Source organism: Triturus cristatus, chromosome 3_2 (assembly GCF_964204655.1).
Source record: "Triturus cristatus chromosome 3_2, aTriCri1.1, whole genome shotgun sequence".
NCBI lineage: Eukaryota > Metazoa > Chordata > Amphibia > Caudata > Salamandridae > Triturus > Triturus cristatus.
This window is the reverse complement of record NC_140584.1, coordinates 137,937,666-138,009,754: the sequence shown is the minus strand read 5'-3', so window position 1 is coordinate 138,009,754 and position 72,089 is coordinate 137,937,666.

Here is a 72,089-nt window from a genome sequence, read left to right as displayed (position 1 = left end):
TGTAGAAGAGATTAAAGCACAAGCGGTACAATAGTGATATTAAATAAGTCCATCAGGAAGTAGGAGAGCTCAAATATGAGGTGTCACCAGTATACCTCTAGTTGACAGGGAGGGTTCCCCAGGGAGGGTGGGGTGGGTTCACGGGCACAAATTGTAAAATTAGAAAAATAAGATTAAAAAAGGGTGGGGGAGCATGAGGGAGAAACTAAAAAAAAAAAAGTCCTCAAATGTCATCTATGTTTTATTTTGCAGTTAGTTCAGAAGTGTTATGGGTGCCTTTATTGTCTGAATTTCGGAGCTACTTAGAAAATTATAGGAATGTTATCCCTCTGAATGGCAGATATAACTAAGTCTAGATGTCTGAAAATTCTGACATGTAACATCAATAGGTTGAGGGTGATACCAAGAAGGAGAAGGATATTAGAGTATTTGAAGTTGTGTGATTCAGATGTTATTTTTATTCAAGAATCGCATCTCTTAAAAGATGAATGGTCGGATATTTTAAAAATTTATCCATGGATAGAGCATTGCATTTGTACCACTCAATCGGTCACAGTAAAAGGGGTGGCAATTGTGTTTAAAAAAGCTTCCCAACGTATTTTAGGTGAAACTTGGGTTGACCCATTAGGTAGATGGGTAAGAGCAAAGGCAAAGATCCAGGGAATTTGTTTCGCAAATGTAGGATATTATGGGCCAAACCTGGATGATCCGACTCCCCTAAACACAATATTTTTACGTTTAATCGAGTTAAACAAACCTATCATTATTGGGGGGATTTTAATGTACCCCTTAACCTTGCGCATGACACAACGTCTAAGAGGGCGGCTGTCACTGCACCAAAAATGAGAGCGACCCTAAGACAAATAATTCAAGACCTAGGTCTTGTCGATATTTGGTCCTTAAAGGGTGTAAAGGCGGGGACAGAACCAGGGAAATATACTTTCTATAACAAAAAACACGGTCACCGATCGAGGATAGATTTTTTTCCTGGTAACAGCTGATGCAGCGCGGAGTGTAAAATCCCTCCCTACTGTCACGGACCAAAAGATCTCACACACGCACACTATCCATACATTCGCTGGTGGGGCCCATAACACCAACACAGACTCACCATCAGTCCGTGCGAGAGGCAATTATCCTTCCAAGCGCTGAATAATGAGGGAGGAAGATACCACTTTACTCTAATGAGCAACAAACCTACAAACCCTTCTTATACTCATTAGGCCCTAGATTTCACCTTTGGCATTTTCCTCATAACCGGGACGGATCAGTTAGTTGTAGATTTAAGTGAATTTCTAATACTCTAATTAACCTTTTCATTAATACATTTCAATGAATAAACAACCCAACTCATTTCTGTAGATGTTCAAATCCAAATTTATATTAATATTGCAAATTAAATCATTCATTTGATCAAGTTGCCATTCATATTTACCTATTCTGGCTAAAGTCGTCCTCTATGTCAAATCTGACAGTCTCGCAAATCTATGCCCATCAATTTTAGTAGGTTCAGTTCATCAGGAGTTTGGGCATTAATTCAGTCCGTCAAAGATTCAGGCTAACAGCTGTCCTGCAGTGTCACCGTCCTCTCCGTCAGCATACCATCAGGAAATCGAAGGAGCGACTCTCGACCTCTCTATTCAATGGGTTTTTATAATAATTTCAATAACAAAATGTAACAATATTGAGTTTTAAATTATTCTGATTGGCTGATCAGGGGTCAACCTCTCCGTTCCCATAAGGTTTTGTCCATGGTGTCAGCATACTTGCTGGTTCTGGTTCTTTAATAAAGTCTTTTGTCTGTAGCGTTGGCACCATTCCCAGTGGCCTTGATAAGTACAGCTTGCCTGGGGTCAGGACGGGGCCATTGTTGCTCATCTTAGCACAGGTGCACTTCACCCAAGCCTGGTTCAGCGTCGGTAGTCGGGTTAGGCACCAAAAGCAGCCATCATTCTATAGGCCAGAATAGTCAACTTAAGCAAAGAAACACAAAAACGTAATTTATACATAGAAATGACTAATTAAATGTTATTCCCTTGCTAATACCCATATGTGTGTGTATTTATCTAGCCAAAAGCAACACTCAATGCGATTTATACTTACTAAATAAAGCACAAATCAAAATTACATCACCAAAGCAACATATATCATGCAATGTTCTAATTATCTATCATTAGTATGCGTACGAAATTTAGTTTACGTAATTAATTAAGCCATGCAGATGCAAATCCCATGTATATTTTAATCATTAATAAGGTTGATTAGTTATTTCCACATCACTCCAAACCATTAGTACGATTATAATTAATTAATTAATCTAATTAATAAAACGACATGCAAAATAGGGTGGGTATACAAAATTTTGCATAACCCGCTCCAGCAATCCCCCCTTTGGTGATTTTATCACCACACCACCCAAAATTTTGTTCTGGCTTTACGGAATCTTTAAAATGTTTTCGTGCTCTTAATCATAAGTCAGTTTCACCTACGTCTTCTCTTTTTACTGATTCATACATACTCTCCTTCCACTCCTCCAATTCTATCTCTTCAATTTCTCTTTCTTGTTTCTTATCTTTTCTTTTTGAATTTTCTCTTTTTATTCTTTTCTTATTTTTCTTATTTCTACAGCACATACAACATATTCTTATCATTAAAACTATGCAGATTACACATGTTAATGGAAACAATATTTTACCTATAAGAGTACTACCTATTTTAACTAGGAAATTCTTAATAGCAGCTATTTTCTTTCCAATTCTATCCCAAACACTTTCAACCTCCAGTGGTGCAAGTTCATCATGCAATTCGGTAATATTCTTAATATAAGTTTTTAGATCTTTGCTTTCGTCAGGAATGTAAGTACAACAATGTTGAACTTTCAGCATTCCACAGACTCCACCCTCTTTTGCCAATAAAATATCAAGGGCAAGTCGATTTTGCATTACCATAGCACGCATGGCAACCATTTCAGTGTTAACCAATAAAAATCCTCCAGCGGTGCTTGTTGACAAGCGATCCACTACTGTTGACAATTTTCTAATTTTGTTTGCATTCAGAGTTATTCCCACTGCTGGTATTAATGCCTGAAAAATATCACCTACAATTTCTGCCCAAGATTCTCTCTTGGTCCTAGCTAAATGATTACTTAAGCTATATACACCATCTTCTCCTCTATCCATATGAAAGATTTTTGGAAAGACCAGGCCTACATAACATGTGCCACACCAATGGTCTGGCAAACGATAATATGCCCTGTTCCCACAAATAAAATATAATCCAGGAAAGACTGGATCTCTTCCACCTTTGAATCCCCATCCACCCATGATTCGATATGTATCATGGCACTCACTATTACCTAAAAAATAATTATCATATGCAGTTTGATTCCTTCGAATGCAAAATTTCCCTTTCTGAGGCCAATCTAAAGCTATAGTTGGACTAGCTTCTCCTTTCAAATGTTTTTCTTTCTCTATATCCCAGATTGTTTTCTCCACTTTCCCTTCTGCTGCTTTTCTTTTCATTTTCAATGTTCTTTCCTCAACCATGTCTAAGAATGTCTTTTCCTCTTTCTTCAAACTGCATGTTAGATTGTTTCTAAAAATATACTCTAATGTTAGTTCCTTAGTTTCTAAAAAGAATTCACCTAATACCTTAGCAGGTTTTACTTTGTTCAATTTATTATAAGAAGGCACTTGCACAAAAATGTTATCTACATCTGAAAATAATATTCTAATTTCCCTGTCTCATAAAATAAACTAGCTATTACACTACATGTTATTCCATACGTTGCCAGAAGGTGATGATAAGTCACTCCCTCAGAAACAGATGCAGGTAACTGCATACATACATAGCAGTCCCGTTCGTCCATTGTCTTTACATATTCATACAATAATTTTGAAAACACATTATTAGAAAAATCTGTTATTGACCTGTCTTTATGTAAATAATTATTATCTATTCTAGTTGGAACTACCATTGAAATCTTCCCTATATTAGTTTTATTCTCACTATGTCCTTCTAATGTATCTATAGTAGCCTTAAAGGAAATTACAAGAGCAAGGGTGCTCCATAAAAGCATTAATAATCCTGTACAACAACAACACACTTTGCACCATCTTTTCATGAATGTACATCTACCTTTGCTACTTTCTATGTCAGCCATCTTGATAAAATTGACTGTGTCTTTTGACTTAGCCTCTTTACTTCACAACTAGTTGTTCTAACCTAAGGTTCTAACACCTATTTGGTTCTACCAGTCTCTATCTTTTGATTCAATATCTTGTTTTCTTCATCAATAGTTTTCTTAACTTATTCAGTTTGGCATCTCATCGTTCTTCACTCTCCTCTCGTCTTCCAAATATGGATTTTCCTGAACTTCCGTTTCTTCCTCTCCAATGTCGGACAAGAGAACTCTCAGGATTTCCGATTCTATTTCATCCTCAACCACTTTCAGTACAGTCTCCTCTGGATTTCCTTGTCTATCTGCCTCTTCTCCCTGTTCAGGCAGAGCCACGTACTTGTTCTTCTACTCTCTTTGTCTTCAGTTAATTCGTCTTCTTTTGATTTTTCTTGACTTCTCACCTCATTTACCTGTTCAGCTCTCGGTGACTTCACTCTTGTCAATCGATATCTCAGTTTCCTTATTTTATTGGGCCAAACATCATCTCTTGCAACTCTTTTTACTTTGCTCCCTTTGTCATTCTTTTCATTCCTCTCTTTCTTAGATCTCGACCTTCGGGTATTTCATTTTCACTCTCTTCAGACTCTGTCTCAACTTACTTTGTCTTTTCAGCGACTTCTTCTTCCACCACTTGTTTTGTTTTCCCTACTTCTGTCCCTCCTCGGATCTCCGACACACAATCTTCCTGCTGGCTACTTGTCCCTTCACCTAACTGGATGTTGCAGTTCCCTACACCTCCTCGGGGGTCTTCCGCAGAAATCTGTCCCTCTCTCTCTGTACCTGTCCCTTATTCACTTAGATTTGTTATTTCAGGTGGAATTTCTCTCAGTCTATCATCTGGTACTTCCTTTTCACAAATTTCTTTTGTTGCGTCTTCAGTACTCTTTCCTCTTTTCTTCCTGTGTTCCTTCTTGGAACCCTGCGCTTCTTCTCGTTACCAGAATCGCTAGATTCGGAAATCTGCAATCTTCTTCTCAGAGCGATACTTCTGGGGACTAAAGCTGATCTTTGTTCTGTTTCCCCCCTTTCAGAGTTTCCTTGTGTCTTTGACCCTTCATCATCTGATTCAGTGCTTGATTCTGATTCATCAAAGTATTCTTTTCCTGTGCTGTCCACCGGATTTGGAATTCTCAATGTATGACTGGCATGGATCCAGTTTTTCAGTCCAGCACACTTCACAGCTGTGGTCGTGGTCAAAATGACTTGTCGTGGTTTTCCCCACCTTGGAACCAGACAATTTCTTCTTCTGTGGGCTTTTATCCTTACCCAATCACCTGGGCTCAGATCATGGGCTTGCTTCTTTTCAAGTGTGGTGGCATCTGGTCCAACCTGATGAAACACAGAATGAACTGCGTCAGCCAAGCCTTTACAGTATTCCAACACCATGTCATCAGAAATTGTCATCAGCTTGTTGACTGGTATAAACACATGGCGCATGGCACGTCCCATGAGGATCTCATGCGGACTCAATCCTGTAGTTCTGTCTGGAATGGCCCTTATTGTCATGAGTACTAGAGGCAAGACATCAGGCCATTTCACACCTGTGGCCAAACACATTTTCCCTATTCTATTTTTGATAGTACCATTCATCTGTTCAACCACACCAGAAGCCTCTGGTCGGTAGGCACAATGTAGTTTTTGTTGTACATTCAATGCTTCACAAATTAATCCTACAATCTCATTATGGAAATGTCCTCCTCGGTCTGACTCAATTGTCACTGGGATGAATTCTCTCAACAATAGCTTAGTCACTGTCAACCCATCATTTCTTCTTGTTGGGAATGCTTCCACCCACCTGGAGAATAGGCAGACCACTACCAAAACATACCTCAGTCTGTTACAGGGAGGCATCTCAATGAAATCTACTTGCATTCTGGTGAAAGGCCCTCCTTCTCGACCTATTGTTCCCAGACTCACTACTGTCTTCCTTCCAGGATTGTACTGCTGACATATTAAGCATCTCTGACAAACACTTTCTGCCATAAGTCTGAATTTTGCATTGTACCAGGTCTGCTTAAATGACCTGATCATGGCATCTCTCCCAATATGTCCCTGGCCATGATACATCCGTGCCATGGTAGACATCATGCTATCAGGCATAACTGGTCTTCCATCTCGATAGACCCACACATGATCCTTTTCCCTTGGGGCACATCCTGCTTTTATCCACTGTCTCATTTCTTCATCTCCTGCCTCACCCTGCAATTGTTTTACCTCTTCCCAAGTTCCCACAATGTTAGTGAACATCAATGAGCAAGAACACATTTCTCTTTCCTTAGCCGATTGACCGAATTCTGATTTCGTGCACAATACTCTGCCATGTCATTTGCATACCTGTTCCCGGTGGCAATATAATCACCACCCTGACTATGTGCAGCACATTTTACAACAGCCAATTGTTTAGGCAGCTGTATCGCCTCAAGCAACTTTCCCACCACTTCTGCATTCTTAATGGGAGTTCCACTTGAGGTCAGGAAACCTCTTTGTAGCCATAGTTGGCCGAAGTCGTGGACGACTCCAAAGCCATACTGGCTGTCAGTTATCACAGTCACTCTCACACTTTTCCCCATCTTGCATGCTCTAGTCAAAGCCACAAGTTCTGCTACTTGGGCTGATTTCACTCCTTTCAAATATGATGCTTCAATTACTGCTGCGACTGTGCATACTGCATACGCTGCACTCAGCACTCCTTCATCTGTTCTCAAACATGACCCATCAACGAACATCACAAAATCACTTTCTGGCAAAGGTACATCTTTTATGTCTGGTCGTGGTTTGGTACAAAAATCAAGTACATCCAGACAATCATGATCAACTTCATCTCTTACCTCCACAATCTCAGCATCAGGCAACAAAGTTGCAGGATTCACGTTCACACATCTTGCAAGACTCACATTAGTTGCACCTAATATGACCTTCTCATACTTAGTCAGCCGACTGTGTGTCATATACTGAGTACGACTCCTTGTCAACAGAATTGCTACATCATGAGGTACAAACACTTTCAATGGATATCCCATCACAATTCCTTCACTCTGCTCCAAACTTCGACATGTTGCAGCCACCGCTTTCAAACATCCAGGTAAACCTACAGCTACTGGATCTAGCATTGATGAAAAATATGCAATTGGTCTTCTCATTTTTCCATGTTTCTGGGTCAACACAGAAAGCGCACATCCATTTCTCTCACTGCAATACAACTCGAATTATTTTTCATAGTCAGGCATGCCTAATGCAGGTGCTTCACACAAACCATCTCTCAATTGTCTAAATGCTGCCAATTCTTCTCTGTTTAATTCAAGGGGATCTTTTACATCACTTCTCGTCAATCGCACCAAAGGCTTTGCAATCAAGGAATATTACCAATCCACTGACGGCAGTACCCTACCATTCCCAAAAACATTCTCACTTCTCTTTGAGTCATGGAAGCTCTCATTCCTTTTATTATTCTGATTCTGTCTATGGTTATTTTCCTTAGTCCTTTCTCAATGTTGTGTCCCAGATACTGTACATCCTTTTTGCAAAACTGTCATTTTGCTGGTGACACTTTAAGTCCTTCATCTGCCAAATGATTCAGCAAGGCTATTGTATCTACCTCACAGGCTTCACGTGTTTTTGACGCTACCAAAAGGTCATCAATATATTGAACCAATACAGATCTTTTTGGCATTTCTAGACTCTCCAAAGACTTCTTTAATACCTGATTGAATATTGAAGGGCTCTCTGTGTACCCCTGTGGGATCCTGCACCATGCCAAAATACGCTCACCAAAATGAAATGCAAAAATTTGCTGACTGTCATGGTGCAATGGGATGGAAAAGAAAGCATGACACAGATCAATTACTGTGTACCATTCTGCATCATGGGGAATCTGATATAAAATCACTGATGGATTTGGTACAATGGGACAACATGATACAACAATTTTATTCACCTTTCTCAAATCTTGCACTATCCTGAATTTCCCATTAGGCTTTTTCCGTCCCATTATCGGTGAATTACATGGACTACTCATTATTTCTCTCAAGATTCCTTGCCTGATCATTTTCTCTATTATAGGAGTTACACCTTCAATTATTTCAGGTGTCAATCTGTACTGTGGAACATTTGGATATGTTACTCCTTCTTTTACAGTTATTTTGACTGGATCTCCATTTCTCATTAGTCCTACATCTTCTCCAGTGAAATCCCAAACTTCTGCCTTTACAGATTTTCTCAGTTCTTTTGGTAATTCATCAGGGTTGAACACAGCATATGTTTCAGTAACTTCACATTCTTTTTTAGCTAGGGTCATCTTATATAATACATCATCATCTAGTGTTTCAAAAGCTATTCCATCCGGAGTACAAAATATAGTGCAATTCATTTTGCACAACAGGTCCCTACCTAATAAACTCACAGGACTGGTGTCACACACCACAAAGCGGTGCATTTCTGAAAATTTCCCTATGTTGACTTTCACTGGTTCTCTAAAATAGGTCTTAATTTGCCTGTTGGACACACCAGCTACTTGGATCGTTTCATCCGAGAGAGGAAGATTCTTAACATCAGCTGATCTAACAGTTGATCGAGTAGCACCAGTATCTACTAGGAAAGTAATATTTTCATCATTAACCCTCCCATCTACAAAAGGTCCTGTCTGGTCTACTTCTAGAGTTGCACCAAGTACGCACTCTTCTTCCTCCCTTCGGCACCGTCAATAACTCTCTTCTGCGTCACTCTCATCGCGTTGCAGCCAATACTGCGAGACAGCGCTAGCGCGTGGCAGCTATTTACCTGTTCTTCATTGTAGAATCCCGATTCACTACTATACTTCTGTGTGTTTCTGCTCTGTGGAAAAGGCGGCTTTGGCACCTGATTCTGTGGGGGAGCAACTTGCTGCTGTTGCTGCAGTTGACCACTCACCTCATGCTGCACCTGTGGGTTCAATGATGGATTTTCATTGTTATTGCTCGGGGGAAATTTACACTCAGATTTCCAATGCCCTATCCTGCCGCAATTATGACACGGAAATTTATTTTTAGCTTCTTCAATGCTCCCTTTGTACTTCCCATTATTAAATTTTGGCTTGGTCCCTGCTTGTTCCACCAATTGTGCTTCCTGTCTCTCTGCTACCTTTACCTGTGCCCACATTGCCTTCTCCTTTAACTTCCGCTGTTTTGCTTCAATTTCATCACTGAAGTAATTTGCATGTCTCAATACTTCATCTATTTTCTTGTTTTGCCAATCTACTGTATGCTGTTTAATCATATCACCAATTTCTGGTCGTAGACCATATACAAATCTGTATACAAAATGGCTCAAATCCTTTTCACTCAAATTCTCGTCTCCGCTAAACTGCTTAAAAGCTTGTATTAGCCTCTCATCGTATGCATGTACTGACTCTTTACTTTCCTGGTGTGTTCGATCAATTTTTACCCAGTCTGTCTCTTTAGGGGGCACTTTATTTTTCAGAAATACCATAACCTGCTCATATTTCTTCATTACCTCGGGGTCCGGAGCTCCTGTTTTAGGATCCCTATGATATTCTTTGGTTGGCCAATTTATCATCAACTTGCACTCCGACCATAGATCTGCTGGTACAATTATGTCAAATAGACTATTCAGATCAATCCATAGTACTTTAGACAATTTCACAAATCTGTCTACCTGCCTGTACCACTCGACGGGCTTTTTGCGTAGTCGAGGGAAATCATTTGTAAAAGACAAAATATCCTGTCTCGTCCATGGGACATGTACATATCTTCCTCCTGGAATCTCTCTCATAGGGAATTCTGTCACTACCTTCTCTTTTTCTCTTACAGGAAAGGCTGAAAATGTCTTATCTGAGGCATCATCATGTTTTCTATACCACCTGCTTCTCCATTTATCCACGTCTCCCCATTTTCTCAGCAAAATGATTATGTCCTTAATTTGACCTATTCGTCCTGTGGTGTTCATATTTTCAATATCCTTTTCAGTGAATTCTACTCGATAAGGTTTCTGTAAGGCTTTTACTTTTTCAATATCAATACCCATTCCATTGGCTACTTCTTCTAACCTTTTATGCAAGTTTTTCACTCTCCAGGTCACACTTTTGCACAGAAATAATAATTCTTCATCCTGATAGGTTTTCAATTTTTCTGTCGGGATTGTCCCTACGATTAACTCTTCCAATACCATTCGTAATTTGGCCACATCAATTGATTGGGATTCTTTGTCTTTCCTCTGCAAGCTTCTCAACCATTCACTTAACTCGTCTGTTGATTGTCCTACTGGTTTTTCTACACTTCCTTGTCCAAAATCATCCTGTGTTTCTGACACTGTCTCTATCATTGTCATGCGTCTCTCTGCGCAACTCTGATCTACAAATGGATTATTTGTAAAATTTGGTTCCATTACACTCATAGTTTGCCTCCATGGATTCTCATTCTGACTCACTCTTGGTTGTTCTACAGGGTTATTATTTCTGTATGAGACTGTCAAACAATGCTCACTGTCCTTCTGTTTTTCAAAAATAGGCATTACTGGACCTATCGTTACTGGAACAGTTTCGGCTTCTAGATTCTAAGTCAATTCTCTTATTTTCTCAGTTAATTCCAGGGTTGTTTTTGCTAATTCTACAGAATTTTCTCCATCTGTTCTTCCTTCTGATCTCTTTTCTACTTCCCTGGTACCACTGTTTTTACTCAAACTTAGGGATTTTGGTTCCGATTTTATAATTCGCATCGTTTCTCTCATTGGGGCACTTGGAGTTAACATTTCTGGTTCTGGTCGATACGGTGGTGGATTTTTATAAAACATATCATCAAGTACATCATCCTCAGACTCATTTGCTCCATACCCTCTTGACTCCACATTATGCCTCTTTTCTATACACTTTCGACCTTCATTCTCTCCTATAGTTCTTACAGGGAACACGCCCTCAGTCATGCTCGCATCTCGCCATCTTTTCATTCGATCGCTATGCGTTTCGTGTCCGTATGGTCTTCCAAACCAGTACCTATATCCTCTACCACTTCTTTGTCTTTCTTGTTCATGCATTTCGTCTTCCCATTCTGTCAAAGCCTCAAACTGTGTCGGTCTAGGTCTTGGTTCCAAATTCATCATCTTTTCCCGTAAATTTCTTAAAACAGCCAAATTAAATGAACCATGCTCTGGAAAAGCTAATACTCCGTCGTCCTTAGTGTATCTCACCCAGTTATCTAACCAGATACAAGTATGATACCCATATTTCGTAATCATAAAGGATGCAGGGGTTTTCGGTGGAGGAAGTAACTGTCCTTCCCTAGTCTTAACTGGTTTGTCCTTCTTAAACCACTTCTTGATTCTCCCTAACCAGGATTTCTTCTCCTTCTCTGGTGGGTCGTAATACATTGTCTTGTCTTTCGTGCAACGCTTGTCCCTCTTTACAACTGTACCGCTAATCTATCCAATCACAGCACGACTTCACACTAGCGCACCAATTCAGAACATCCACGTCACTGTCACAGTCCTCGAGTCCTAGCGCAACTCACACTAACGCACCAATAAGGAGCGTCTACGTCACCCTGTTTGCCTCCAATCCTAGCGCGGCGTACACTAACGCACCAATCCGGGGCGTTTCACAGTTCTGACCAACTGTCTAATCCCAGCACGGTCGTTCTGACGTCAGCAGCCGCTGCGGCAGCTCCTGCTTTTGCCTACCCCTCCTTTACAAATCTGCTCAGTAAGTTTTTGTTTCAATTTCAACACTTCTGTTAGTAACAACATAGAAACATCTCCATTGTCTGCTTCGCTAACCAAAGAACAGCAAAAGACCTTTCTCACGAGAATTCCGTCTTTCCCGAGAGCAGCGCTTACCTCTGCCCTACTACAGAATCATTACTTCCGTTGATAAAGTAGCACATCCCTCTACTTCACCCTTCTAACAAGCATTAGCTAATTGTTTCTCTAGTATTTAAGACACATAGTTGGAGACCCAATGCTCCTGGGAAATAAACCTAGAGTCTCGCAATCAACCCAAATGCCTTTGCATTCACACTCGTTCACACAAGAAAAATGTAGTATATTCACACAGAATCCTGTCTTTCACCGAGAACAGCGAACAGTCTGTCCTACTACAGAATTTTGACATACGTTAACAAAGGAGCGCTTACCTCTCCTTTGTCCTTCTAACAAGCTCAGAGAGTACCTATTACCTTTCCAGTGATAAGGGTTATCGGAATGCCAGTTGGATCCCTGGTACCTAAGACCAGAACTTCACAGGTAACCTTCGCTATCATACACACTTCTCTCACACTATAAATGTCTCTAATGGCAACACACGACGATGCTACCGAATCGAACCCAGACAATGCGCCGTGCAACTTCAATTGTCACACGTTTCCCCTGTGTACCTACAGGGCAACAACAATTCCGTCTTTCCCGAGAGCAGCGCTTACCTCTGCTCTACTACGGAACCGTTACAAACTTCCGACTTCCTACATCCCAGAAGCCGTGCAAACAACATTAATCTCAACATAACTCAACATAGAGTGTTAGTACATAAATCAATACCAATCAATAACCAAAATCAATAAGCAATGTACAAGTAATAATCACTAAACCAAACAATAACAAACCATTATACTGCTACCAGAAAAACTGATGCAGCGCGGAGTGTAAAATCCCTCCCTACTGTCACGGACCAAAAGATCTCACACACGCACACTATCCATACATTCGCTGGTGGGGGCCATAACACCAACACACACTCACCATCAGTCCGTGCTGAATAATGAGGGAGGAAGATACCACTGTACCCTATTGAGCAACAAACCTACAAACCCTTCTTATACTCATTAGGCCCTAGATTTCACATTTGGTATTTTCCTCATAACCGGGACGGATCAGTTAGTTGTAGATTTAAGTGAATTTCTAATACTCTAATTAACCTTTTCATTAATACATTTCAATGAATAAACAACCCAACTAATTTCTGTAGATGTTCAAATCCAAATTTATATTAATATTGCAAATTAAATCATTCATTTGATCAAGTTGCCATTCATATTTACCTATTCTGGCTAAAGTCGTCCTCTATGTCAAATCTGACAGTCTCACAAATCTATGCCCATCAATTTTAGTAGGTTCAGTTCATCAGGAGTTTGGGCATTAATTCAGTCCGTCAAAGATTCAGGCTAACAGCTGTCCTGCAGTGTCACCGTCCTCTCCGTCAGCATACCATCAGGAAATCGAAGGAGCAACTCTCGACCTCTCTATTCTATGGGTTTTTATAATAATTTCAATAACAAAATGTAACAATAATGAGTTTTAAATTGTTCTGATTGGCTGATCAAGGGTCAACCTCTCCGTTCCCATAAGGTTTTGTCCATGGTGTCTGCATACTTGCTGGTTCCGGTTCTTTAATAAAGTCTTTTGTCTGTAGCGTTGGCACCATTCCCAGTGGCCTTGATAAGTACAGCTTGCCTGGGGTCAGGACGGGGCCATTGTTGCTCATCTTAGCGCAGGCGCACTTCACCCAAGCCTGGTTCAGCATCGGCAGTCGGGTTAGGCACCAAAAGCAGCCATCATTCGATAGGCCAGAATAGTCAACTTAAGCAAAGAAACACAAAAACGTAATTAATACATAGAAATGACTAATTAAATGTTATTCCCTCGCTAATACCCATATGTGTGTGTATTTATCTAGCCAAAAGCAACACTCAATGCGATTTATACTTACTAAATAAAGCACAAATCACAATTACATCACCAAAGCGACATATATCATGCAATGTTCTAATTATCTATCATTAGTATGCGTACGAAATTTAGTTTACGTAATTAATTAAGCGATGCAGATGCAAATCCCACGTATATTTTAATCATTAATAAGGTTGATTAGTTATTTCCACATCACTCCAAACCATTAGTACGATTATAATTAATTAATTAATCTAATTAATAAAACGACATGCAAAATGGGGTCGGTATACAAAATTTTGCATAAATCGCTCAAGCACAGCCGCCATTAGTGACCATATTAAGAGTGCTGTACATATTCCGAAGCATTTATCCGATCACTCAGCAGTTTCACTGCAATTTTCGAAAAAAGAAAAGCCAGCTGAAAGGCGCTGGACTTTGAACCGATTTCTACTTTTAGATACTTTAATAATTGATAAATTGAAAAACTCTACAAATAAGGTATGGGACACATATAAAGCTTACCTTAGAGGCAAATTAGTTAGTATTAATGCGTCAAATAATAATGTCAAGAAAGATATCAAACTTTTAGAAGATACAATCAAAGCAATACATGGGAATATAGGGTGTAGTTCAAATCTAACTAATGGTTTGGGTCTTGAAAGGGAATTAGCAAAAGCGAATACTAATCTAGCTGATTATCTGGAGATTAACGTAAAACAAAAATGGGAAGCAAGTAAAGTCGCCACCTATGAGTACGGGGAAGGATGCAGCAAGCTCTTGGCATGGAAGGCTAAAGCAGATCAAGACGGAAATGCTATTAAAGAATTAAAATGTCAAGCTACCGGGAATAGAATCACTGACGACTGGGAGATTGAACAGGCTTTAATCCAATTCTATCAAGATCTTTACACAGAAGATATAAACCCGGACAAGGATCGAATTGCAGCTTTTTTTAAGGATATTAATCTCACACTCCTCAGTGATGAACTTAGAAAAGAATTATCCGCCCCTTTCACCATAGAGGAAATTTACAGTGCAATAAAAAGCCTAAAGAAAGGCAAGGCTGCGGAGCCGGATGCCCTCCCAAACGAAATGTATTCCCATCTGAAAGAAGAACTGGCTCTCATTTTGCTTAATCTTTTTAATTCGGCGTATATTTTAAAACAAGAGCTTCCTACAACCTGGGACCTAGCCACAATAATTATTTTGCTAAAACTTAATAAAGATCCAGGGTTATGTGAATCATATAGGCCGATCTCCCTCCTTAACAGTGATTATAAATTGTATACCCAGATAATTACTAAAAGGTTGGATCGGATGGTCGCCCTTTTGATTCACAATGATCAGAAGGGTTTTATGAAGGGTAGGCATTTACATGACTTAACCCATGAGTTGATCCGTATAATTGACTTAGCAATGGAAAGTGCCAGCCCCCTTACGGTGATGACATGAGACGCTGCTAAAGCGTTTGATAGGGTTAGTTGGCCTTTCCTTCAAGAGGTAATTCAACTCTTTAACCTGGGTCACACTTTTGTTTCTGCAATTTAGACTCTATAAAAATCCATCAGCTCGTGTTTTAGTAAACAGCATTTTATCTAAGCAGGTTACAATAGGCAGGGGCACCAGCTGGGGTGTCCACTTTCTCCCCTATTGTTTAATTTGTATATAGAGCCACTTGCCATTAAACTAAGGGCATGTAGGAACATCATACCATTCTCCTGTAATGGGTGGGATAAGAAAATCGGCCTTTATTCAGATGACCTGATGATATTTACCGGCCAATTACAGGACTCAATAGCGGCCATTTGGGAAACGTTAGAGAGTTTTGGCGAATTATCTGGATATGCTGTTAATCCAGCCAAAACAGAGATTATGCAATGGAACACAGATTACAGGTGTGACCTAGTCTGACATAGCATCAGGTATCTAGGGATTGAGGTGGTCCAGAACCTTGATCTATTTGCAAAAACAAATTTTGATAAAGTTACTTCTAAGGTCAGGAAACAACTAGAACAATGGGAATCGTTACCTCTATCTTTCCTAGGCAAGTCTAATCTCCTGAAAATGGGAATTTTACCTAAATATACCTTTTTATTTAACTCCATTCCATTAGATTTTAATAAGGACTGGTTAAAGAAAGTGCAAGGCCTTTCTTCAAGTTTTGTATGGGGGAAGAAAAGACCTAGAATAGCTTGGTGGAAGTTCAGTGAAAAAAATGAAAATAATTGAGTAGCTTGTCCAGATCTCCTTCAATACCAGAGAACCTTCCATCTAAAGAATTTCAGGCAACTATTAAGAGACACCGCTGATCTTTCACCATATTTCCAAGCTCTCACTTTTGGCCCTCCGGACCGATCCAGCTTCTTTCTTTTTAAATTTGTCGACCCGACATTTTTTTAAAAGGTGAGACTAAAAATTCTTCAAGCAGCATGTAAGGTATGGTTCAAAACGCAGGGTATATTGCAAATTCCGTATTACAGCAACCATGCCCCAATTTGGAAATCGCCTGAAACACAAGCTGGTTTACAAAACTCTATTGCTGTTTCAATCAAAGAAAAAGGAATTGATAGATGGGGCCAGTTGTTAGAGGGTTTGGAACAAATCTCTTGGCAAAAAATGCAGGACATTACAGAAGGTTCCGTCTCCAAATTCAGATACTACCAGTTGCTAAGTTGAGCCAAAGCTTTGAGAAAAAGCAGAAAGGGAAAAAGGTTTTTTTAGTCAAAATTAGTTTTGTCCCCACCGGGTCAAAAGGAAGTTTCAACATGGTACTGGATGTTGATACAGTCTCATGAAGATTCACAGCCTTGGTTTAAATCAACTTGGAAGAAGGAGCTGCCGAACTACGATCTTGACATATTATGGCAAGTATCTCTATCTCTTTTATGGCTCAGTGTTAGGTCTGCACCTCTAAGAAAAATCACTTATTTACCATCCACAAAACATATTGGACCCCTCGAAGGCTCTCCAAAATGGGTTTACAAGTCGTGAAGAAGTGTTTAAAGTGCGGCGAAATAAATGCAGACGAATGACATATGTTTTGGCGGTGTCCTTCCATCCAAAGTGGGCAAAACGATATCCAGTATTGTGGGGCATGAAATTAAGTTGAGTCTAGCGCTGGTTATTTTTGGAGTAATCCCAGATGAAGACTTCACAACTATTATAACTAAACAATATAAAACCCTTATTTTTTTGTTAATTTTATTGGCACGTAGAGAGCTGTGTATTAAATAGATTTTACCTGTCTCACCTTTAGAATGCGAATGGCTCAATTCTATATATAGAATTGCAAAATTAGACAGGGCAACTTGTAACACGAAAAGAATAACATTTTGGAGCTTATGGGATAATTGGTGTAAGAATACACCTCCTTAAGAGGAATCTTTTGTAGCATTCTTTAGTTTGTTAAATTTTTTTTCTTCTATGTTATTTCCCTTTTTACTCTTTTAAAAGCTTATTATTTAATCCTATGATTAAGAAACAGTAATGCAGGTTGTCAGGGACTGTCCAAGAAGGATTGGCAGCCCTGGGCCGGTAAATCCAAATGCACCCGTAGTATTGAAGAAAAAGGAAAGCGGCTAGGCCAATAGAGGGCCCGAGATGTTATACATTCCCTCTGTAAAGTAGTGATCGGACTCCTCATACATTGTATGCCCGAAAAAAAGCCGAAAATCCATTTTCATCTCTATTCTTTAACTGTTTTTGACAAATGAGGAAAAAAAAAAAGAACACAATTGTTGTGTTGTGTAGTTCAAAACTTTAAACCTCCTTTTTCCTCTACCTGGGGCTGTTTAAATACATCTCTTGTTTTCTGTGCAATTTGTACTTTTGAAACTGCTCTTTTCCTCTAACCATTACTAAATACATTTATGACTTGGTTTCTATTCAATTTTATACTATTAAAACTGCTGGTTTCTTCTACTCGTGACTGTTTAAATTTCTCTTCTGGATTTACCGTAAACTGTGTTAAATTAATCTCCCTCCCCACCCCCATTTATAAGGTGCAAAGGCAAAATAGATTTGCTCAAACGCTCCGTCCATCATCCCCTTTGGTATCGCTTTGTTCGCCATAAGTTGGCAGGGTATGCTCAGACGTGAGTCCCTTGCTCACTTTGCCACTGGATTCAAGCAATCCTGGCTTGGCAGTTCGGGCTGGACTGTTCCCATGAGGCACAGGGTCAGACTGATTTGCATATGGCCATGTCTGAACTGGGGTGGCAGAGTGGGCTAAAGAACAGTGATGGATTAAACCCAGATCAGTTGACTGGGGGTGAGTGCTTGCAATGTTCAACACTCCGTCCATCATTTCCTTTGGTTTTTGCTTTGTTCGCCATAAGTTGGCAGGGTATGCTCAGACGTGAGTCCCTTGCTCACTGCCACTGGATTCAAGCAATCCTGGCTGAAGACGGCTGAAATGCCAGAAACCAGTCCTAGGAAGCTTGTTTCCGGTCCAGGGAAGACATGGCTTGGCAGTTCGGGCTTGACTGTTCCCATGAGGCACAGGGTCATGTCTGAACTGGGGTGGCAGAGTGGGCTAAAGAACAGTGATGGATTAAACCCAGATCAGTTGACTGGGGGTGAGTGCTTGCAATGTTCAACACTCCGTCCATCATTTCCTTTGGTTTTTGCTTTGTTCGCCATAAGTTGGCAGGGTATGCTCAGACGTGAGTCCCTTGCTCACTTTGCCACTGGATTCAAGCAATCCTGGCTGAAGACGGCTGAAATGCCAGAAACCGGTCCTAGGAAGCTTGTTTCCGGTCCAGGGAAGACATAGCTTGGCAGTTCGGGCTGGACTGTTCCCATGAGGCACAGGGTCAGACTGATTTGCATATGGCCATGTCTGAACTGGGGTGGCAGAGTGGGCTAAAGAACAGTGATGGATTAAACCCAGATCAGTTGACTCGGGGTGAGCGCTTGCAATGTTCAACACTCCGTCCATCATTTCCTTTGGTTTTTGCTTTGTTCGCCATAAGTTGGCAGGGTATGCTCAGACGTGAGTCCCTTGCTCACTTTGCCACTGGATTCAAGCAATCCTGGCTGAAGATGGCTGAAATGCCAGAAACCGGTCCTAGGAAGCTTGTTTCCGGTCCAGGGAAGACATGGCTTGGCAGTTCGGGCTGGACTGTTCCCATGAGGCACAGGGTCAGACTGATTTGCATATGGCCATGTCTGAACTGGGGTGGCAGAGTGGGCTAAAGAACAGTGATGGATTAAACCCAGATCAGTTGACTGGGGGTGAGTGCTTGAAATGTTCAACACTCCGTCCCTCATTTCCTTTGGTTTTTGCTTTGTTCGCCATAAGTTGGCAGGGTATGCTCAGACGTGAGTCCCTTGCTCACTTTGCCACTGGATTCAAGCAATCCTGGCTGAAGACGGCTGAAATGCCAGAAACCGGTCCTAGGAAGCTTGTTTCCGGTCCAGGGAAGACATGGCTTGGCAGTTCGGGCTGGACTGTTCCCATGAGGCACAGGGTCAGACTGATTTGCATATGGCCATGTCTGAACTGGGGTGGCAGAGTGGGCTAAAGAACAGTGATGGATTAAACCCAAATCAGTTGACTGGGGTGAGTGCTTGCAATGTTCAACACTCCGTCCATCATTTCTTTTGGTTTTTGCTTTGTTCGCCATAAGTTGGCAGGGTATGCTCAGACGTGAGTCCCTTGCTCACTTTGCCACTGGATTCAAGCAATCCTGGCTGAAGACGGCTGAAATGCCAGAACCCGGTCCTAGGAAGCTTGTTTCTGGTCCAGTGAAGACATGGCTTGGCAGTTCGGGCTGGACTGTTCCCATGAGGCACAGGGTCAGACTGATTTGCATATGGCCATATCTGAACTGGGGTGGCAGAGTGGGCTAAAGAACAGTGATGGATTAAACCCAGATCAGTTGACTGGGGGTGAGTGCTTGAAATGTTCAACACTCCGTCCATCATTTCCTTTGGTTTTTGCTTTGTTCGCCATAAGTTGGCAGGGTATGCTCAGACGTGAGTCCCTTGCTCACTTTGCCACTGGATTCAAGCAATCCTGGCTGAAGACGGCTGAAATGCCAGAAACCGGTCCTAGGAAGCTTGTTTCCGGTCCAGGGAAGACATGGCTTGGCAGTTCGGGCTGGACTGTTCCCATGAGGCACAGGGTCAGACTGATTTGCATATGGCCATGTCTGAACTGGGGTGGCAGAGTGGGCTAAAGAACAGTGATGGATTAAACCCAGATCAGTTGACTGGGGGTGAGTTCTTGAAATGTTCAACACTCCGTCCATCATTTCCTTTGGTTTTTGCTTTGTTCGCCATAAGTTGGCAGGGTATGCTCAGACGTGAGTCCCTTGCTCACTTTGCCACTGGATTCAAGCAATCCTGGCTGAAGACGGCTGAAATGCCAGAAACCGGTCCTAGGAAGCTTGTTTCCAGTCCAGGGAAGACATGGCTTGGCAGTTCGGGCTGGACTGTTCCCATGAGGCACAGGGTCAGACTGATTTGCATATGGCCATGTATGAACTGGGGTGGCAGAGTGGGCTAAAGAACAGTGATGGATTAAACCCAGATCAGTTGACTGGGGGTGAGTGCTTGCAATGTTCAACACTCCGTCCATCATTTCCTTTGGTTTTTGCTTTGTTCGCCATAAGTTGGCAGGGTATGCTCAGACGTGAGTCCCTTGCTCAATTTGCCACTGGATTCAAGCAATCCTGGCTGAAAACGGCTGAAATGCCAGAAACCGGTCTTGGGAAGCGTGTTTCCGGTCCAGGGAAGACATGGCTTGGCAGTTCGGGCTGGACTGTTCCCATGAGGCACAGGGTCAGACTGATTTGCATATGGCCATGTCTGAACTGGGGTGGCAGAGTGGGCTAAAGAACAGTGATGGATTAAACCCAGATCAGTTGACTGGGGGTGAGTGCTTGCAATGTTCAACACTCCGTCCATCATTTCCTTTGGTTTTTGCAAAGGCAAAATAGATCCCTAAGCCTGACCAGAGTGTGTTTAAGGGGCGACTTAATCTGTTCTGTGGTTTAAATTGTGTTTGGAAAGTTCATGTAGCAGCCATTTATTTCACTAGAATTTTTTTTTCAGTGCAAGAAAAGCAGTATTTTAGTAGCTTTAAACTTTGTCTATACCTGCAGGGTTGAACTGGAACTTCTGAGCAGTCCTGACCCCTGCTCTCACACCTGCCCAGGCATTTAAGTTTAAGGCCACTTGCTCTTCAAATAGCTTTCTGCTTGATTGTTACATATGTGCACTGACTGGTTCCTAGGGCTAGAGTTTCTTTTCAACCTAGGGCTTACTATTTATATTTGTTGTGGCACTTATAGAGTGCATTAGACCAATCAATGCATGAAAGACCTATGCAGGAGTAACTGAGTTGAGGAAAGGAGCCTAGAACAGAAGAACTCTCTGAAGTAGGGTTAATCTGCAAAAAGCCAGGTTTTAACTTGCTTGTGAACTAAGGAGTCTGCTATGTGCCAGCAGGGAGTTCCAGAGCCTGGCAATCGGCTACAGTGAAGGCCGGTTCGCCCCGCCTAGTTTGCTTATACCGAGGAACCACCACCATATGTTGTCCAGCTGAGTGCAGCTGTCTCTTTGGGAAATACCAAGTACGGGTTGTCCTGAGATAACTCGATTCCTAAGAGTGGAGGGCTTTGTGAGTCAACTCACTTCTTAACTGGCAGCCAATGGGCAGATCTCAGTCCTTCCTTAACCGAGGAGAGTTTGACTATACCCCAAACCAGGCATGTATCCGCATTCTGGTTGATTTGGAGCTTATATAAAGAATATTGGTTGGCTTTGAAATAAATGTTGATACAGTAGTGTGAGAGAGAGGTGATGAGAGCAGTGACCACTGACACCCTAGGCTCTTTTGGAAGAAAAGGTAATATTTTCTTCAGAATACCAATCATCCAGAAGCAGGAACTCTCTGTTCTATTAATCTGGGTGTCGAACAACAAGGTGTTATCAAAAATCACACCCATAATTTCAGCTGCAACCACAGGAGAGGGAAGAGTTCCATCTGTTTCAGCCCACCAATGGTTAGTCCAGAGGAAGCCATCAGCACCAAACACCAAGATGTAAGTTTTTTTGCCCATTCATTTTCAGCCAGATCTCGCTCATCCATCTGCTGATCTCCCGCATACAAGCCCTGAACCTGTCCGCCACATCATCCTAGTCATCAGAGATGTACATGATGATCTGGGTATCATCTGCATAGGAAGATACCTGGAAACCAAAAGAACGTACTAGTTTTGTTAGAGGAGCAACATACAAGTTAAATAAAGTGAGGCTCAAGCATGACTCTGGGGGAGCCCACATGGAAGTTAAAAGGGGGTGCTCTAAATTCTCCCCAGCTGACTGTGATCGTTCTAATCCATAGGAAAGATTCCAGCAACATAAGAGCCACATCCTTCAGCCCCACCTGTCAAAGCCTCTGCACCAATTATAATGGAGATATAGTGTCAAAGGATGCTGACAGATACAGCAAAACCAGGATTGCTGCGCCTTCCTCATCTACTTGTCTCTGAATACTATCAGCGGTAGCTGTAAGCGCTGATTCAGTACTATTGATTTCTTCTGAACCCATTTTGAGAAGGGTCCAGGAGTTCTTGATCTATTAGGTACTTAAATAATTCCTGGTTTAAATGCTTCTCCAAGATCCTAGCAAGAGCAGGCAATAAGGAAAGTTTTTTAAATCACTTGAGTCTCCCACATGCTTTTATTTAAGGGAATGACAACAGCCTCCTTCCAGCCCAGAGAGGACAGGGGTCATTGGGAGTACCTGAGGTAGTGCCATGTAACAAGATTTTAATTTTATTTTAGGCATCATCAGCGGGGAGAATCTGACCATTGGGGTTAGAAGGATCAGGGGCTCCACCTCTCTCACTAAGAGGCGGAGATATCCCCAAATCTACCGGGCTAATGGTGATCAATGGAAAGTCTGCATAAATCTTCATTATATTATCCTTGAAGAATTCTGCTACCTTATTGCAAAGACCTGGGAGGTTTCCACCCCCTGCTACATGGGAAGTGACATCAGGAGGCGTACAGTATTAAAAAGGTCTCTTGGGACATTGATGGCTGACCTTATCCTAAATGAGAAATAGACAGATTTGGCTATTTTAATCTCACTTATATTTGAGAGTAAGTTCCCTCAGTTTGATTTTCTCGGCCAGCTCCAGGGCTAGTCTTCATTTCAGCACTTGCCTTCTACATAGCCTTTGGAGCGCCTTGAGCTCCTTAGAAAACCACAGGGCTGATATTTTCCTCCTACACTTTGGACCGACCCTTGTTAAAAGGTCCCACCTCTTTCAAGGCAGCTTAGTTTCCCCCCAGTTCCTGACGCTCTTAATGGTACTTAAGGCTTAGGGCTTGAGTTCTAATTGGTTAATAGGGTTAGGGTTCTGATTGGTTCCTAGGGCTAGGGTTTCTATTGGACCAAGAGCTTGAGTTCTGATTAGCTGATAGGACTAGGGCTCTGATTGGTTGTAGGGCTAAGGTTACTATTGGTCCTAGAGCTTATGGCTTGAGTTCTGTTTGGCTGGTAGGGCTAGGGTTCTGATTCGTTCCTAGCGTTTATATTTGGTTTAGGGCTTAAGTTCTGATTGGCTGAAAGGACTAGGAGTCTTATGGGTTCCTAGGTCTAGGGTTTCTATTGGACCTAGGGCTTACGGTTTGTGTTCTGATTGGCTGATAGTGTTAGGGTTCTGACCATTTCCTAGGGCTAGGGTTTCTATTTGACCTACGGCTTAGGGCTTGAGTTCTGATTGGCAGGTAGGGCTGGGATACTGATTGGTTCCTAGGACTAAGGTTTGTATTAGAAATAGGGCTTTGGTTTTGGGTTTTGATTAGTTGCTAGGGCTATGACTTGATTGGTTAATGGGGCCAGGACTGCCATTGGCTCTAGGTTTTAGGGCTAGGGTTCTAAATGGTTAGGGTTAGGTTTCCCATTGGAGCAAGGTCACCTTATGTAGGGCTTTTTAACCTTAGGACATCTCAGCCCAGGCATCGAGTCTAAGGGAGGAGAGGAAAGTTGCCTATGGGGCAGGGGGCAGATAAGAAAGGCTGACCTTTTTAGCTCGAGCCTAGGTAGCAAGAATGCACTGTCTGCAAGACCTACTATTATCAATAGAATAACTTTTTTCCTGCCTGCTACTTACCATACGTTGACTCCAGTGTCACTCTTCTTTGCTGCCTCCTTACTATTTCTCACAGCCAACACGTCACTTCCATTGAAGGCTGAAGAGCACTGGCCAAGTGCAATGTCCTTATGCTTTCAGGGCTTGTCTGTTGTTTTAAAGAGCCCTTTTTCTTCTGCTGCACATCCCTGCACTAAAAGGCAAGCTTGTGTCTTTGGTGCCCCTGCTGTCGCTACCTAATCTCCCTCTGCGGTGCCCTCCCCCACCACCTCCCACCACTGTTTTATTTTTCGTGTTCCTATTGACATGCCTGCAGCTGCATGCTGCACTCACTGCTCGGTCATATGGCTCTTGAAGCTGTTTGGGTAGCCAGTTTCTTAACGCCGATATGCCATGCCATGATGAGCCCACCCATTGTTTACGCGAATGTTCTCTGGAAAAGAGGAGATCTGTGATATTGCCAGACTCATAATAGTGTATGGGCCATGATACGCTAGTGACGTATGTAACAAATATTAAATGGCACAAGAACACAAAAACACAACTTCGATACCCCAGAACACGTTAAAGACAGCACTTATCTCTGAAGTAGAAACATATTTTTTCTATGCGGTGCTTGAATGTGCCTGTAAGTACGCCCCATCCGTTTTATGTCCAACACAACTAAATGCCTATGCTTCTCCCATTTTGAGAGTTTTTACTTTGATATTCTAACTGCAAAGTCCTTTCAGGGCTGCAGTAGCAGCCGTAGCTGCAGCATCTGTTGCTAGAGTAACAGAAATAGGCTTTGATCGGCCGGATTCTTTGATATCCACTGTGGTCTCAGTGGCTAGGCTCCTTACTGTACTGGACAGTTGCTATCTCAATTCCCGAACTTCTTTATAGCACAATGTAATTTCGAGATCTTCTCTAATAAGCGTGGCCTCATCCTTTCAAAATGTTTTAATCTGGTTGCTGGGTTGTTTCGTAGGTGTATGAATAAAAAGCAAGGTTTAAAACGTAAATCCCTTCAGATGTGTGTGCAGGGTGGGTGGGGCTGCAGGTTATTGAATGCCTCTGGATGGTGCGCTGTTACCGCAGTAACATAAAGAGCTCATTTACAAACTGAAGTGCAGTTTCATAATGAACAAACCTAAATGATCAATAACATATTTTGATATAGGAGTACGGAGCAGCATGAGCGTGATGGCTGCCAGGATCTCATTACGTGCGTGTGTGGGGTGGGGCAGGCATCGCAGACCATTACTCTTCGTTTGGAGGAGCCAGTGTTGTATCTTAAGGCCTAGAGAAGAGAGCTTTTTCCCTTCCATTGATTGAAGAGTTGCAGTCGATAACAAGCGTGAGTCATTACTGTGCTATGAGGAGCGCAATAATAGCTCAAGCGAAGATGGGTAAACGCTATGTTTTAGGTCTGAGCTCTAAAGATATTCCGAGGCAGATTTACAAGAAAGTGACGCATCTATAGAGATGCGTCACTTTCCTTGCGCCACCCTAAAAAATGCTTGCGCCACCATGGTTGCGCCGTATTTACAATACGGCGCACCATGGCGGATATATTGACAGATGCATCAGAAATTCTGACGCATCTGTTGGGGCAAAAGTCACGCATTGCTGGAGTCGAGTCGCAAGCACGACGCAACTCCAGCAATGCATTTTGTGGCCTATTCCCACTACACTGTGGTACTCCTTACTCCTGCTTCAAGCAGGCGTAAGGTTTTGACGCAGTGGCATCCTAAAAGTGATGCAGTGAAATCTTGTAGATTTCACTGCGTCACTTTTACGAGGCTTTCCTGCGTGGGAGCACCCCCCTGCATACATTATACCTGACGCAGGTATAATGTGGCACAGGGCTATACAACGTGACACAGCTCCCTAGGTGCGTCACGTTGTAAATAGGGCGCATTGTTTGCACCACCGTTGCGTCAAAAAAAGTGACGCAATGGCGGCGCAAAGAGACGCAAGGGGCTTATAAATCTGCCCCTCCATGTCAGCAATGCAATCCCTGCTTACATTCTACATGTTTCACTACATCTGGCTTTCCCTGAGAGTATATTGTTTTTCTGTAGTTTACAACTGTGTTATTATAATACTTAATGGGAACTGTAATTTTGCTTTAATTGACATCTCTGATTGAAGTGGGCCACACGGGCTTCACTCGGTTTGACATCTATGACAAATATGTAGTGAATAGCTCGAGAAAATGGCCCAATGCTCTGTTATAAAACATCAAAAGGGAAACAAGGGGCAAAATTCCAATTCCAGGTCAAATAACCATTTTATTTATATTCTGAAGTGGGCCTGTTCACTCTGCCCCATAAGTCATGTAATTATCATCAGAACGGAAGCGTGCAAAGGGCTCTTCTGCATGCCCTTCGCAATATTTTAAGAGACTGACGAACAGTGCAAGGAAAATCCTGGGTCCACAATAAAATATTAGGTCTGTCAAGCTATCCCATCCTTAATTGCTTTAATCTGCTGGTGACTGGGGTTTGATACAGAACTAGTAGTGGGCGATGAATTCCTCTCCACCTGCGAGGTTAACAGAGTTTTGCCCAACCCGAGCTCCATGTGGAGCTCGGAATTTTTCAACTCTCCATGAAGTGATTCAGAGTTTTTTCCCTGGAGCGGCTCACCAACATTAAGTTGGAAAGCACTCAAGAGAAAAAAACATACACTAGACCTCCTCCAGGTGAGATGTCTCAATGCAGGCGGTCGCAGCAGATAATGACCGCTCGTGTTGAGAAACCTGTCGCTAGCGTTGAGGAAGCTGCCGCTTGTGTAGAAGGTCTACTCGAGTGGCAGAAGGCAGCAGCACCCTCTGGCGTGACCCGTAGTGCCATTTGTGCTGATTTTACAAAACAGAACAAACTTCTAGTGCTAAAACTCAGTGCGAGCAGCGCGACATTTAATAGACTCTGACGTTGGCGAAACTCCACGGAGTGGAAAACTCCACAAACTCCTCCCAGGCCTATTCTGAACCCATTTTGAAAAAATCCCATTTTCATGTCTCGCCCTTTACTGGCCTGGCCATTTTTACACTGTGTTTTGCCTCTAAAAGAACATAATTTGTTCTGGGAATTTTGAATTCTCCCAAAGCAGATCAAAAGTAGGCTTTATCAACATTTTTCATATACATCACTTCACTCATTCATTGCTCTTGCTCAGTGTATCTCTCATGCCTCATACAACATATGACTCATATAGCACATACTTTGAATTGAGTTGTCTCCAACTGCCTGGGTTCAGGTTGCAGGTGGATGTTTATGACAGGACACAATTGAGAGCTATAAAGTCGATGGTGAAGGCAGAATGAGTTTCTCACATTGTCTGTCCAAAGGACATAAAAGCTTGCAAACCACAAGCACATCTAGTCCTTGGCATCTCTACCTAGTGATAGTTGCACAGGATCCTAACATAACATGGCTAAAATACATTGCCATTGACAAAACCAATAGGACTTGCATTGCCATGAAGGACCTGTCCCTTAGGAGATGCTGCTAATGTGTGGCTTGCCATGGACTTTGTTTATAAACGCATCATGCCACACAATTCAACAGCAAGCCACAAAATTTAACAGCGCACCTCATAATTAAACTGCTCTACATACCACTCCACAGCACAAAATACCATTCCAAATAATTACACTCCATAATACACAATCCCACTCCACATAATTCCATTAAACTCAATACCACATAATTACTATCCACATAATTCCAAGCACACCATGCCACATAATTCAACTACACAAGTCTAGCCCTAACCACGATTCTACACCACACAATTACACATCTAACTAATCCATCTAACCCATGATATACCACTTGCCACCACATACATACACTCCATAACACTTAGATAAAATACATTGCCATTTATAATGCCGATAGCTCTAACTCAAACAAATGTTTGACTAATTGCATTTTAAATGCTTGTTCCCATTTGACAGCAACCACCTTAAGCCATTCTCATCCTCAAACATACAAAAACAACCTTATCAAACACACACTGCTCATTTACAACAAACTAACTCTAACTATGTTTCAATGTCTCATCAACAACCCCCAAACCACATCTTTACACTCCTGTACCCCTACCACCACACAATGGCACCTTCACTCTCACACAAACCACCACTCTGTCCTAGACCACTAACAAATCCACATATCACCAACACAACACAAACCCATATTAGGCATAACCCTAATCCCTCCAAACACATCCCTTCAAACACACACTCCCTGTTCATACAAAACATCAGCTCTACCCTCTACTAACTCCTAACCGACCCATTTCCATCAACACCAACCCCGTACTCAACCCTCTCTCATATCACCCACCAACAACACTCTTCTCCTCTTATTACCAAACCACACAATCAAACAATATATACACTCCACACCACCACACATATTACCCCTTCCTTCTACCAAACCTAATTTCACCGCTCATAACCCATGTCCATCTTCTCGCACACACCACATACACTCTCCACCAATGCACACCACTACCCCTTTATCATTTATCTTTCACTCACCAACAGTATTTTACATCCAAAGCCTCCACAGAAATTACCTACATCAATAGCACATCTCACTAGTCAACAAAACCAAAACACAACACAAACACCAGCACATCAAAAACTCACACACACACTCTTACACCACATTCCATCACAAAATAGAAACAAACGCCCACTCCCATCTTAATGACTGTACAAATAATACACATCCTTAGCCAATTTTACTACCAAATATTCTACCTTCACCAACAACTACCACAAGCACCCTAACACAAAAACACTTATTCACCCAACTCTCATCCATTGCACAATTTAAAGCCATAACACATGACCCACATACTCGATCTCCACCTTCTAACCCATGTACCTTCCACCCTAAACAGGTGCAAATGAAATAAACAACATATCACAATTTTGATCTCCTTGTCTATTACACAAAAAGACTACTCTTCAAAAACACCAACTCACTCTCAACCACCATTACCACCACCTGTGCACACAGACCCAACAACATGGATTCTAAGCCTGCTGGATAAGGATTACGATATAGACAAACAACACTATTGCTATCCTGGTTCAGTTAATAACAACAGGTCAAATCACCACCAAAACACCATCTCTAGATTGCCCACTAATAAATGTGCAATCACTTTCTAAAAACAAGCGCCACATCAATGACCTACTCATTGACATATGTTGAGACGGAATCGTCGAAGAAAGACAGGAAACACTTCGTAGAGTAATGAAGTTTACTCGTGGCACAACCTGGCATCCAGCTACCTCCACGACCCAGCTGCAACTGACATCTGTGGAGTGCTGAGTACCTTACATTCTATGCACGAGAACACAGAACGCAAAGAGCATGAACGCTCCACCCAAGGTAAGAATAACTTAAGCACACTAATGAAGTTAAATGTAAAACTATATAAGTAAACATCACAACACATCCTCTCCTCTTAATAATAAACCAAAAGAGAATAGGAAAATATCATAAAAGAAGGAAAAAGCAGAAAGAAATTACAAATTGACCACATGCATAACCCCAAAAAGAAAATGCACAAAAATAAGCATTCATGATCTAACATAATCTTGAAGATAACCAATTGGTCTGCGGTTCCTAACCCCTAACTCAAGAGAAGTGTTGGACAATTCATCCTCATCCTCACCCCTAAACTCCTGAATAGAGGGACACTGATGATCGAAATGAGAAGCAACTTCAGAAAGTTTGGAACATGAATCATTCTTAACCACACCATCAGGCAAAAACATCGCACCAGAACAACTTTCACTGTCATTGGACATTTTGTCAACAAAACCTCCTTTCTGATATAAAGCCACCCTGCGCAAATTCCAACGCTCTCCTCCCTCAATCACCACAAAATATCTTCCTACACTGATAACACGACAAGGTCCTTTAAACTTGGTAAGACCACCTTTAATCCTTCCCGATTTCAACTTTACCCAGTCACCCACTGAAATTTTGGAAGGAAAAACTTCAATGTTACGTTCACCTCCAGACGACACCCAACCTTTAAGCCAAGATGGAACCAGGCGAGAGGCAGGATGACGGCCTCTCATAATCAAAAATGGGGACTTCAAGGTAACACTATGAGAAGTTGTGCAATAAGCCTATAGTGTGTCTTGAACAAGACGACTAGGAGACAAACCATTAGCCAAAGCAAGTTGTCAAGTACCTTTGATAAGTCGATTCGCCCTTTCCACAATACCATTACCCATAGGATTGTAAAGAGAGGTACAAGAAAGTTTTACTCCACACCTTTCCAAAAAACAACGCATTTCACCAGAGGTGAGTTGAGTCCCATTATCCATAAGAAGAACTTGAGGAATGCCTTCACGCAAAAACAAAGTTTCCAACACTGTAATTGTGGACCTCGTTGTAACATCCTTCAAAAACTCAAGATGTAACCAACGTGAATGTACATCCACAACTACAACTGCGAACCTCATATCCAAAGACAATTCTGAAAAAGGCCCAATAAAATCAAGACAAATAGTGTGCCATGGTTGACCAGGATCTGCAATGTGACCCATACAACTTTGTGGACCAACTTTTAGTCTCTTCTCGCTCTCTTTGCAGAGGGTAGAATTAACCACCCATTCTCTGATTTGATCATCCATAGCAGGCCACCAGAATTCTTGTTTTATGCGCCTGATGGTCATACCTTGACCAAGATGACCCTCATGGGCAATTTTAAAGATGCGTAACCTTATGCCACTCGGAGGAACAAACCTCTCGCCTCTCATAATCACATCCTTGCCACTCAGCGAAAGTTCATCCAACAACTTCCAATAAGGCCCAAGTGGAGCTGAGACCATACTCTCACGGGGTGAACCTTTCTTAATAAGAATTAAAACATCCTGTAAAATGGAATCTTCAACCATAGCTTCAGACCACTGTGCCTTAGAAAAAGTTCCCAAGCTGCATTCACAAACATCAAAAACAAGGGCAACAGCCTCTTCATCTTCAAGTTTGTTGACAATCTCTTTGTCTACTGTTTCCCAATCAAGTGACATGTGTGATAAACAATCAGCTTGCAAATTTCTCCAACCTTGAATAAACTCAATGTCATACAAATATTCTTGTAACCTTGCAGCAAACCTAGCTAGGCGTGCTGATCCCTTTCCCGCACCACCTGCAGACAAAATTTTCATTAGAGGTTTGTGATCAGTCCTCAATACAAATCGTGAACCCCACAAATATACCCTGAAGTATTCTACACCCCAGGCTGCAGCAAGAGCTTCACGCTCTATTACTGAATAATTCCTTTCAGACTGGGTGAGAGTTCTCGAAGCAAATGCAATGGTCCTCTCAACCCCTCTCTGAAACTGGGACAAGACCACACCCACTCCAGTAAGACTCGCATCCACCGTTAGAAATGATTTGCATGAGGCATTAAAAGGCGCTAAAATTCCTGCATTACAAATCTCAATTTTAAGCTTGGAGAAAGCATCAGACTGATCACTTCCCCACACAAATTTGCATCCTTTGCGCAAGAGTTTCCTAAGAGGTTCAGACACATCCGCAAATCCATGAACAAACTTTGAATAGTACTCAACAAGACCAAGAAAAGATCTGAGTTGGTCTTTGTCAATCAATCAATCAGTGACACTTATAAAGCGCGCTACATACCCGTAGGGTCTCAAGGCGCTGGGGGGGGGGGGTGCCGCTACTGCTCGAATAGCCAGGTCTTCAGCTTCTTCCTGAAGGAGAGGTGGTCTTGGGTCAGGCGCAGGTCGGTCGGGAGGGAGTTCCAGGTCTTGGCGGCCAGGTAGGAGAAGGACCTTCCTCCTGTAGTCGCTCTTCGGATGCGGGGGACGGCGGCGAGGGCGTGGTTGGCTGATCGGAGGTGGCGCGTGGGAGCGTAGAAGTTGACTCGGCTGTTGAGGTAGCTCGGGCCTTGGTCGTGTAGGGCTTTGTGTGCGTGGGTGAGGAGGCGGAAGGTGATTCTCTTGTTGACGGGGAGCCAGTGCAGGTCTCTCAGATGTCCGGAGATGTGGCTGGATCGTGGGATGTCGAGGATGAGTCTGGCTGAGGCGTTCTGGATCCGCTGGAGTCTCTTCTGGAGCTTGGCGGTGGTACCGGCGTAGAGGGCGTTACCGTAGTCCAGTCGGCTGGTGACGAGGGCCTGGGTGACGGTCTTCCTGGTCTCTGTGGGGATCCACCAGAAGATCTTCCGAAGTATGCGTAGGATGTTGAAGCACGCCGAGGAGACGTTGTTGACCTGCCTGGTCATGGAGAGGGAGGAGTCCAGGATGAAGCCCAGGTTGCGTGCATGGTCTGTCGGTTTGGGTGCGGTGCCCAGGGCGGGAGGCCACCAGGAGTCGTCCCAGGCGGAGGGTGAAGAGCCCAGGATGAGAACCTCCGTCTTGTCCGAGTTCAGTTTCAGGCGGCTGGTCGTCATCCACTCGGCTACCTCTTTCATCCCTTCGTGCAGGTTGGCTCTGGCGGCGGCGGGGTCTCTTGGAGCAGGAGCATTCCTAATGGCATCTAAAAGATTCTTTTTGGGAGCGATACCACCGCTAGAAATTGAGTATCCTAAATAATCAGAACGATCAGTAAGAAAAAAACATTTATCTTTGTTGACCGTAAGACCCTGTTGTTCAAGCTTCCACGAGACCTGCCTAAGAGCTACATTATGTTCTTGAATAGATTTTCCTGAAATCAGAATATAATCTTGGAAGTACACTACTCCCGGCAAACCTTTCAACATGTTTGACATCATCCTCTGAAAAACACTCGCGGCGGAAGCCAACCCAAAAGGCATGCGAGTACATTGAAAAATACCTTCTGTAGTGATAAAAGCTGTGAGAGACTTTGAGTCAGGATGCAATCTAATCTGATGGTAAGCACTCCTCAAATCAATCTTGGAAAAATACCTACCACCCCCAACAGACTGCAACAACTCGTTAATATTAGGGAGTGGAAAAGTGTCTGTAATTATATCACGGTTTAATGACCTAAGATCAATACAAAAACGGAGTCGACCATCAGACTAAGGGTCAAAACCACCGGAGAAATCTATGAAGACACCTCCACTGGCTCAATAACTCCAGATTTCAACAATTCGTCTAACAAATCTTTGAGACCCTGTCTGACAGAAAGAGGAACTTTCCTAAGCTTGTGTTGTATCGGGCATGCATTAGGCTTAAGAATAATCTTATGTTGATACCCCTTGACACAACCAAGCCTATCCTCAAACACCTTGTGAGCAACACGAAGAATATCTTCAACCTGTATGTCATCTTCCACTACCATAATCTGATTTGTGGCTCTAGGATTGATAACAATGTGAAGGTCATATTGGTGCATCCAACCCAGAATCGGAGGACCCTCTTTGGCCACATAAATCTTGTCATGGGTAGCTCGTGATTTGAAAGAAATCTGACCGGCCATGTACCCCACAACATCTATGGACTGCACTTTGGTAACCAACTGCGTTAATGTCTTTTTCCAAAAGTGAAACGCCTTCCCAGGTAGCATGAAAAAGAGACTCAGGGATAATCGTGTACATGGACCCAGAATCCACCATCAAGGTGATATCTTTGCCACACACATGAAATGCAGCAGGAGGTCTAATTAATCTAGGAGATTCCTGTGTAGCACCCACCATAGTTTGATCGTGTTCCTCTCCTACCACAAAATTTTGTTTACAAAAGACCTGTGAACATCATCATCATGTACCACACTTATTTTAGATTTGGATCTGTCAACAGAATCAGATTGCCTGCACAGTCTAGCATAGTGTCCTTTCCGCCCACAGTGTCTGCACATCTGGTCAATCGCAAAACATTTTTTAAAATCAGCTAAATGATACTGGCTACCACATCGCAAACACTCTTTGGACTTGGCTTTAACGGTGGATCCACTAGGATTGCTAGATTTAGCATTTCTTTTCATGACTGCATTAACATCTAGATGCTTGTCCCTTAATTCCACATTCGCTATTTCTTGGAAAGGTTTATCCTTCTTACTCAGCTCCTTGATACATCTTTGAGACTCTTCAATGACTTTCGCCAAATCAATGGCCTCTTTCAAAGAAGGATCTTTGGCAGCCCAGAGCCTTTCTTGAATTTTCCTGTCATGACATTGAACAATCAGCTGATCTCCGATCAATTCATCAATCATATTACCAAAGCGACATTTGACCGAAAGTTCACGTAACCTTGAAACAAAATCATCAATGGCTTCTCCTTCCAGTTGCGGCTGAGTATAGAATTTGTATCTAACTAAAACCAAATTAATTTCTTTTGAAAATCTTGTTTCCAGTCTCTTAATAGCCTCTTGAAATGGGTCATCCATAGGTTGTCCATTAGGTCCCAAAGCCACAGGTAAGTATTTAAATACCCGTTGCCCTTCAGTGCCTAGTGTGCACAACAACAAAGCTTTTTTTCTGTCAGGAGAGAAATTAATACCATCAAGCGCTAGGATATAATTGTGAAGCATTTCAACCCAGTCTTCCCATAAGATTGGAGGGGGGCCTGGATTAGAAAGGAACATAGGTGGAACCAGAACATTTGATGAGTTAGAGGCCATGTTGAAATGTATCAATACACAATAAATGCAACAAAGCAAATGATATGTAAAAGATGGTGAAAAGCTAAATATATCAGGCAAATATCGAAAACACTGAAACAAAATGAGACATGAACCTGTAGCACACAGCACGCAGCAGTTCCAAAATGGCCCACAGGATGGCAGCAGAATTCAATCAAATTGCTGCAGTAACACTAAAGTATCTCCGTTATCATTAGTCACCTTGTACACACTGTGCCGAGAATCATTCGATTAAAACATGTTGACCCTCACAGCTGTGTAAAATGTTCAATGTGCACCAACGGAAGTCTTGAGTGAAGCGCTGAATGCAAAAAACAAACTCCTCACCTCATATGCATTGTTCCTTCAAAATGCGCTTTGGATGAGTACAGAGCAAAAACAAATATGGTGGCACGTTACGCTGCGTAACTTGCGTTGCGCATGACACGCAGAAACAGTCAAGCGCACAGCGTGCGTTCCAGTGATGAGGGTGACGTCACCGCAGGTCCAAACAGCTCACGCTTCAAACGGCTGCCACGGCAAATCGCACCAAATGAGCCAAAAAGTGCCTCCGATTCCGGACCCAAACGCTGCGGACACACATGGGGGCCAAAACGATGCGTGGAAGTTCAGTGAAGACTGGAGAAGCAAAATCGAAGCCAAACAATCAGGAGTGCGACGAAAACGATACCAGGTTGTGTCCCACGGATCCCAAGATCGTCGCCAAAATTGTTGAGACGGAATCGTCGAAGAAAGACAGGAAACTCTTCGTAGAGTAATGAAGTTTACTCGTGGCACAACCTGGCATCCAGCTACCTCCACGACCCAGCTGCAACTGACATCTGTGGAGTGCTGAGTACCTTACATTCTATGCACGAGGACACAGAACGCAAAGAGCATGAACGCTCCACCCAAGGTAAGAATAACTTAAGCACACTAATGAAGTTAAATGTAAAACTATATAAGTAAGCATCACAACAACATACAACCTAACTAACTCTTCATAACTGAATCACGGTTGGGAGATGGCATGGCTGCAATATTGCATGAAACTGCTCCTCCATGCTATCAAACTGTCACACAAAAACAATAGGCAAAAGAGGAGACAGACTAGCTGGTATATTAAATGTAACAGTAAATCTCACCAAAGCTAACAACGTCTCCATACAAGGTTGTGAGGCCCTCATCACCAGATGCAACCGTACACCAGCTTCCCCCTATAACTTCCTCATTCTTTGCAGGCCACCACCTAGAAATTCGACATTCCCATACACATTTTTAGACATAGTTTCAAAACTTATGGCACTACACTCCAAACAAATATTTACAAAACAACAGCAGACATGTTGGACTCCTATTTAACACAAAGGAAAACCACCAGTACCAACCCATTTCCAACCGGCCCCTCCAGAAGTAGTCAAGCCCATCCCCTACGTTGCTTCAAACAACTTTCAGAAACTGATTTCACGGATCTTGTCAAAGCAAGCAGGCCAGCCGGCAGCCCTTCTAACCATTGTCCACCCTAAATCTTCAAGAACATTCTTTTAACTACCTCTGCTGCCACACCAGTTAGAACAACTATCAATAATTCTTTAACTGCCTGGAGTCTTTCTAGAAGACTTTGAAGATACATACATATGAGCATTATTAAATAAAACAAACCTGTACCTGCATGACCCTAACAACTACAGACCAATTACAAATGGACCTTTCCTGGTCAAACTGATAGAAAGGGAAGCATTCACCCAGATGTCACAGTTCATTGAAGACAACTCCATATTTTCTGACTTCCAAACAGGATTCCATAGAGGAAGAGGCACAGAATCCACCCTCATCGTCCTCTGGGATGACCTTAAAAACACAGTAGATCGGATTGGGGTCGCTGCACTGCTTCTCTTGGACCTTTCAGCTGCCTTTGACAGTGTTAACCTTAACTCTCTAATCCAAAGACTCTATGAAGCCTGAATAGAGAGGACCTCTTGACTGGATCACATCCTACCTTCAAAACCGAATAAATGTCATCCATACTCCCCTTTTCTCATCCAAACCGTACTTCATGAAAGCAGGAGTCCGTCAAGGCTCTATTAACTCATACATCCTTTTCAACTTCTTCATGAAGTAATTACTGACAATGATCAGTAAATTTCAGCTCACATGCTACAACTATGCAGATGACACACAAATACTTCTTAAACTGCAAATCCCCAAAGACATTGGAAACTCAAAAATCTTCAGTTGCATCAGAGCAGTTGATCAGTGGATGACATGAAGCAATATCAAACTGAATTCATCCAAAACTGAAGTACTCACATTTGGCAATTGCAAAAATGATGATCCACTCTGTCCCTGGCCTGACGACCTGTTACCACCTCCTTAAGTATTCATGGAATTAAGAAAACGTGGAATTACCATGGACTCTAAGCTATTGTTGAATGCCCAAGTGGATAAGTTAGCAAGATCAAGCTTTGTTACTGTAAAAACTCTGCAATGCATCTTCCCCCACTTAGGATTTACACACAAGGTTCAAGCTACTAACTCTCTTGTACTGCCTAAACTTGATTTTAATAATGGCCTCTACCACAGATCATCTTTATCAACTACGAGAAGACGACAACAATTTCAGAACTCTGATGCCAGACTACTCCTACACTTAAATTCATGAGCCCACATATCCCCTGCCTTGAGAGCCCTACATTGGTTACAGGTTGCCAGAAGATCAACCTTCAAGCTGCTTTGTATCACCCACAAAGCGATACATAGATCAGAACCACTTTTCACCAGGAATAAAATCACCAAACACATACAACAAAGGAACCTCCACTCTGTATTTTATTATATGTGTGTATTTAGATAGGTGCATTTCTTTGTACAAATATATATACTACTTTTGGCTTAAAAATAAAAAGACATCCTTATACATCTACTTAACAAATGTATATATTACTTGTGTGTGTGCATGTATGTATATATGTATATATATATACATACATATATATCATAATATGTGATATGTTATATAAGTTATTTGATTATGTGTTAATGGGTCTCTATTTTATTTTATTTTATATATCGCAGTGTCTAAACATGATCAGAACAATTTTATCTGAAAGTGCTTAGCTGCTGAAATATTGGGGAAAATATAAAATATAAATGTTACATATAAATAAATAAACGTTTAATAGAAAAATAACATTTCCTCAAAACAAGGATTGTAAAAATGCATAAATACATTTGCTTTATGTACAGCAACACTGGAAATCAGAGTTTCTAACTATTATCCATACATGTACATATGGAACTTTATATAATATATATTAATGGGGCGTACCCCTAAAGCCTTATTCGCCCTGGTTCAGGGTTTTGTGAAGTTTATGGCAACTCTAGATTTATGCACTAATTTTAAAAAATCGTTTCTGATGTCATGTGGGTCTAAGACATATTCTAATCTCTCAATTGCTATAAATTCTAATCAACTATTAAGCACTTGCACTTCCCCGTATCTTGGGTTGGTATTTGCATCTAATGGTTTATGGAATGATCATGTGGTCCATTGCAAAAGGAAGTTTATTAATTCTATCAATACCATACTTAGGTTACCTAAGCCAAGAAACATAGAGGTAGTGCCTTCTATTGTTAAAATCTACAGACTGCAATGTACACCAGTTGCTACATATGGGGCGGAGGTTTGGGGGAATACGATTAGCACCCCCATTCAGCGTGAAGAGAATAGATTTTGTCGCAAAGTCCTGGGAGCGCCATTTTTCTCCTCTACGTATGCTGGTCATAGTGAACTCAACCTACCGTACATAGAGGATTATATTAAGGCTCGCCCGATTTTGTTCTGGCTGAGAATTTGGAAAAACCCGGCTGCACAATTGACAATGGAGATAATCTTAGATTGTTTGAAATATGACAAAGGGATGGACATACCGTGGTTGGCAGCAGTTCACAAAAGTCTAAGTAGCGTGAATATGGAATGTCTCTTTCTAAATCCTTTAGATTATAGCTCCATTAGTATTAAAACTCTCGAAAAAACTCTTTATGCATCATATAAAGAAACAAGATTAGCAACTGAATGTAAAAAAACCTCAGTTGCCAGATATATGCAAATCGAGAATGTGATCCCAGCGATGCCGAGATATCTCTCAAAACCTATTGGCCGCTGGGAAAAGGGCTTACTCTGTTAGGCTAAGGACAGACACAATGAGATATCTGCTGTCATTTCCTATTGGTTTTACCGCCAACCTTGATCTTTTATACTGCCCTTGGAAATAATACACACAAGCAATCAATGTTACACTTCCTATTTTTTTGCTCTTATTATGTACTTTGTAAGCAGTTAAGCCACCCGGCCTGTACCCTGTCATAGGACACGTCACTGCAAGCTCCATCGGTACAATAGCCTATGTAGCATCCAAGGACCTCATCAGTTTCACAATGCAGCTGCTCACTTTAATACTCGGTTGCCTCTTCCAATGTACAAAAGTTTCATTGCCTGAATGTTGCCTTAAGGTGCTTGCTGCGTATATACTTTAAATGTGGGCAGGTACACAGAAGGTGGTCTAGGGTCGCCTTCCTATAGCTAAAGGGACTGCAGAAGTTTGAGGGCAGTTTATTGGAATTCCAGGTGCCGTTAAATTGCTTGAGTGACATGTATAGGAGACAGAATCCCAACTATTGTTGTTTAATGTTGGCCTCCAGTTTATGGTTTGTGTAGAATTGTTGTCTGGGTTGAAAAGAGGATGAATGAAAGTAGCTTAGGTGTTTGCAACATGTCTAGAGCAGCTGACTTTAAAGCTGGGGATCCAGGTTCGAGTATGGCGGGAGGCTCCAACATCCTGTGATTTTCTGCAAATCACATAAACTCTGTGGGGCGTATTCACAAAGAGTTATCGCCGCGTCAGCGCACTTTTCTGCCACTAATGCAGCGATAATTTTATCGCCCTAATATTAGCGACAGTTTTTAGGCACAAACGTCAGTTGTAAAGATTGCTACTTCTGTTAGCGATAATTATATGCAGGAGAGGCATTCCCGTTCAAAAACGGCCGCAAACACCACTACTCCATATTCACAAGGGGATCCTTGAACTTCTGAAGACCAAAAAAACTGGCTCGAACTGCAGTTAGAGCCAGTTACTTAAGACCAGAAAATAGCTGTTCTTAAAAATGGTGATAACACTTGGGGCCACACCTCAACAGGTATTGGTGCTGGACAGCGCTGCAAGCAATGTTGCAGCGCTGCCCTGTGACAAAACTACAGTGCAGGAATGCGCACCATCAATATAAGATAGTGCGCATTCCTGGGCCCCAGTCATGAAAAGTGTTGCAGCGCTGTGACAAGACAGCGTTGCAACACTTCCCACTACGCCCTTCTTGCAACAGCATGGATGCGCTGTATTCACTGGACAGCACTCCATGACTCAAGTATTGACAGATACGTCAGGAATTCTGACGTATCTGTCTGCGCTAAAGTCACGAATTGCTGCAGTCGTGTCACAACCATGACACAACTCCAACAATGCATGGGGCCAGCCTATCCCTCTGGCACTACGTCACCCTCGCGCCTGCCATCAGGCAGACGGAAGGTACTGACGCAGTGCCGTTCATGAGGGGTGCCCAAATGTCGGCGCTGTTGGTGTTCCATCGATGGTGGTTGCACGCTGCGGTGTCATCATTTGGAAGCATTGGTGGAGTGTTGATATGGAGGAAGTTGATGAGATGTTCTTCGGTGGCCTTGATCCAGCTGCGAGGAGGTGCGATGATGGCAGTGGCATTCGGTGGGCAAGGTGAAGACGTGATGTTACCAATGATGGTCGGTCCAGGAGAGTCCGGTGTTGTGGCTGTGGTTGAAGTTCCCGCAGGCGGAGGCGATGTGCTCGACTGTGTGTCCTGCTATGTTGCTTGTTGAGGTGACTTGCTGCTTGCGTTTGATGTAGGGGACCTTCCCCAGGAGGGGTTGGTGTCCTGGTCTCTCGGGTTGTCCAGGTGGAACTTGAGTTCACCGAGTAGGATGTCCTTGGTGGATGGGAGACCCTGGGGTGCAATGAGGTCTACAATGGTATTGGAGAATGGGGGACCATGGCCCGGGGGTCCTGCACATAAGTGTGCCGCAGAGGATGTGCTTGTGCTTTGTCCGGATCTGGGAGTTGAGGTGGTCCATGATCACCCTTGGGTCATTAGAGTGCGTGGTCAGTCGGAGTGTGCTTCTGTAGGTGATGGCAATGCCTCCTCCCTGATGGTCAGGGTGCTCCTTGCGGGTGATACTGCAGCCATCAATGATGGCGATGGCGATGTCTGGTCCGGAGCAAAGGTTGGTCCTGTCAGGCGAGGTGGCGTCCAGGGTTGATGGCGAGGAGGGTGCTGGTGTTGTAGCAGGGGAGTGTCCAAGAGGAAGGCTCCTTGGTGCTGAGCGCGGTCCAGGGGCAGAGAGACGCAAACGGCGTAGCCTATGGGTTGCCTTTGGCACGGGAGATGACCATTACAACACAGTAAATCGTTAACAACGCAACTCCGACAACGCAGGTGCCTTTACATCGCATTTGATTACAACGCACTGTGAGGTCAGTAATGGGGTAATTTAACGTTTTTCGGGTGGGTATGGGTTATGGATGTAAAATATGGAAATTGGGATGTGCTTTGGAGTAACATATGGAAATTGGGGTGTGCATTTGAGTCAAATTTGATTTTTAGGTTTGTTATGGGGGCCAAAAAAGGAATTCTAGGGTTCACAGTTGGGTTTGGGGTGCAAAGGTTAGGTTTGGGTTGCACTCACTGAAGTGGAAATAGTGATATTAATGTTTCTGCTATGCAACACCTACTCTACTGTTGCAATGAGCCTAGTGTTAGTATGCATTGGAATGGAATGTGATGTTATGGCATGCGTCGCAACCACGTATGTGTCATTGGCACACGAGTGGTATGCTCGCTGTGAATGGGCGCACAATGGCTGCCATTGAGAAGTGCTGGGGGGGCTGGACAGCTGTGAGGTGGTAAACGCTGGAAAGGGGTGTGGACGTGGGGATGTGTGCGTGAGCGGGTGTTGTAAATATTTTAATAAGGGAAGTCTTACCTCGAAGCCGGGTCCAGTGTCTTTGTTGCTCCTGCTCTCCTGTGTCTGCTTCCAGGAACAGGAAGTAGGCAGCCAGGCTCCCTCCCCTGAGCCAATCACAACGCTGTGATGCAGCGGTGGGATTGGTAATTGTCAACGGGACAAGGCATGCAGCCAGGGGCTGGAGGGGTGGGCATGTTCTCCATGCAGGCTGTAATGCAGCCTGCATTACAAACAGGAAGTACTCATGACTGCTTTAGGAGGCCTGAGTGGGCCAACCAAACAGTCATTGCGCACTTGAGAGGGCATGCCAATCCGCCCATGCCTTGCCCCATGCTTGGAGCAGTCCTACCCAAACTCCCACCCGCAACGGAAAGATAGCACGGTTACATCAGTAAGTTATCATCATGTGATGATTGTTCCTCTTCTGCACTGTTTGAAAGCAGTGGGGGGACGCTCTTCCGCCATAGCGGATGAGCCGCCATTGGGGGTGCGTCATCTATGTGTGCTAGGCCTGGGCGACTCGACCCCCAGGAATCCTGCGCTATGTGTCCCACCGTCTCCTTAACTGGACATTGACACCGTGGTGCAATCCGCTGCACTCTCTCCAAATCTGTGACTCAGCCAGCAGGAGCCTCAGCCAGGTGGGATTTCACAAGCCTGGGTACAGCAGCCGCCCCCAAGTCCGCTGGTGAACCTCCTGATACAGTTGATCCAGCAGGGCCCCCCTAGGCGTGAAGTTGAAGTGCTCACGCCACACAAGTTCGGCACAGCTCAGGGGCCTCATCCTCCACAGCGTCCGGCCAGTCCAACATCATCCGGCCTGTGATGCAGAGAGGTGGCACCCACCATTGGTAATCTCCTCTGTGCACCCCGTTGTAGTGGTAGATCATAGTATGCGGTACAGAGCTCCCTACGTTGGGGCGCAGAAGCGCCTCTACTATTAACAGCTCCAAGGTGCGCCAGGCGGTCTTCTCACGCAAGTCATCAACATGTCTCCATGCGACCTGCCAGACTTCACCATCTGGTACGGGCGATCGTTGTGCCTCAACAGCTCATCTACTCCACAGCTCCTCTGCATCCCATTCCAGGCTCCAGACGCAGGTCCAGCAAGGCATCCAAGCTCCGGACGCAGGTCCAGCGAGGCATCCAGGCTCCAGACGCAGGTCCAGCGAGGCATCCTGGCTCTCATCCTGATCATCCTGGATATTGGGTTCTGAGAAGTTGGCCTGATATATGCTGTCCAGTGTCCACTAGTTATAGTGGGCACCTTGTATCAGTCCAAACAACCCCTTATGGTGATAGGTTAAAGACAAGCTTTATTGAAAGCTATCCTAATGGTAGCTATGGAGAGCAGCCTTCAGACTAAGTATTGAAGGAATGTAAAGCATCTTGTTTTACCAGTCTATAATCTCTTGAATGACCAAATGAAAGGACAACCACACCAGGTATATATTTAAAATATATGTATTTAAGATAAAACACACCCCTCTAGTCTCTTTATGAGGCTGGTGTTCAAAGTACTTAAGTTACAAGTCAGTATTCAACAGTAAAAGCACCAATACACGTTTGGGCCCTAGGGGCGTACCAAACCATATACCAATAAAGTGGTATAAGAACCACGACTGAACTAGACACAAGGCCTAGAGCCTGTAGAATCGCTGGGACCCCAAGGAACCACCCAAGGTAGTGACACAGGGGACCCACGGGGCCGTGTGCAGTGTGTGAACACAGCCGCAAGCTCCCGTTAGCTTCTATGGGGAAATTCACGGTTAGATTTTTAAAGATTAGGGACACTTAGAAACGAGTCAGGACCAAACCCTTTTGGACTTAGGAAGTTCTAGGGTTAGCACCCACGGGAGCACCAGAGTACTCGTGTTACCTCACCCAGGGAGGCCGGGTGCATATGTGTCTTTTGGTGTCGGGTTGCGTCGTCGATTTCAATGCGAGCTGGCGAAGAAGTGCTTCTGCCGCGAAGAAGAGAAGTGTCCAAAGAGATCCAAGCCTGGATAGAGGATGAGAAGAACATGAAAGCAGAGGGGACAGAGTCTGGGTAACTTACTAGTGACCAGGGGCACGATAGACCAATGCCCACAGATGTTGGGTGCTTTAGGTGAGTTCACGAGTGTCTTGACTCTTCAGCCACGAGATCCAGGAGGATCTAGAAAAGGGATGTCGGTTCAGACCAGCAAGGTCTGAGGGACTCACCCAGAAAGGGTAAGTTGGGGTACATCTGGAGCAGAGGAGTTGCCTTTGTGGGGACCCACTAGCCAACGGGCTATCGATCGCGAAGGAGCCTCGAGCGGTCGCACTTGAAACTGGCCCACGGGTCACTCGTGGAGTGGAGGCCAGAGATCTTTGGTGCAGGAGGTGCTCAATGTTGGGGCTACTCGGAGCCCAAAGCACAACTTCAAGGAAGACCAGAAAGATGATGGATTGGCAAAAGATCACGGTGTCCAGGGGTCATGGTTCAACGTCACCCACGATAGCCACGGGCCTCAGCTTTGCTGTGGACTCAAGGTAGCTTCGGGGAAGTCTGGAAATCTACCTTTGGTGATGCAAAGACTTTGGCGTCCGGTGGGAGCTTTAGAGTTGCAAACCGGGCAGTTGCTTCTTTGGTGCCTGCCAAGCAGGGGAGTCACTCCTTGACCCCAAGGGAGATTTCTTCAGTCTTCTAGTCGAAATAGAATTTCGAAGGTCCAGGATATATGTTGCAGAGTTTCGTCCAGGGTAATCCTAAGTCTCAAGGACTGGGTTCCCATACTTATACTAAGTTTGAGGTTTGGACATACTCTAGGGACCCACCTTTGGGATGGTTACACCCATTTCCTTTGTCCAGTTTTGCACCAGAGCAGGGGCAGGTAGACCCTGCAACTGGTTTGAACTGGACTATGCACAGGGACACCAAGTGTGCCCCCAGTGCAGGACTTCAAAGCACCAGAGAGTGCTCCCGCCCAGCCCCAATACACATCTGCCTGCCTGGGGAGGTGGTTACACCTCCCTGGGACATGAAACCTATTGTCCAGGCCTCCCCTGCTGGAGTTTCGGTCAGCCGCAGGATGACAGACTCGTGTCTGTGGCAGTGACATCCATCTTGTGATGCCAGGGCTGTAGAAAGTCTTTACCGGGTAGACCAGTGTGAATATGTCTCTCCCTCTAGAAGGGTGGAATGCTACCCCTGCCGCCAGAACTGGCAGGGGGGTTAGTATTCTAAAGCACTTGACACCAAGCACAACATGCAGCCAGTCCAAAGTTAGCATTTACCGCAAGGTTATAATGCACTTGAGAGTATATGGTCAGGCTGCACCACAAACAGCGTCAGAGGAGGTACTCCGAACGCTGCAGAGGGGCTCTGCTCATGCAGAGGAACCCTCTCGCATAAAAATCATGCACTCTGCCTTCAGGATTGTTAAGGCCTGCCATTGAAGTGACTTATAGGTTTTATATGTGTGTGCAATGGTAGTGATATAGGTAGCCTATACCACAGTAAGGGGTGCAGGCACCACCTTATCCAGGCTGCAGTAGCAGACCTGTGGTGTCATTTTGGAGTGCTTCCCAGGGGTGGCATAATACATGCTTCAGCCCCTGGTAGGCCTCTGAGGTACCTATGCCCTAGGAACATAGTATACCATATACTAGGGGCTTATAAGGCACTCCAGAATCAAATTAGAAATGTACCTAAAGTACATGGAAACCATTTTAGAGAGGAAGCAGCTAGGCTGGGGTCCTGATTAGCAGGGAAACAGCCAGACTAAGGTTGAAAAACAGTGAAACACCAGCAAAAAGTGGGGGTACCCATGTGAAGCAGATCCTACTCTCCCACACAACCCTCCCCAAACGCAGGGACATTAAACTAACCTTGGCCAGTTGAGTCTTCATGTTCTAAGTGGAAATACCTAGAGAGTCCATCTGCATTGGCATGGTTACTCCCAGGTCTATGTTCCACTGTAAAGTCCATCCCCTGTAGGGAAATGGACCACCTAAGCAGTTTTGGGTTTTCACCCTTCATTTTTTTTAGCCATAAGAGGGGCTTATGGTGTGTCTGAACAAGGAAGTGAGTACCAAACAAGTATGGCCTCAACTTCTTCAGAGCCCAAACCACAGCAAAGGCCTCCCTCTCAATGGCTGACCAACGTTTCTCTCTAGGGGTCAGCCTTCTGCTTATGAAAGTTACTGGCTGATCCTGACCGTCATCATTCAATTATGAAAGTACAGCCCCTAGAATGGGAGCAGTGCACATGGCCTGCTTCAAGTCATCAAATGCCTTTTGACAGCTAGCCGTCCACTGAAACCTTTTGGGCATTTTCTTAGAAGTTAATTCATTCAGGGGTGTCACTATTGATCCACACACCTTGACAAATCTCCTATAGTACCCAGTCAGGCCTAAGAAGGTTCTCACCTGAGTCTGGGTGGTTGGAGCAACCCAGTCCATGATGGTCTGGATTTTGCTCTGCAGTGGTTGAACCTGGGCTCCACCTACAAGGTGGCTCAGGTACACAACCTGACTCTACCCTATCTGGCACTTGGTGGCCTTGATAGTGAGGCCTGCCTTTTGCAGGGCCTCCAAAACATTCCTTAGGTGGACCAGGTCATCCTCCCAGGTGGAGCTAAAGACAGCAATACCATCTAGATAAGCTGCACTATAGGCTTCCAGACCTGTGAGAACTGTATTCACCATCCTTTCGAAAGTGGCAGGTGCATTCTTCAAACTAAAGGTCATCACCACAAATTGGTAGTGCCCTCTTGGGGTCGAAAATGCTATTTTTAGCTTTGCATCGTCAGCTAGTCTGATCTGCCAGTAGGCAGCTGTCAAGTTAAATGTGCTAAGGTACTTGGCTGAGGCCAAAGTATCTATAAGCTCATCTGCCCTTGGAATTGGATGGGCATCAGTCCTAGTGACTGCATTGAGACCCCTGTAGTCCACACAAAACCTCATCTCTCTTTTCCCACGCACTGGTGTGAGGTTTTGGCACAAGGACCACTGGACTAGCCCAAGGGCTATCTGAGGGTTTAATAACTCCCAAATCCAACATTTTCTGGACTTCTGTCCTGATACAGTCCCTGACATGGTCAGGTTGCCTATAAATCTTATTTTTAATAGGCAGACTGTCCCCAGTGTCCACTTCATGAGTGTATCAGGTGGTCTGACTTGGAGTCAGAGAAAACATGTTTCTGAACTGATTGAGCACCTGTCTGCAATCAGTTTGCTGCTGGGCAGTGAGGCTGCCTGCCAAGTCCACACCATCAACTGACCCATCATCAGGGTTCTGTGAGATGAGGTAAGGGAGTGGGTCACTCTCTTCCTCCTGTCCCTTATCAGTAGCCATGAGCAAGCCCATTTCAGCCCTGTCTACATATGGCTTTAGCCTGTTGACATGGAGAACCCTGTTGGGACTCCTGGGAGTTCCTAGGTCTACTATATAAGTGACCTCTCCCTTCTGTTCAACAATAGTGTAGGGTCCACTCCATTTGTCTTGGAGAGCTGCCGGGGCCACAGGCTCCAACACCCACACTTTCTGTCCTGGTTGGTAAACAGTCAGTACAGCCTTTTGGTCATGCCAGGCTTTTTGCAGTTCCAGGCTAGCCTCAAGGTTTTTCATGTACTCAGCCATCCTGGAGCAGAGACCAAGTAAATAGTCCACTATGTCTTGCTTTGGGGGCTTGAGAGGTAACTCCCATCCTTCCTTCACCAAACACAATGGACTCCTGACAGGGTGACCAAACAAAAATTCAAAGGGGCTGTAGCCAACCCCCTTTTGTGGCACCTCCCTGTATGCAAACAAAAGGCAGGGCAAGAGAATGTCCCATCTTCGCCTAAGCTTTTCTGGGAGTCCTTTAATCATGCCCTTTAAGGTTTTGTTGAATCCTTCAACCAAACCATTGCATTGTGGGTGATAGGGAGTGGTGAACTTGTAAGTCACACCACACTCCTTCCACATTGCCCTTACGTAACCAGACATGAAGTTGGTACCTCTGTCGGATACCACCTCCTTAGGAAAACCCACTCTTGAGAAAATTCCCAACAGGGCTCTTGCCACCACAGGTGCTGTAGTGGTCTTAAGGGGAATAGCTTCTGGGTACCTGGTAGCATGATCCACTACCTCCAGGATAAATCTGTGCCCAGATGCTGTTTGGGGATCCATGGGACCAACAATGTCAATCCCTACCCTTTCAAAGGGCACCCCCACCACAGGTAGTGGTATCAGGGGGGCCTTTGTTTTGCCACCTGCTTTGCCACTGGCATGGCAGGTTACGCAGGAGCGACAAAACTCCTTTGTGTCTTCAGACATGTGGGGCCAGTGAAAGCGAGGGACAAGTCTGTCCCAAGTCTTGTTCTGGCCTAGGTGACATGCTAAAGGGATATCATGGGCTAGGGTCAATAGGAAGCCCCCGAACTTCAGAGGTATAACCAACCTCCTGGTGGCACCAGGCTTGGGGGTCTCTACACTCTGAGTACAGGAGTCCATTATCCCAATACACCTTCTGGGTACCACTAGCACTCCCAGCAGCCGCAGCAGCAGCTTGCTGTCTGAGGGGTTCAAGAGATGGGGAAGCTCTGCTGCTCCTGGCTCAGATCTGCCCTGGAAGGGCCCCCTGTCCCCAAGAACTCAACCTGATCAGACTCAAGCTCCTCTGGGATGGTTCCTTCTTCAGGACTGTGATCATCTCCCTCAAGAGACTGATCCCCCTTCTGAGTCAGGGGAGAAGGCTCTACCTTAACCCTTCTGCCCCTCCTCTTGGATGGCACTTGATCCATTATTCCAGAATCCAAGACCTGTTCAGTTTCAGACATTTTGGCCTGTGACCTGGTCACAGCAAACACATCTGCAGGGATGCCCAGCATTTCTGCATGAGTCCTGAGCTCTACTTCTGTCCAAGCTGAAGTCTCTAGATCATTGACAAGCAAGCATTTGACTGGTAGGTCTGCACTCACCACAGCCTTCTTAAGGCCAGTTACCCTTCCCCAGGAGAAGTTAACAACTGCCAGAGAATGGTCGGTTCTGACATTGCTAGCATTGGTCACATGGTACATTTCACCAAGTATAATCTGCCCAGGATCCACAAGATCTTTTGTCACCATACTGACACTTGCTCCTGTGTCCCTGAATGCCAAAACCTGTACTCCATTGATTAAAGGCTGTTGGCTCTACTTGACCAAGTTACTGGGACTCACAGAGGGGGTCATATCCATGCTCCTCTCACAGACAAGAACAGCCTGAGTGGTTTCTCTGACTAGGCCAGAGCCCACTCAGTACCCAGGGTCAACCCTACTAAACCCTTAGCTTGTGTATTCCCACCACCAATTGTAACTGCACTAGGGGAAGCAGGTGCCTTAGGGGCATTGGTGGGGGCTGGAGTATTCTCTTTGGACTTGGTGCAATCACTGGTCCAGTGTGTCTTTTGCTTACAGACTTTGCACCATGGTTTCTTTTGGCCTTTCCCTTTGTTGAGCTGTGAATCCCCACCTGAAGAAGATTTGTGGGGCCCTTGTGAAGACTTCTGGTCCTTACCCTTCTACCCGCCCTTGTCAGAGTTCTTAGAATCTTGCTTCTTTGGGTTACCACCTTGGTTCTGTACCTTCTGCCTCACCCTGGTTCTGACCCATTTGTCTGCCTTCTTTCCCAGTTCTTGGGGAGAGGTCAGATCAGAGTCTACCAGGTACTGGTGCAACAGCTGATTTTGACAGTTATTAAGAATCTGCTTCCTCATTATCAGATTCTACAATCCTATGAAGTCATACACTTTACTGCCCAATAACCAACCTTCCAGAGCCTTAGCAGCACAGTCAACAAAGTCCACCCAGTCTTGATTTTATGCTTTCTGGGTATCCCTGAACTTTGACCTGTTTTGTTCAGTGGTTAGGCCACACCCATCTATCAGTGCACTTTCCAGGACCTTAGGTGCTTATCTCTACCTTTGTCAGCAAAGGAGAGGCATAAGATTGCTGCCCACCGCCCTTGGGGGACCCTCTGTACTTTACAGGCCCTCTCCAAGGCAGTTATCCGTTTGTGGATGGCATCCCCACTCTGGTAGGGAGGGACAATATTACTTAGGTTTCTATGATCATAAAACCCTTCCCTATCTCTAGGGAAATTGCTGCCACCAAGGGACTCTGAGGTTAAACTTATCTTGCTCATACTTCAGCAGTCTCTCTCTCCTCTCCTGGGAGGTTTCCCTCCCTCTGTGAGAAGAAACAGAGGTCTCTACAGATGAGGTAGATTGGACAGACTCCCTTGAGAGAGATCTATCCCTTCTAACCCTACCTTCAACTCTACCTGGAGGGACAAAGAGGGGAGCATTGGGCTCATCCTCATCATTCTCATCCAGTTGAGCTGTGGTCACCAGATCCGGATCATTATCATCAGTCTGGTCAGCAGCAGAGTTTGGACCAAGGGGAGTTCCAACCCTAGGTCCACCCTCAACTGCTGCCCCACCTACCCCTTCAGTCCCACTAGGCCCTGAGAAATCATCCAGCCTGAGTATCTGTAAAAGATGTTGGGTGGTTGGGCTTTTGCCTGTCTTCAGATTCCTAATGGAACATAGGGCCTAAAGCTGTGCAAAGATGAGATATTCATATTTATAAGGGAGAAGCCCACTGGCTTCTGGCTTCTGGCAGAGACCCACTGGTTCCTGTCTGATTAGACATTAGTAGTGTGGTGGGGTGTATTGCACTACCTACACTAGTGTGGCCTACTAAACTCTCTTGAGTTGTAGAAAGGGTGTGCTAAGCCCACCTCTAAGTTCAGTAGAACTTACTGTATACTAAACTTGATATTATATGTACCTAAGGTACCTTTAGTGGTTTTAAGTTGATCAATTCAATTGAGATTATTTGGTAAAACAATAGCAAGCTGGAATCCCACACGCTGCCCACCAATGTGAGAAGTTGGCCTGATATATGCTGTCCACTAGTTATAATGGGCACCCTGTATCAGTCCAAACAACCCCTTATGGTGATAGGTTAAAGACAACCTTAATTGACAGCTATCCTAGTGGTAGCTATGGAGAGCAGCCTTCAGGCTAAGTCTTGAAGGAATGTAAAGCAGCTTGTTTTACCAGTCTATAATCTCTTGAAGGACCAAATGAAAGGACAACCACACCAGGTATATATTTAAAATATATGTATTTAAGATAAAACACACCCCTCTAGTCTCTTTATGAGGCTGGAGTTCGAAGTACTTAAGTTACAAGTCAGTATTCAACAGTAAAAGCACCAATACACTTTTGGGCCTTAGGGGCGTACCAAACCATATACCAATAAAGTGGTATAAGAACCACGACTGACCTAGACACAAGGCCTAGAGCCTGTAGAATCGCTGAAACCCCAAGAAATCACCCAAGATAGTGACACAGGGGACCCACGGGGGCCGTGTGCAGTGTGTGAACACAGCCTCGAGCTCCCGTTAGCTTCTATGGGGAAAGTCGCGGTTAGATTTTTAAAGATTAGGGACACTTAGAAACGAGTCAGGACCAAACCCTTTTGGACTTAGGAAGTTCTAGGGTTAGCACCCACGGGAGCACCGGAGTACTCGTGTTACCTCACCCAGGGAAGCCGGGTGCATAGGTGTCTTTTGGTGTCGGGTCGCGTCGTCGATTTCAATGGGAGCTGGCGAAGAAGTGCTGCTGCCATGAAGAGGAGAAGTGTCCGAAGAGATCCAAGCCTGGATCGAGGATGAGAAGAACCTGAAAGCAGAGGGGACAGAGTCTGGGTCACTAACTAGTCACCAGGGGCACGATAGACCAATGCCCACAGATGTCGGGTGCTTCAGGTGAGTTCACGGGTGTCTTGACTCTTCAATCACGAGGTCCAGGAGGCGTCGAGGACTACCAGGAGCTGGATTCGAGCTATCCCACAAAGTCTGTCAAGTGCTGCGTATCAGCGACCAGATTAGACCCAACAAGCCTTGTCAACGGCAAGTCATGTGGAAATAGAAAAGGGACGTCGGTTCAGACCAGCAAGGTCTGGGGGACTCACCCAGCAAGGGTAAGTTGGGGCACATCTGGAGCAACCAGGTAAGCTCAATCAGAAGAGGAGTTGCCTTTGTGTGGACCCACTAGCCAATGTGCTAGCGATCGCAAAGGAGCCTCGAGCGGTTGCACTTGAAACTGGCCCATGGGTCACTCGTGGAGTGGAGGCCAGAGATCTTCAGTGCAGGAGGTGCTCAAGGCTGGGGCTACTTGTAGCCCAAAGCACAACTTCGAGGAAGACCAGGAAGATGATGGATCGGCAAAAGATCACAGGGTCCAGGGGTCATGGTTCCACGTCACCTACGATAGCCACGAGCCTCAGCTTTGCTGTGGACTCATGGTAGCCTTGGGGAAGTCTGGAAATCAACCTCTGGTGATGCAAAGACTTTGGCGTCCGGCGGGAGCTTCAGAGTTGCAGACTGGACAGTTGTTTCTTTGGTGCCTGCCAAGCAGGGGAGTCACTCCTTGACCCCAAGGGAGATTTATTCAGTCTTCTAGTCGAAATAGAACATCAAAGGTCCAGGATATATGTTGCAGAGTTTCGTCCAGGGTAATCCAAAGCCTCAAGGACTGGGTTCCCATACTTATACTAAGTTTGGGGGTTGGACATACTCTAGGGACCCACCTATGGGAGGGTTTGGAAAGAGGGGTGGTTACACCCATTTTCTTTGTCCAGTTTCGCACCAGAGCAGGGGCAGGTAGACCCTGCAACTGGTTTGAACTGGACTATGCACAGGGACACCAAGTGTGCCCCCAGTGCAGGACTTCAAAGCACCAGAGAGTGCTCCCGCCAGCCCCAATACACATCTGCCTGTCTGGGGAGGGGGATACACCTCCCTGGGACAGGAAACCTATTGTCCAGGCCTCCCCTGCTGGAGTGTCAGTCTGCAGCAGGAGGCCAGACCTGTGTCTGTGGTAGTGGCATCCATGCACTTAAGAGTATATGGTAAGGTTGCGCCACAAACAGCATCAGAGGAGGTACTCCGAATGCTGCAGAGGGGCTCTGCTCATGCAGGGGCACCCTCTCACATAAAAACCAAGCACTCTGCCTTCAGGATTGTTAAGGCCTGCCGTAGGAGTGACTTATAGGTTTTATATGTGTGTGCAATGGTAGAGATATTGGTGGCCTATACCACAGTAAGGGGTGCAGGCATCACCTTACCCAGGCTGCAGTAGCAGACCTGTGGTGTCATTTTGGAGTGCTTCCCAGGGGTGGCATAATACATGCTTCAGCCCCTGGTAGGCCTCTGAGGTACCTATGCCCTAGGTACGTAGTATACCATATACTAGGGGCTTATAAGGCACTCCAGAATTCAATTAGAAATGTACCTAATGTACATGGAAACCATTTTAGAGAGGAAGCAGCTAGGCTGAGGTCCTTATTAGCAGGGCCACAGCCAGACTAATGTCGAAAAACAGTGAAACACCAGCAAAAAGTGGGGGTACCCATGTGAAGCAGATCCAACTCTCATACATGGGTGGCTTGCAGGAGTTGTTGATGTGTGCTGCTCTTGACCCAGGCTGCTCCATTCAGCATGTTTTTGTTTTCTATGCCTATTTTCTATTGGATGTTGACTGATAGGCTATTTTTTGCACTAGAGGCAAAAAAACTCACGTTGGGCTGACTAAAGTGAGTTTTTTTGCCACTAATGGGCCCATCTGTAGTTTTCACCCGCTAACGTCGGATTTCCTATTGCCTTTGCACTGATGTTAGCGGCAGTTTTCCCCGCCGTTCCCTGATACTATCTCCATGTAGCGACGGATTGTTAATACGCCGCTAAAATGGCGATAGTTTTCAGGGTTAGGCGGTGATAAAAAAACTTCCGCTAACTGCTGTGTACGATAGGTATCGCCGGTCCTTGTGAATATTCCCCTGTGTGCCTAAAAGAATAAATGTGTCCGACTGAAATGCAACTGCTGCTCATGTCAGTTCTGATACCTCCAAATCGAGTTTGCGCTATGAAAAAACAATGCAAAAAACCCCAAAATTGGTAGACTTCAACTAAATCCCTCATTTTAAAAGACTCCCTCAGTATATGTCTTGAGGTTCTTTTGCGAGTGGTTCCGGTCATGCCCAGTGCATCTTCAATGGCAGTACAGTAAGTTCCTGGATTGCGGCAATGATGTTTAAAAAGACAGCAGAAGAGAACTGTGCGAATATCAATTTTAAGGACCGTAAAAATCGAACTCAATAATGTGTTCATTTTAGCAGTGGCCGTTACAGAGCTAATTGATTTTCTGTATTTTATTCAAGGTTTTGATTGAGAATAAGTCGAGCTCCAGTCAAACTATTGCTTGTGGATGAGAACTGTGAAGACTGAATAGTGTTTTTTCATTTGGTATATATACAGGGGCAGATGTATATCGGACTTGCGCCACTTTTACGCCGCCGTTGCGTCACTTTTGTGACGCAGCGGCGGCGTAAACCCTGCGCCATGTTGCGCCCCATTTACAATGTGACGCATCTAGGGAGATGCGTCTCGTTGTAAAGCTTGCGCCACATGTGGGCGTACCTGCACAGGGGGGGGCGTTCCGGCGCAGGAACGCCTCCTAAAAGTGGCTGAGTGAAATCTACAAGATTTCACTCAGTCACTTTTGAGCCCATGCTGCGTCAAAACCCTGCGCCTGCTTGAAGCAGGCGTAAGGATTGACGCAGCATTGTAACCATAGGGCCCCCCAGAGCATTGCTGGAGCTGCGTCGCGCTTGCGACGCAACTCCAGCAATGCGCCACTTTTACGGCACAGATGCGTCACGCATCTGTGCCGTTTTTGCCCCATGGTGCGCCGCATTGTAAATGCGGCGCATCCATGGTGGCGGAGCTGTGGCGCACAATAACTGGCGCATCCCTGCTGATATGCAGGGATGCGCCAGTCGTCATAAATCTGCCCCACAGTTTCTAGTTCTTCCAGTTTTTTGTTTTTTTTAACCGAGAGAAGCTGAAGCGTGTAATATGGCTGGAAGAAGTTTTGCTTCCAAAGCCCGATTAGTTGCAGTGATTGCTCTACCTCTACATATGTGTTCAAACTTTTTTATTGCTTTGTTTACAAGAGTGACCTTGGGGCATATCAGCAACAACCGGCGATAATTATCGCTAAGCGCACTTAGCGCTAGGATAATTATCGCCGGCTAGCGTGGATTTTTATCGCTGTGATAGTGTGCTATTAGCAACGCTTATCTAAATAGTGATAAAAATCCTCTCGCTAACTGCCTAACCTGAGATTACCGCTGGAAGCCCAGCGATAATCTCACACAATGTGGCGTTAGCTTGATGATAGGGACTCACAAACTTAGCCATGATATCCACCTTCCATAGGATATCATGGCTAAGTCAGTCCTGAAGCAGGCGTAAGGAAAGTAGCGATAACAGGGGTTATCGCTACTTTTCCTGCCGCTATGCTTCATAGCGTGGGGCTTGATGATAAAAGAAATGTCGCTTAGCGACATTTCTCCTGTCATGTTAGGTCAGGAACGCCCACTTTTCATCTCATTAGAGAAGCAAAGCTGGGCATTAGGAATTCCTAAGCTAACGCAAGTTTTCACGCGTTATCGTGAGCTTGCTAATTAGGCGATAAAATTATCGCCGCTTTTCGGCCGAAAGCGGCCGCAAAAGCGGCGATAATTTTGTATCGCCGTCTTGTTGATATGCCCCTTTGTTCTTTAACGTTGCCAAATGCTGGGATACTGTTAATTTTGAGTAAAGTGTGTGGCCTAGATAGTCCTATGGATCTACATATTCAACTGTGTACGTACCTATAGTCCAGTTGTATTGTTTTGTTGGCGTCCCAAATGACACTATCTTTGTCTTGGTGATTTTGCCCATTAGACCATTATGAATACTGAAATTCTTTAAGGCCTGTAGCTGTTTCTGGAGACTGATTGGAGTTTGAGAGCAAATGGCGAGGTTATAGTGTAGGCCAGGTGACTTATGGAACAGGTCCCAAGCATTGGTGGAGAAAGTTCAGGTTGTGATTGTAAGAATTTATATCTGAAGTTTAAAACGAGAAGAGGAGTTAGCCGGCATCCCTGCTTGAACCCACTTGATACAGGAACCTTTGGTGATATTCCGGCGTTGTCAGTTACACCTTCATTCCAGGTATTTGAGTGCTGTGCTATTAAAAGATGTGACAGGCCTTTATCTACACCTAAGGAAAGAAGTTTTTTTATAGATGGTTTTGGTTCACTTTGTTAAAAGCGACCAAGTAGCTGACAAAACAAATATGTAAAGTCTTTGGGGCAGATTTACAAGTTCTGGCCCATCTCTGCAAATCAGCAGGGATGCGCCAGAAAAGATGCGACACGCATCTAGCTCCTTGCGCCACTGGGAATGCGTCACATTTACAATGCGGCGCACTGTGGCGCAAGGATAGGGCGATGCGTGTCGCATCCTGTAGCGTAAGGGTGGCGCAATGCTGGAGTCGTGTCGCAAGCGCGACTCGGCTCCAGCAATGCACAGGGGCTGCCCATACCTAACGTGGTGCGCCACTCCTAACACCTGCCTCAGCAGGCGTAAGGATTTGTTGCAGCGGCCTCGGGAAAGTGACTCAGTGAAATCTTGTAGATTTCACTGTGTCACTTTTACGAGGCGTTCCTGCGACGGAATGCCTACCCTGCGCAGGAACACCCACATGAAACCTGATGCAGGTTTCATGTGGCGCAGGGCTTTACAACGTGACGCATCTCCCTAGATGTGTCACGTTGTAAATAAGGCACAACGTGTAGCATGGTTTACGCCGCTGCTTCATCACCGAAGTGACGCAACGGCGGCGTAAATGTGGCGCATGGGGTTTGTAAATATGCCCCTTCATGTTTTTCGTTGGGCCTTTGTGGTGCATTGAAATATTCTTGATGACTGCACATCCCTAGCAGAAACCTGCTCGGAAGATTGATAGGAGGTTATTGTCTGTTATCCAGGTGGTCAAAATATTCAGCAAGTTCCCAAAACGTTTCCCTTTAGCATCCAGTGGAGCTACAAGCTAAAGATTTACAGGGCTGTCTTTGTAGCCTTTTTTTAATGTATCAGGTGAATCATGGACCCTTTCCATGGTGAAGGTACTTGCCCGAAGGAGAGCACATGATTGAGCAAATGTTTCAATGAATGGGACCACAGAGGTGGATTCTGTTTGAGTACCACAATTGGGATGCTGTTGTGCCCTGGAGAAACAGGAATTTCAATATTGATTAATTAAAATTATAATTTTCTCTTCAGAGATAGTAACACCTTTTTTGATAAGTGTTGGAGGGAGACTTGGAGAAGCTAATGTGCTCAAAGTGTTTTAGATGTGTATCCTAGGTCGCGAATGGGATGAAGACATCAGTTGCTTATCTGTAGGATGATGTTCATTTGTTGCTCAAAGTACAGAATTTTTTCATATTTTTCTATTAGCATTTAGAGCTTAATCCACATTTTGTCTTACTCATCACGTTTGATTTGCCTAATTGTCCTTCCGTGAGCTGTTTTAATGAGTTTTATGGAATTCATATACTCTGTGTTTCAGGGCAGTTGCAGGGCACCTTAAACATTTCCTGTAGTTTCTTTTTGCATTTGCTCTTGCTAGGGGTGGTCATGTCATTTCGTTGGAGAGGAATGGAGACAGGTGGTTGAAAACTGCTTTACTCAGGATATTATGCTTCATAGCTAAAAACGTATAAGGCCCCAAAGGCGAGACCTATTGCATTACAAATGCTTGTTACAATTGTTAATTGTCTCAGCAAAGGGTTCACCCCATTAGCATCAGTTTAACACTCAAATACAGCAAAAAGATACTGAAAGGTGACCAATTTATCTTCGGAAAGGGTGCCTGGCAACAAATGTTGCAGCATTTCTTTTTTGCAACATTCGATCAGTTTGGGCTAGAAAGAATTTATTTTGTTAAAATCTGCAAATTATTCAGATAATGGATTATCTGTCAAATGCAGCAAATCCATTATTATGCTTGAAACACTGCAGCCACAGAATTGCATAATTCCACAGGCCCTGATATTATGTCACTGAACTCATAGGGATTGTCAAAAATCCAAACATCACATTAAGAACAAGGATAGCTAAGAAGCCATACCCATTCCAGCTATAGAGTGCTAAGAGTGCAATATGTAGCTCGCTTTGTATTTTGGAGCACAATTTCGCAAACATATAATGCTAAAGAATGGACATTGAAATGGGCACTAAAATTGCAGACTTAGGGCCCGATTACAAGTTTCGGTGGTTCTCCATTGCCAAACCCCCGAATCACCGAGACTTGCCGCGCCCACCTGCCAGATTACAACTTATTTGCAGTCTAGTGGGCGGGCGGGTGGTGTGGCGTCCCCAAGGCGGTGCCTCCTTCAAAGGCATTGGTGCCTTTGAAAAAGGCACAGCAATGGTAACACCTCACCAGGTTTCTGCACCTCATGCCATGCTTGAACTGTTGTGCATGATAACATGGGGCACATGTTATGCTCCCCTGTGTGTATCCACAAGCCGAGGAGGGACAGGGTGCCCTGTAGGGCCCCCATTTAATTTGCTCTCCGGCAGAGTTTACATGGGGTCAAAACCTCCATGTCACTGCCGGTTGACAGGAAACTTGTAATTTGCTTAGCAGGACCGCAGCAGTCCCGGCAAGCATATTACGGCCTCTGACCGCCGCACTATCTCCAGGGAACGTCGATTCCCTGGCAGCAGCGGCGGTCCCAGGGTGGTTTGATCACCGAACTCGTAAAGGGGCGGTCAGACCACTGGTGTGGAAGTGGCTGGGCTGCTACTGTCGCCCATGCGAGTCTGGTGGTCCTCGGACCGCCAAACACATAATCAGGGCCTTAGAGTTAGACTGTTAAAACTATACAGAGGACAAATAATAATGTGTGAAAATTGGGATTTTGAAAACATTTGTCATCTTCTTTTGATTTGCTCCGATCCTATTAAAATCTTTGTTCCCATCACACTTAAGAATTACAAAAAAAAGCACATCAATAGTGGTTTTGAAACTGATGATATATTTTGAAATATTTCTGCTATTCATTTATAGACATTTAAGTTTTGTTTTATATTAGAAAAATCATGACATCCAGCGCCCTTCCTTTTCACATCAGCAAAATCGTCACTTAGTTCACTGTGCAAAACCCTCTCAATTTTTAGTCAGAGAAAGAAAACACCACTCTGCATGCTAAAAGAATAAACAGCAGTTTGTGAGAAGACATGGGCTGAGATTTGAACTCTGACTTTGAACGCACAGAAAATATGACAAGATAAAGACTAAAATTAAAGGCATCTTTATTGCTCCTTAACTTTCGGAACTTCAGCATGTTTTTTTGGGGGACGCTGCAGCACCGCCAGCACCCCTACTTCCAGCACTTATGATTTGATGAGAAACAATTAGAGCACAGTCTAAGTACGCACTATGCATTTAGATTGTTGGTGAACAAATAGGAACAAGGATTCTCAACACAAGAGTGATGTGTTTAGGTCAGTTTGATCCACTAACCTTGGACTACATACAAAGAGCCTTACTCCCCACTCAACTAGGCTCTCAAGGAACATGCCTCTGGGACATTACATGAAACTAAACCTCTGTGTAGTTGTTGTACATATGACCAACAGGGCCACAGACTCTGTCACATTTCCCATAAAACAGAAAGTTTCAGAAACTCTTACAGAGGGCCACGGGGCTAGCACGGGTTACTATGCCCAAATGTGGGAGTTGATCTTGTGATGTCTTGGTGCCAATTACCCAGGATTATGAGCAACTGGCCCAACTACCCCTTTTCCACTTTACTCTCAGTCAGTGAGCCTGTGGTTGCTGGTGGGGGACACTGTAGGAGAGTAGGATCTGCTTCACATGGGTACCCCCACTTTTTGCTGGTGTTTCACTGTTTTTCGACCTTAGTCTGGCTGTGGCCCTGCTAATCAGGACCACAGCATAGCTGCTTCCTCTCTAAAATGGTTTGCATGTACATTAGGTACATATCTAATTGGATTCTGGAGTGCCTTATAAGCCCCTAGTATATGGTATACTATGTACCTAGGGAATAGGTACCTCAGAGGCCTACCAGGGGCTGAAGCATGTATTATGCCACCCCTGGGAAGCACTCCAAAATGGCACCACTGGTCTGCTACTGCAGCCTGGGTAAGGGTGTGCTTGCATCCCTTACAGTGGTATAGACTACCTATATCCACTATATTTACAGACACATATAAACCTATATGCCACTCCTATGGCAGACCTTGACAATCCTGAAGGCAGAGTGCTTGGTTTTGTGTGAGAGGGTGCTCCAACATGAGCTGAGCCTCTCTGCGGCTTTCGGAAATACTTCCTTATGGCTGTTCTGTGATACAGCCGTACGATATACTCTTAAGTGCATTATAACCTCGCGGTAAATGCTAACTTTGGAATGGCTGCATCAAAACATGTCGTGTTTGGTGTCAAACATCTTGGAATACTACCCCCCTTGCCAGTTCTGGTGGCGGGGGTAGCATTCCACCCTTCTAGAGGGAGAGCTTTGTTCACACTGGTCAAACCCGGTAGGAGTTTCTGAGCCCTGGCATCACAAAATGGATGCCTCTGCCACAGACACGGGTCTGTCCTCCTGCTGCTGACCGAAACGCTGGCAGTGGAGGCCTGGACAATAGGTTTCCTGTCGAAGGGAGGTGTAACCACCTCCCCAGACAGGCAGATGTGTATTGGGGCTGGGCGGGAGCACTCTCTCGTGCTTTGTAGTCCTGCACCGGGGGCACGGTTGCTGTCCCTGTGCATAGTCCAGTTCAAACCGGTTGCAGGGGCTACCTGCCCCTGCTCTGGCATGAAACTGGACAAAGGAAATGGATGTAACCACTCCTCTTTCCAAGCCCACTCATAGGTGGGGCCTTAGAGTTAGTCTATCCCCTAAACTTAGTATAAGTATAGGAATCCAGTCCCTAGGACTTTAGATTACCCTGGATGAAACACTGCTACATAAATCCTGGTCCTTCGAAATTTTATCCTGACTAGAAGACTGAAGAAATCTCCCTTGTGGTCAAGGAGTGACTCCCCTGCTTGGCAGCCACCAAAGAAGCAACTGACTGGTCTGCATCGCTGAAGCTCCTGCTGGACGCCGAAGTCTTTGCATCACCAGAGGTGGATTTTCAGACTTCCCTGAGGCTACCCTGAGTCCACAGCAAAGCTGAGGCCCGTGGCTATCATGGGTGATGTGGAACCGTGACCCCTGGACACTGTGAACTTTTGCAGCAACACTATCTTCCTGGTCCTCCTCGAAATTGCGCTTTGGGCTGCGAGTAGCCCCAGCCTTGAGCATCTCCTGCACCAAAGATTGTTGGCCTCCACTCCACGAGTAACCCGTTGGCCAGTTTCAAGTGCGACTGCTTGAGGCTCCTTCACGATCACTAGCCCATTGGCTAGCAGGTCCCCACGAAGGCAACTCCTCTTCTACTTGGGCTTTCCTGGTTGCTCCAGACGTGCCCTGACTTACCCTTGCTGGGTGAGTCCCTCAGACCTTGCTGATCTGCACCGCAGTCCTTTCTCTGAATCCCAGTGACTTGCCGTTGCCAAGGCTTGTTGGGTCCAATCTGGTCGCCGACACTGCAGCACTTGACAGACTTTGTGGGACAGCTCGAATCTGGCTTATAGACTTGGTCGATGCCTCCTGGACCTCGTGGCTGAAGAGTCAAAACACCTGTCAACTCACCTGAAGCACCCAACATCTGTGGGCATTGGTCCATCCTGCCCTCGGTCACTGGCTAGTGACCCAGACTCTGTCCCCTCTGCTTTCAGGTTCCTTCCTTCCTAGATCCAGGCTTGGATCTCTTTGGACACTTCTCCTCTTCACGGCAGCAGCAGTTCTTTGCAGGCTTCCATTGAAATCGACGACGCGACCCGACACCAAAAGACACCTATGCACCCGGCTTCCCTGGGTGAGGTAACTCGAGTACTCCGGTGCTCCCATGGCTGCTAGCCCTAGAACTTCTAAAGTCCAAAAGGGTTTGGTCCTGACTCGATTCTAAGGGTCCCTATTCTTTAAATTTCCAACCGCGACATTGCCCATAGAAGCTAACGGGAACCCGCGGTTGTGTTTATACACTGCATACAGTCCCCGTGGGTCCCCTGTGTCACTACCTTGGGTGGTTCCTTGGGGTCCCAGAAATTCTACATGCTCTAGGCCTTGTGTCTAGTTCATTCGTGGTTCTTATACCACTTTCTTGGTATATGGTTTGGTACGCCCCTAGGGCCCAAACGTGTATTTGTGCTATTACTGATGCTTGCTCACTTGTAAATTAAGTACTTTGAACACCAGTCTCATAAAGAGACTAGAGGGGTGTGTTTTATCTTAAATACATATTTTTTAAATATATACCTGGTGTGGTTGTCCTCTCATTTGATCATTCAACAGATTATAGACTGGTAAAACAAGCTGCTTTACATTCCTTCAAGACTTAGCCTGAAGGCTGCTCTCCATAGCTACCACTAGGATAGCTTTCAATAAAGGTTATCTTTAACCAATTCACCATAAGGGGTTGTTTGGACTGATACAAGGTGCCCACTAGAACTAGTGGACAGCATATATCAGGCCACCTTCTCACAGCCACTGGCACTCATTTTTGGGGACAGGCACTTATTGTTCCTCATCAGACATTCCCAAAAGAAAGAGAGGGAAAATACACAAAGGGGGAGGTCGGGAGTGGAGAAAAAAAACAAATACATTCTCAAAAAAAGAAAGCAGGAACATGCAAGAGTGAGATAAAGTGACAGGGCATGTGTGGAAGTGGATCAGAGAGGCTTGAGGAGAATTAAAGACTGCACATCCTTGGTAAAAGGCACGCTGACATTTTAATCATGCCAGCCGCGGCTCCTAAGCAGAGCTTGGGCACCAGCTCTAATTCTTTTACAAATTAACCACTACTCTCACTAGTAACATAGTCAAGCAATCCAAGTCTCCCTTGGAGTAGTGTGGTGGTGCAGATATAGGTGAGTGAACACAAGCTTACAACTCAAATTGTACAGAGCAGCAGCAGCAATAAATCATTGTCCAGCCAAGTATTCAATTTTATGAAAAAGGAGAAGTATTTCATTTCTACAGCCATTCACACAAAGATAAACTATGACATCCCTTTTCATCCCACTCCTTCCTTGCTTTTAGTTTCTAGCTCGTAGCTTCCAGAGTAAGCCCACTAGTAGTCCACTATGACTCTATTTTTAAAGTCATCAGTGTTCCAGTGCTGCAACGCAAATTAGCAAGTTCCCTTGGGGCCGACATGCCCCAAATCAGTCTTACCTGCACCTTGCATGATCAGGGTGACCAGAGTTACTGAGTGTGCCCCTTCCACGTTCACTGGAACTGCAGAAGATGACACTCACCTTCCTGGCCTTGATGACTCCTGCTGGCATACGCGTTTGCTGTATCCTCATGGGCTCTGGCTCCATTGGCACAATGAGTTCCTTAGTGAAGGCCCTCCTGGGATTCGGGGTCACAGCCCACTACCGCACACAGGCTATGGCCCTTACACCATGGCAGCTTTCTCAAGGTTACCCTCCAGCATACGGGGTCATTGCTCCTCACTACGAACGTGCTCCAACCCGAACAGCGCAGAAATGCACACAGCTCCATTATCTGTGGCCCTCCTCTGGTATACAAAGGTCACCAACTTAATTCTGCACATGAGCAACAACCTGACTGGTGCAGCAGCTGTATCCTCACACCTCTCAAAGTAAGTCCACATGACAGGGCTCCCCACTGGGCCTTGCTCCCTCCAACTCTCCCCTCTTCCTCACAGGTCACACTGATCTTGGCAAGCAGATAGGGTTCTTGTGCTCCACGGTCCAGGTCAGGTGGTCTTGGATTCCTTTTGTAATGTTCCCTCACTCTGCAGGGAGACTAGTAGGCCTTGGACCCCAGTCTCGGTCACATGCAGAAGTCTTGTAGAGCTTCCCTTCCTCACACAACCCATCTAGCTGCTTGGCAGATGACAATTTTGGGGAGTCCACGCTCCCCTTTTTATCATACATTGCCAGACGCCAAATGTGATTTAGAGTCTGAATATTTGAAGTTTATGTTGGGGGTCTGCTTCTTTATAAGTGCCCACTCCTTTGCTCACTTCTTCTTGGAAGTGGTCTGCCACAGCAGAAGTGACTCCAAAGCTGATAGCCCCACAACACAGGCCATGGGATTGAAAAGAGTACACACCTAAATGTCAGCCACAGTGATATGTGTACGAAAAGGGTAGCTCAGAGCCCCAGCGCTACTCTTTATGAAACTCTTATCAGTCCCATTACCTTCCTTAGATGTGCCCAGACCCCTTCCTTGCGACCTCTCACTGAATCAAAGAGCACCCCTTGAAGTATACCGGAGAAACCAGGCTTACCCCCTCCAGTGTATGTCCCACCCAGATTACAGGAATGCAGAAGTACACACATCTGTCTGCAGGGGATTCTCTGCTTCCTCTCCAAGTTTCACCATGCAGGCCTGGTTCACTCAAAATGGAACCCATAGCCCCCTATGAATTGTATCATCCACAGGCACACATACACCCATTGCATGTATACAATCCACACACACTGCACAGCACAACATCCTTCTTGCACTGTACCAGCACTTACATTTGATATGCATGCACTGCACAGCACTACAGCACTACAACCTCAATGTACTGTACCACTCAAAGGCACACACACATCCAGCAGATGCAGTCACCATTCGATGCACTGTGGAGTTCTGAGTTAGTCCTGTATTGTACCCTTCCCAGGCACACATACAATCAGTGCAGATACACCACTCATGCATTGCACAGCTCTTCACACCAAACCAATGTAGGCCAAGAATGAGTTAAGCACACAGCAGTAGAGTTTTAAAAACGAGAGAGCCTACAGGCCTCACTCTAGTGACACAGGTTAACAAGCATTTGCAATGCAATCGGTCTCGCCTTTGGGAACTTATATGTATTTAGCTATGCAGCACATTAACCTGAGTGCTGAAATATCTACTGTTCTTTAACATGTAGAAAAAGAAAGCACCAAACTGCGTGACACGCCAGGTATGGAAACACAGTGAGAGAAATATTGCCTTTCAGCGGGAAATGGTATAGTCCAAAGCTCTGTTTTTAATAAAAAATCAGGGCTTTCGGTGGTCATATCACTGAAAATACAAGATTTGGAAAAAATACTATTGTCTACAGGTGCTAGTGGAAGACAATTTATATGAACTGGAATCTAGAGAATGCTAAAGTGATGCAGGTATTTTACTGACCTCTGGTGGTCTTTTTCAATCAAGAAAGTTGAAAAGAGGCAGTTGCCAGAAAAATAAAAAAAAGAAAGTCCCTCAGCAGAAAGTAATTCTGGTATTTTACTGATCTGTACTGGTCGTTTTCTATCAAGTCAGTTAAATAGAGGCAGTTGAACAAGCAGAAATCAATTCTGGTATTTTACTGATCTGTACTGGTCATTTTCTATCAAGACAGATAAATAGAGGCAGTTGAACAGAAAAAAGTCCGTAAGCAGAAGCAGACAAGTCCTAGGGCTGATCTCCAGAGCCCACAAAGTACATACACATATTAGTATACACTAAAGTATATACAAGACGTCTCGAATGCTTAACCTAAAAAGGACCTGTTCAATCCTACTGATCACTACAAGGTATGCTGCCATCACTGCGTTCGTGCTGCTTAACTTCATGTAAAGGCAGTAGTCTCTCACTAGTATGAGAGTATCGCTTTGAGTGCTCTTCCCGCTCAAGCTACAACACATGGCAAAACACAAAAGGTCTGTGCTTACCTATGACAACGAAAATCAGAATTAGGGATCATTATTACAGTTGGGCACTCAGGGCAAGGATGCATGTCCATTATCATGCAGAGTACTTTTCCATTCAAACAGCAAGTCACAGGTAACTCTCATAGATTGAGCATCCTTTGAAATGCAGGGCAATTGTAGTAAACTGGCCTTCTGTGTAGATTCCCTCCTACTTTTTGGCCCCATTTGAACTGCTAGATGCTGGTTTTGACCCTTTTAGTGCACTGGGACCTGCAAACCAGGCCCCAGTGCCAGTGCTCTTTCCCTAAAGTAATGTGAATTGGCACATCCAATTGATAACATACTTTACCACCTCTGTAAGTCCCTAGTATATGATACTTGTTGGTACCCAGTGCAAGGGTGGTAAAGGGGTCACCGCGGCTGCAGCACTGTATTGTGCCACCCTGTGTGACCCAAGTAAAAGTGTGTCTGCAGATCTACCAATGCAGTCTTCACAAGCAGCCTGTCTGCTTGACAGAGACCCTGCACACACCAACTGCCGTACGGTCACTATAACTGCCTTAAAGTAAGTAAGTTACCTCTAGGGTTGGCCTCCTATAGCACAAGAGGTACGGTGCATTATAGTAAAGATGTGGATATATATGTTCAGACTTACATATCCCTACAGTAACCCTGTAAAGCAAGGTTTACTGTGAGTAAGCGGTGGTACATAGGATAACATGGGCTGGCTACCGAGCATACTCGAGATAGCCTGCTCCGTTATGGTACCACGGAATTGTGTTGTGTTTGGTTACAAACACTGTGCCTTTTCACTGACATGCACAGGGGTGCACCATGAGTGGGTGCCCCATTAGGAAATAGTAACCCAGTGCCTTGGTGGGCATCACAGAGACAATTGCCTCCAAAACAAGAGTCTGCCCTCCTGGTGTGTTGTGCTGACAGGATGGAAACAAATGACTGGGCAGGAAGGAGGTCACACCGCCTCCCTCTCATGATGCCTTGTTTTTACAGTAATCAAGACAGTGAGACTCAAAGGCTTTCACCAGCCCTGATCTGCAATTAACTTGTCCCCAAGGAGGACATAGCTGTTCCTGTGCCTCAGGCAGATTAGCAGGCAGGTTGGAAAAGTAGCCAGTCATGAGGCGTACACCCCCAAAAGGCTAGCCACACCTTTAGGCTGGGTTAGGAGGTCTGTACAGCCAAGGAAGAGTTTTGTGATTTTGAAAACCTTGAAAGTAGAGAATTCTTGGTAGAAAGGTGGTGTACAACCACAGATTGTGGTCACCTCAGAGGCACATTAGCCGCAGGGACAAGTAGCTCATTGACCACTGTCCCTCACTCCCTTAACACCCCCTTAACGTAGGATTTAAGGGGCTCTCCTGGCACCAGAACCTCAGTTCTGCACATGATTCCAAAGAAGGACGCCAAGAAGCAAGTGATCACCGACAACAAGATTTGGGCTCTGCTGCAAAGCTCGAGAAGGGATACTTAATTCCCTGTGGCACTATATACTGGAACTGCGTGAACGACTTGGGTCTGTGGCTGAAACTCGCCTCTCCCTGCAAGAGGGACTCCTGTGGATACTAGAAATTAAGTCAGACTCCCCTGGACTGGTAGGGCCAGTCTCCTGCAAACTGCAGGTAAATAAACGTTCTGATCCAGAAGAAATGCCATTCACTGGGCTTGCTGAGCGATAGCTTGAATAAAAGTAGCGAAGTGCATACTGGGAGTTGTAGTTAGTCTCGCACCCAGTTTTGAGCTGCTACCACACTCCCTTAGACCTCCAGCCACCGAAGTAAGTTTGGATTATCTTTCCTGCAACCAAGGCTTGTTGGTTGCCAGTCCGGTAACCAACCCCTTAAGTGACATCTAAAGCAAGAGGGCACTTCACATCACATGTAACCAACATCAGCAATGACCCCACTCCTGTGTTTCTGCATCCTCAAACTGGTGACGTCAACATGGTAAAAGCATCTTTGGCACGACCAATCCCCAGTGATTGAGAGCTGAAGTGACCGCTGCACCTGGAGTCACAGAGCAAGGTAGAAGAAATCCAGCTGTTAAGCCTGGGTCCTGGGACCCCAAAGACCTCTACTCTGCAAGGGTAGGCCGTTATTCAACCCTGTATGGGACCATTTGTCAAGTGCTGCATTTTTGACAGCTCCCATTTGATCCAGGTCAAAGTGATGGACAGTTCAAAGCTACCTCGCAGGCAGGACTCATCGACCAAGGTAAAAGCGAACTTACTGTTTAACCATGGTCCTGCGACCCCAAAGACATTTACCCCATGAGGGTGAGAGGTATTTTAACAGAGACGTGATTGTTTGTCAGAAGCGTGCTTTTTCGTATTCACTGCAATGTTAAAAGCCCCGATATAAAGCCCACTGACAGTCCAGAAGTTACCTCTGCACCTGGAGTCCCGAAACAGAGTTACAAGTAATCTGACAGTGGAAACCTGGCCTGGCCCCATAATGGTATTGTGAAATGCTTTACACGTGTTCCTGCAGTAGTGCCTGAAAGCTCTTTACCACACTACCAGTACTGAGCTAAGGATTAATGTTGTTGAATCCACGGATAATCTCTGTATATTGTGACAATTATTATTATTATTATTTTATTTTGTAGAGCGCGTAGTCACCCGGAGGTATCCCAGCGCTAAAAGATCCTATCTCCTAAGTTCAGTGGGAAAAGGGAGAGAAAGAGGGAGAGGGAAGAGGAGGGGGAGGGGGGCACAGAGGATCAGGGTTAAGGACAAGCATGATTCACTGAGGGAAGAGGTGAGTTTTGAGCCGTTTCCTGAAGCGGAGATATTGTGGTTCGAGTCGCAGGACGCGGGGGAGTGAGTTCCAGAGTCGTGCAGTATGGACTGAGAAAAGTCTTCCTCCTGACCGGGCTTTCTTGAATCTGGGGGTAGCGATGAAGTTTTCCGTGTCCGAGCGGAGGGGTCTTGAGGATTTGTAGGATGTGATGAGTTTCTTAAGAACAGGGGGGCCTTGATTTTGTAGTAGTTTGTGAGCTAGACACAGGGCCTTGAATTTGACCCGCTCTCTTATGGGAAGCCAGTGGAGGAGTTTTAGGGCTGGTTTGGCCGACGCTCTGGCAGGGGTCTTTGTGAGAATCCGGGCCGCGGTGTTCTGAATTCTCTGAAGTTTGTTCAGCGTCGCTTCAGGGGCGCCCAGGTAGATCACATTGCTATAATCAAGCCTCGAGAGTACTAGGCCTTCAATTAGCAACTTTTGGGAGTTGGTGGGCAGGAGGGGCAGGACTTTCCTTAACAATTTCAAGAGCCCGAAACAAGTCCCGGCTACTTTCTTTGCCTGCACAGTAAACGAGAGGTCGGTGTCGAGCCACACACCCAGACTTTTTACTTCTTCTTTGGGTTCAGGGGGAGGGCCCAGACATGCTGGCCAGATGTTCGGGGAGAGTATGGGTCCTTTCGGGCCGAGGAGCAGAACCTCCGTTTTCGATCCATTTAATTTTAGGGCTGAGGTGTTCATCCAGCGATGGACCTGCGCAAGGCAGTTAAATAAGTCTGCTGGTTGTTGTCTGGGGTGAGATAGTGAAACAACTAATTGTGTGTCGTCGGCGTAACTGACGACGCTCACTCCGAATGGGATGATGACCTCCTCCGATGTGGACATATAGATATTAAATAATGTGGGGCTCAGGGAGGAGCCCTGAGGCACGCCACATTGGAGGGGAATTTCAGAGGAGCGGGCGTTATTCTCCCAGATCTGATAGGTCCGTTGAGCCAGAAAGGATGAAAGCCAGGCTAGAGCAGAGCCCTCTACACCAGCTCCCTTGAGTCTTTTGATGAGAAGTTGGTGGTTGACGGTATCGAAGGCCGCACTTAGGTCGAGGAGGATCACTGCCACTGATCCTCCTCCGTCCAATAGCGCTCTGGCCTCCTCTGCCGCTGCCAGGAGGGCGATGTCCGTGCCCTGCCCTGGACGAAAGCCCGTCTGGGAACTTTTTAGTATGCTATTGACCTCCAGGAACTGGGAGAGTTTTTTATTAACCAGTTTTTCAGCAATCTTGCTGATTCCCGGAAGTAGGGAAATGGGCCTATAGTTAGCCAGGTTTTCGGGATCGAGGGAGGGTTTCTTTAACAGAGCTTTCACGACTGCCGCCTTCCAGCTCGGGGGTACAACTCCCTGTTGGAGTGAGGTGTTGATCAGATGGGTCACGGGGGGAATAATCGTGGGGGCTACCTCCTTAAGGATTTGAAGCGGGGCGGAATCCCTGGGAGATTTTAACGTGTTTCCCACTTCTTCGGTCGTAACTTGACCCCAAGAGGAGAGACAACTGGGTGTTGGGGGGTGCGGGAGATCGTTTTCCTCGCACGAAATCGCGGGGGGAATTGAATCGAGAATTTTTTGGATTTTGTCATGAAAAAAATCCGCCAATTGTTGGCATTTTATCTGGTCCGCTTTGGGGTCTGTGGAGTGTCTCGGTCCAGGTACTGGGGTTTTCAGAAGATCTTTTAGGATGGCGTAGGATTCCTTGCTGGAGCATACTGCTTTCTCTATTCTTTCCTGGAAGAAAGCGCTTTTAGTTTTTCGGATGGCAGTTTTGTAATTTAAGAGAGAGGTAGAATAAACATATTGCATGGTAAGGCCTCCCAGCCCTAATATTCCACTTGCCACAGCAACTCATTAACTCATTAGAAGGTTCGGACTGGCCATAGCGGACACCAGGCATTTTCCCCGGTGGGCCGGAAGGTTTGGGGTCAGTTTTCAACCGGTGGGGGCCGGTTTTGGAGCAAAGCTGCAAAATCGTCCCCTTGTAACAAAGGTGCAGCAGCAGTGGTCCTGCCAGCACACCCCACCGGGACCCTGGTGCCGGGCGGACGTAATTACCAGGGCTGGTTTGCTATCCCAATCCGGCCCTGCTCATTAGGGTCCATATCAAGTTAGCATTTCAAGGTAAAGCTACGTGGGATCAGTCACATGATATATGAACACAGTGCAAGGATAAACTAACTGCTGCACAAAATATGCTAGCCCATCTGCCACTGTAAATAATAGCATGCTGACCACCACACAAACTCGGCATTCTTCTTTCCGTGTTCTGTTCTTAGTCTTGTGATTTTTGGGTAAGTGGTCTGGAAGTAGTCATGGTAGAGGATGTCCCAGTGAGACTAAGGATCAAAAGGTGATCAATTTCACCAGCACAACCTGTCTAATTAAATTTCCATCCTCCCGCTACTGAAGCTGTCAAGGTGTTACAACAGATTCAACCCCATAAGTCCTGCAGATTTTGTGCCCCAGTGTTGAACCCTTTTTTGATGTTAGGGTCGCTCATGCTTTAGCCTTTTGAGTGAGAAAGAAGATTGAAACTCAAGGGTGAATGAGTAAAGCAGTTCATTTCTGAAAAGTATATAATTCAGAATTCAGGTAGTCTGTGTAAATTTCTCATGTTTTTTACACAGTGAAAACCAAAAAACACTGGAACAAAGTAGAAAACAATTAAAATAAATGGCAATATTTCAATCTGAAAGCAATATGCGTTTGCATTGGTATTATACCTGGCATCATTGGTATGGTATCCTCTGTCTTTTTGCCTCTACCTCCTGCATTTTTGACTGTGTGCTGGACTTCATTTTTGCTGGTTTGTGTACTCCCTGTGTAAATTGTGATTATGATTTACTGGTAAGCCCCAGGCAAAGATCACTATGGGTGCTCAGGGCCTGTAAATCAAATTCTACTAGTGGACCTGCAACACTGATTGTGCCACCCACATGAGTAGCCCTGCAAATATGTCTCAGGCCCGCCATTGCAGTGTCTGCAAGTGCAGATTTAAACACTCACTTGCCAAACCCATGCCTTCCCTTTGACTGCATGGCAGGCACTCCTAGGCTCAAGGTAGCCCCAGAGGCAGGGTGTAGTGTATGTGAAAGGCAGGACATGTACTAGTATAATTTGCATGTCCTGATAGTGAAATACTGCCAATTTTGTTTTTCACTATTGCAAGGACTAGCTCTCGCACAGGTTATAATTGGAGCTGCCTTTTAAAATCTAAAAAGTGAAACTTTCAATTGGGAAGGGATCGAAATTTGGAGTTTGTTTAAAAATGCTGCTTTAAGAAAGTGGTCATTTTCTTCCTTTACCATCCTGTGCCTCTGTCTGCCTGTGGAATCCACGTCTGGCTTAGACTGGCAGATAGGCTGTTTGTGCATTCACTCTAAACAGTCACTCAAAGGGAGCTGAGGTGTGCCCTGCATATTCTGATTGCCCATAACCAGGCTGACGGGCCTTCCTGAGCTAGATTGGTGGGAGGAGTTGTCACTGACACCTGCATAGGGCTGTGCCTGTTCTCTCACAATGCTTTCCTCACCCCCTTGTAGTGTGTCTGATGCCAAGACAGGGCAAGGCAGGATCTGTTCACTACAAAGACTACACTTTGAAGTATGCCTACTTCAAAGGCAGAAAGGTTTATAAGTATGTGTCCTGTAACCTCAGACTTTTAGAACACTTCTGGATCAAGAGGAGACTTTGTCAAGAGGAAGAGCTGGAGAGCTGTCAGAAAGAGTACTGCCCTTTGCTCTGTTGCTTTGCTGTGCTGGGTTGGTCTGCACTGCAGTTCCTGCTTCTGTCTTGGAGAGGACAAGGCCTGGACTTTGCGTTGGTATCCTACTTAAGAAGATTCTACAAGGGCTTGTCCGTACTTGTCTCCTATTAAGAAGTCTCAGAGCCATCAAAGACTTCATCTGCACCCCCCCCCCCCTGAACTCCTCTGCCAGGAGTTCTGACGTGCCAAGGGGTGCAATTTCCAGTTCTGGGTCCTTGGAGGTGGTTTGGCTCCTTCAAAGACTCAAAAACAACGCATCGCCTTTCCAGCGCCAT